Genomic DNA, 72,089 nt, shown 5'->3' with positions numbered 1-72,089 from the left:
ACTCCAGCAGGGAACAAGGCAGGGGTGCCCACTATCTGCCTTGCTATTTGCTCTGGTGATGGAACCCCTTGCCTCAGACCTCCGAGCCGGACACATACACAGAGGCCTGACCTTTGGCCCCCACAAACTAATAATCTCCCTATATGCAGATGACATTGCCCTCTACATACACGACCCGACAATAAACTTGAATCCAGTAATACGAGATATAATAAAATTTGGTAACTTTTCTGGATTAAAGATCAACCATAGCAAATCCATTGTATTCCCACTCACCCCAGAGACCCAAGAATTCCAGGATGACTTTGGGTTCAAATGGGAAGACACGAACGTCTGCTATCTAGGCATCCAAATGGCCAGAGACCACCAAACTCTCTTCCAAGATAATTATGGCAAAGTAATCCAAGCACTACAAGGGAAATCGAAAGATGGAAATCACTACCACTCACCCTATGTGGCCGGGTGTCGATAGTAAAAATAGTAATACTACCCAAACTCCTCTATCTCTTTGTAAAGCTGCCCCTACTAATACCTAAAAAGCATCTTCAACACCTGAAAAGCATGATCTTGGAACTTCTGTGGGTGGGCAAACCAGCCAGAATCGCCTATAAATCACTAATCGAGCCCGTTAAAAAAGGCGGAATGGCACTCCCAGATGTAGAACGCTACTACTGGGCAGCGGAAGCCCAATTCATGGGCCATTGGTACGCCACACACTTCGTTCGCCCCCATGTTCAACTAGAGTGGGCTCTCGTATCTCCTAACCTGCTCAGAGCAGTCATTTTCGGCCAGACACACACCCCATACAACACTGTAAACACGGTCCTCTCCACCATAGCGATATGGAAAAAAAATTGCGCAGAAATGTAAAATTCAGACCAGGTTCTCCCCCCTACTGTCATGATGCCTACCCCCGGGGAACCAGACCAGGTCCAGCAACCCCGGAAGCAGGCATCAAGTTATTTTGAGCAAGCCCAAAAACCCCTGCTAGGGGCTGTTTGGGTGCGGTCCTGGCGCCTATGGGGCCAGGCTCATATGGAGAGTCAGTCCTGGCACCATAGGCGCCAGGCTCATAGAGTAGAACTTACCTGATGCAGACCATGCTGCAAGCTTACCTGATGCAGACCATGCTGCAGAGCTCCAAGCCAAATGAGGCTTCGAAGGGACTATTTTACCTATGGACTATTTTTTACTCGGGTGGGGCTGGGAAGGAATATTTACCTGGGACTACTTTGGAGGCTATTTAAACCACGCCCGAAGAGCAGCACACACTTCGCGTTATTCTGCATCCAGCAGCGTAACGCTCACCGTGTCTGCAAGCTTGCATCCAGTCTTCTGCCACGCCCGCCTCGAGTCTGCAGCTCCAAAAAAAGGGGAGGAACAGAAGGAGAAGAGGTTAGAATAAGAGCAAAACCTTCGATCCTTACCTGAATTCCGGATCCACCGCGCCTTTGAGCTGGAAGAAAGAAGCATTTTACGCACGCCGCCTCGCCTGCTGCAGCGCCGCGCTGAACTCACCAGCCCTCGCAGCATCCGCACGATCCACTGCATCCTTCTGCACGTTCCCGCCGCATTCTGGCACCTAAGGGGAACACAAGAACAGAAAAGGTGAGCCAAGTGAATAAACAGAGGCAATAGTAACTACCCCCATAGACTTACCTGATTACCGCCGGGGGTACTATTCCTCTTCACGGGTCGGCGCAGTCTCCATTGCATCCTCGCCGTACCCCGGCCCCTAAGGGGAACAAAAGGACAACAAGGTGAGTCGAAGGGACAAACAAGGGGAACTCTTCTCACCACAATAGACTTACATAATTTTACCGCCGGAGGCATTATTCCCCGAACTTCATATTTTCTCTCCACACCTGAATAAGGGAGCAAGCCACAGGTTACATTCTGGCCTTATTTTATTGAACTGTGTAGGATAAGCCAAATCCTTACCTGAACTTTGTCAGCTACCACGAGGAACTCTTCCCTGGGGTGAAGCTGCAAACTGCAAGGAATCGGACAAGAGTGAAAGTCAGACATGTGAACACTTATGAACTACATACTTTTCGGAGTCAATATTGTTCTGGAACTCACCAATTCCTTCGAGCCAGTGAAGCAACTGGTTATCAACGCGTCCCTGCGCTCAATGCAGGATGGAGAGCTCATCTTTTCAAACCATCAGGTGAGACTATAAGAGGGGACATCAAAGGTGATCTGTGGGGAGAACAGCGGGGGTGGGGGGATTTACGCTCAACCCCACAGGTGGTTAATTCCCTTTCTCCATTTACAGAAGAATATTCCTACGGGCCAAGCAAACGAAGCTAGGTGGGCCAGTCCAGTCCGTCATCTCGGCCCTACGAGTCACACTGGTGGAGAACGCAGCTGTCCAGTTCAGATCAACGCCTCTGTGGGAGCCAGGTGAGCGTAACAGAACGTGAAGACTACCCACAAATTCCCACCCGGGCGTTATGGATACCTCAGAGACTGACCAATTGGCCCAATTACTAGGGGAACTGAGGGCTGAAGTGCATTCCGCCTGTCAAGAAACCAATGCTCTTAGGAGGGAACTGATTTTGTCAAACGAGCAAACTGATGACCTTGCTAGGCAACTATTGCAAAGCCAGGCTGGACAAGCACCCTTACCTGGTTCCGGGGGAAATCCAGCTCCTGTGTTATCGAGTAACCTTGTGCAAATAAACCTACCAGGACATATTCCATTAGCCCCACCCGAACGCTTTGCCGGAGATACCAAAAGGTTTGCCGTGTTTATGAACCAATGCCGCTTGCACTTTTTATGCAGACCTGGAGCCTTCCCAAACGACCAAGCCAAGGTAGCCTTTCTATTGTCATATCTCAGCGGCAGGTCAATTCCACTAGTTACTCAGGATGACCCAATTCTTCGGGATTTTCAGGGCTTTCAAGCTAGCATGGAAAGACTATTTGCCCGGCACTCCCAAGGACAGGCCCTGGATAACGAACTTTTGTCCCTACGACAGGGTAACCAGGACCTTCTATCATATATCGCAACCTTTAATAGGTTAATAGTGGAAACTGGATGGCCTGAGGTAAAACCAATCACGTTATTTCATCGAGGGCTTCGAGGAGAACTCAAGGATGTCTTGGCTCAAGTCGTGAACCCACCTCAAGACTGCGCTGAATATATAGACTTAGTGGTCCAGTTAGATCACAGACTTCAGAACAGAAAGGCTGATCGAGCCAAGTTTGAGAATCGGGTGTTGGTCAAAACCCACGCTAACCCCAAAGGAGCAGATGCTTCAGAACCCATGCAGATCGGAGGGGTTAAAGGACCCTTAACCCAGAAGGAAAGAGAAAGGAGACGGCAAATGCAATTGTGTCTATATTGTGGAATGTCTGGACATTTTCTACGGGATTGCCCTGCAAAACCACCCAAGAAGGTGGTAGGAGCTGCTGATAAAAGGCATATGGAGTCAGACTCGGGAAATGACCATGCCCGACAAGTGTAGAGGTCCGCTTGCCGAGCTTGAAGAAGGATACTCAGACCTCGCATTTCATCATACCAATGGTCCTCGTAGATCCAGGGTAGCCATCGCATATGCACGCAGTAAGGGCATACATTGATAGCGGGGCCATAGGAAACTATGTGGACTATGAATTGGCTTTCAGGATGAATCTACCTCTGTGCCGAAAAACCACCTCAAATGTCATCACTACAGTCGATGGAACTGAAATTGCCTCTGGGCCTGTAACTCATTCCACCACAGAGATGACACTATTAGGTCAGGATGGGCATCGAGAGACTATTGTGTTTGATCTAATCAAAGCACCACAGTTCCAAATAATACTGGGGATACCTTGGTTGGAAACACATAATCCTTGTATTGATTAGCGAGAGAAGAGAATAACCTTCCCTGATTGTGCAAAAACCTGTTACCCAAAGAAAAATCAGAATGCAGGCCTGGCCACAGTAACCACAGCAGTCATGCAACTACCTCCAGAATACCAAGAATTCCAGGATGTCTTCCAAAAGGAACAGGCAAACACCTTACCTCCTCACAGATCGTACGATTGTCAAATCATTCTCATACCCGGTGCACAACCCTCTTGTAGGAGGATCTATGCCCTTACGGAACCTGAGAACCTTCACCTACGACAATACTTAGACCAGTACCTTGTCAATGGCTTTATTCGCCCATCCAAGACCCCTGCATCTTCAGCTTTGTTCTTCGTACCCAAAAAGGAAAGTGACCTCAAAACATGCAGAGACTACCGCACATTGAACCAGATAACTGTTAAGAACCGATACCCATTGTCTCTGATCATTGAACTACTAGACCAAGTGAAGGACACTTGTATATACACTAAATTAGATCTGCGGGGGGCATACCATCTGGTACGTGGAAAAGAGGGCGACGAATGGAAGACTGCTTTCTGCACTAAGTATTGGTTATTCGAATACCAGGTGATGCCTTTTGGGTTGTGCAATGCACCAGCAGCCTTCCAATACTTCATGAACAATGTCCTTCATGAACTCATTGATGTTTGTGTTGTCGTGTATATCGATGATATTCTAGTATACTCCTCTTCAGAATCTTACCATGTGAAGCACGTCCGAGCAGTCCTTGAAAAATTGCGCCAGCACAAACAATATGCCAAACTAGAAAAATGCGTTTTTCATGCCACAGAAGTTGAATTCCTTGGGTTTATCCTCACCCCAAAGGGAGTCCGAATGGACTCACGAAAGGTGGACGCAATCCTTAAGTGGTCATCACCAATTTCATTTAAAGGCGTACAAAGCATGCTTGGCTTTGCCAATTTCTACCGCAGATCCATCCCAGAATTTTCACATGTCGTACATCCCATCACAGCACTGTTGCGAAAAAAAATAAACGCTTTATGTGGACTGAAGAAGCTGAAAATGCCTTCCAAGAGCTGAAAGCGAAATTCACGTCTGCACCTGTGTTAAAGCACCCGCGCCCTGAATTTACATACAAAGTGGAAACTGATGCATCCAGTCTAGCCATGGGAGCTGTCCTGTCTCAAAAGGACCCTGAAACTGGCCAGCTTAACCCAGTAGCATTATGGTCCAGAAAGTTCTCGGCACCCGAGTTAAACTATGCGGTTACCGACAAGGAGTTATTAGCCATTAAATCTGCCTTCACGGCTTGGCGGCACTATCTTCTCGGTGCCAGGCATACCATTACTGTGATCACCGATCAGCGGAACTTACAGTATTTAAAAACAGCCAACACCCAATCATCACGTCAACTCCGATGGGGATTGTTCTTTGCCGAGTTCGATTTCGTGATAACCTATCGACCAGGTTGTAAGAATAGTAAAGCAGACGCCTTATCCCGAATAGGGATGGGAGAGGCAGAAGTGAACCCAGAACCAGTACCTATAATTTCCGAACAAAGGATTCTTCGCATGACTACTCTACAAACACCAGAGGACATTCAGGTAAAGATCCAGCAACTCTTTGATCCTACAGCCCTGCAGGACTGGGTAAAGAAAGGCCCAGACTACTCTGTCACCAATGATCTGCCTTATTACGAAGGGCTGCTATTTCTGCCACACAAGGAACTACAAGAGCTCGTCATTTCCCGTTATCATGATACCCTAATGGAGGGTCGCCCAGGTATTGCAAAAACTGAAGCTAAAATTAAAAGACAATTCTGGTGGCCCACTTGGCGAAAGGATATTAAATCATTTGTGATGTCTTGTGGCATTTGCACCAAAAACAAAAGTCAAAAGAAAAAGCCAGCTGGACTCTTAAAACCTTTAGACATTCCGCCTACACCATGGCACACCTTATCGTTAGACTTTATTACCGATCTACCTCCTTGTAATGGGTTTAACACCATTCTAGTTATTGTGGATCTTTTTTCCAAGATGACCCACTTTATTCCTTTAAAAGGACTAGCTTCAGCATCAATCCTGGCCAAATAATTCCTCGAAAACATTGTTCGCATACATGGATTTCTGTCCGTGTTGGTCTCTGACCGGGGCAGTCAATTCATTTCACATTTCTGGAAGAAATTTTGTCGATTGGCGTAAATCGGCGTGAGATTATTGACCAGTCACCACCCCCAGACCGATGGTCAAACGGAGAGGACCAACCAGACTCTTGAACAATACTTGCGTTGTATGTTACATCAGACTGAGAGTAATTGGAAGGACATTCTTTGGATCGCCGAATATGCATACAATAATTCAGTACATTCTGGAACTGGACAAAGCCCCTTTTATACCCTATATGGGCACCACCCTCGAACCTCAGACCTTGACTCACCCCAACACTTAGAAATGCCCGCAGTGGACCATCTACACGCTACGATTACACAAGCCTTTAAGGAGGCAACTGCACATTTAAAACAGGCGAAGGAGAAATATAAGAAAGATGCTGATCGGCATAGAAGTGATACTCCACAGTATCAGATAGGGGACCAAGTATGGTTGGCCACAAAACACATACCTTTCAAGGGAACGTGGACCTTTAACCCTAGATATTTGGGACCTGCCTCTATTAAGGCCATTATCAACCCGGTGGCCGCCAAGTTGGACTTACCTGCTAATATGCAAATTCACCCCGTCTTTCATGTGTCACTTTTGAAGCGAGTGCAACCAGGGACAAGACTAACCAAGCCACCAGACCCCATCCTTATAGACGGGGAACCCAAATTTGAAGTTAAGAACATCCTGGACTCCAAGATGGTGAAGTCAAAACCTTGGGCGACCTCTTCATTGAAGGAAACTTCCTCACCCCCAACAGGCCAAAAACCGCGGCACCTCCACCGCCCTGGACACGTTTATTTACTTCCGTTTTAGAGGCTCCCTGCAAGCCAGACTGCCCTCGTTCCCGCAACAGCCTGCAACATGGCAACTCCTACATGGAGTCATCCAATCACAAGGAGAGGGTAGACTGGTTTCGATGCTATACAAATCGCTAATATTAGACACAGCCCCGAACCCGACAACACCTAAAGTGAGGTGGGAAAGGGCCCTTCAGAGTCCAATCCCAGATGAGGAATGGGAATATATCCTAGCACAAACCCAGAAGGTATCGCTAAATACAAGATACAAACTAATACACCTAAAATGTATTCATCAAGCATACCACACCCCCGCTAGAATCCACCGCTATCACCCTTTGACCCCTTCAATATGCGGCCAATGTTGTAATCCATTGGCACACTTCCTCCACCTCGCATGGTCATGTCAATCAATTCAACAATTCTGGGAAATGATACTGGAAAAGACAACCGCAATGGTAAGCATGCCCATAGAACCCGACCCCAAGATCACACTCCTGGGACTCACTAAACACTTTCCCATCCTAACACACAAATTAGGAGGGCTACTACTGCTGTTGGCACGCAGGAGGATAGCAATGTCATGGGGAAAAGGACCTACACCAACTGTACAACAGTGGCTTAAAGACATAGCATACTGTCAGGACACAGAATCAAACTACGTCAAGCTACTGCCCCTGCATGCTCGACCACCCGACATTTGGGGCCCATACATCACCTATTTGCTATCCACAGGAACCAACGATTCCTCAAGAGCCACATGCCCAGATCAGCAGCAGAACCACGCGGACATACACCCCAATCTGAGCACGGCAACCAACTGTTAATTACCACTGACTTCATTCAGGGGCATCCTGGAGGGTGCCGGGAGGGGGGACGGGAGGGGCGGCACATGAAGCACTAGTTACTTCCACATTTATGGTTATAGTATATGTTTGTTTGTTTATTTTACAAATACCAAAAATAAAGTTTAAAAAAAAAAAGTGTTTCTGGTTGCAGTAGATGTGCTCTGTTGCTCGAGGTGGACGAAAAGCAACATGGGTGCAATGAATAGCCCCTAGCACTTTTAGGAAGTGCACCACCCAATAAAAATCCTGGACCACTGCTTGCCATTCGGCAGGTGTCCTGGGCATATAGATATGCCAGCGCACAGAGGACCTGCTGTCATTATTGCCAACACCTGTTTTAGGCAGCGTGACTGCGTGGCCTGTGAAATGCCACCAACTATGGTCGGCCGCTGGAGTGAGCCAGTGGCCAAAAAATGCAATACAGTGAGCACCTTTTGCAAGGTGCTCAGTGCTTGGGAGCACAGGGTGGGTGATGTGAGGTCATCTTCCCACTCTGTGACCAGGTCTAGGATGATAATGGGAGGGACCTATACCTGCCATATATCTGCTCATCAGGCATCCCGAATAGGCGGGTCCTTTGGTGGAAAATGCGAGCCATCCTCCTCCTCCTGCAGTGTCCCAGGAGGACTACTACAACAAATGGTGCATTCATTGTGGCTGTATATGTGCGTTTGTTGATCGTGCATGCTTTTTATCCATTTGTTTGTGTGCACGTTGACGTTTATGCAAACAATCGCACTGCCCATATGCATGCAAAACAACCATATGGGCAGTGCGATTGTTTGACTATGGAACGTCCCTCGTAATGCCCACATTTTTGCCTGTTCTTCCTCATTCCACATGTTCTGCCCCCTGTTTAAGTGGCTGCACAGACCCGGTCGGCTCTTCTCTTGGAGTCTCACTCAAGGCCTTTATGGTGTCGCAGTGACGTGTTGGACCGGCGTGGATTCCTCCAAAGTCCCAGGTAAATCCTGCACATTGTGTTCCATGAATCAACGAATTGGGACTTCCGTGCGTTTCGGGCGCAAGTCCCTGATTTTACGTGTAAGTAATACCATGAATCGGGCCCATATATTCTCCCTCACTAGTTTTAGAAGAAATTGATAGGGAATAACTGATACACATATCCTTCTTCTGTAGAAGATGGGGAAGTATGAAGAGTCACATACACATTTGCTTTTGATTTTTTGGGCTGTGGCATTTATGGTGTAGATGGAAGTATGCATGTGTGCCTCTTGCATTTTGCTGTCGGTGCAGGTTTTGTAGGGTTAGTCCATGTAGTGAGGTTTTGAACATGTTGTGTGTAAAAGTCCTAGCATACACCCAGAATTCAAGTGATACTTAATGGAATTGCCTCTTTTGTGTGTGTACCCAAATTGTGTAAATAAGACTACTGACACTCCTGTATGCATATTTCTATACACATGATCGTATGTTGCCACTAGAAGTCCCCCAGGAATTAGCTGTACGTGCATGTGTAATCCATGTATTTGACTCCGTCACTGTTGGATGTTAAAGATGTCGTAGTTTGTCGTTGGGTGCAATAACATATTTCATTGTCTTTGAAATGTGTTTTGATGTGTGTTAGTTTTGGAGTCTTTGTTAGGTGTGTCGGTCCGGATTTATTTTTCAGTGAACATTTGGTAATAATTTTGGGTGTTTGCGATGAGATAGGACTGGCCGTTGCAAGTGTGCATGTGGGTGTGCATGATGTTGTTGTGATGATGTTGTTGTGATTATGCATGTGGGCATGGTGTAAGTAATTTCAGTGATTGTGATTGTGGAGTTTTAAGTAGTGTGATTATGCATGTGTGGGTGAGATTGGTGCAAATGTTTGTTTGGGTGTGAGTGACAGTAGTGGGATGCTTGTAGGTGTAAAGAAGTGTGTGGTTATGTGCAAGTAGAACACGTGCTTACATGGATGAATATGTGGTTGTCAGTTTGATTTGCTATAATGTCAGTAGAAGTGATGTGTGTGTGTGTGTGTGTGTGTGTGTGTATATGTTGGTGGCTGTAGATATGATTGGTGTTGCAGACAATGTGTGTGTGTGTCTGTGATGTCTGTTGTGGATATTGTGCATCTCAAGGTATATTCATCATTTCAATGTGTCCCTCAGACACTACTGTACATGCATGGCTATATATAAACATGTATCTTTTTTTTCTTCTACTTTTTACTGTGGAATGGTTCCGGGTCAGGGCTAGGTGTGTGCCAGAAACATCTAAAAACAAAAACAAAAATGTCTAAATATGGTGCCATACGTGTAATTGTATCTGCCTCTATACAAATTGCAATGAAAAACATGCTTTATTCAGGAATGATTTTAACCATGACAACATTTTTGAAATGTCACCAAATGTGGCCTGAGTGTACAGATCTGTTCAGATCAGTTGTAGTCAGTCCCGCTGGATCCTTGCTCCAGTGCAGGACATTTGGTCCTGTGTGCTGAACACCTGATACGTCAGACTGGGCCACTCGGCATGACCTGCAGTCATGCACAATGTTTATTTTGATCAATGAAAGATCCTCAATCCTGTCTTTGGAACTCTCAACCCTCAAAGCCCTCAGTTGCCTCCCTAGGCATTGTCACTGTCCATGCCTAATGGCTAATTTGGCAGGCCTCAAAACACCTAAGTCACCAATTAATGGGGCTCGTTCACCTCCCAAAGTGCATAATCAACTTGAGGAAAGACCTTTGACCGGGCCCAGACCCCGGCACCATACTTTGACTGGGTCAGGGTCCCAGGCACTCCTAAACTCTGCAGTAGAAACACTGATGAGGGACTTTGGCCAGGCTCCAGCCATTCTGAACCACACATAGTACCTACAGTGGGCACTGGCCCTGTCAAAGGACCAGTGACCCAATTGATTTTTATGTGACCATTTTAGTAGCATTTAGAGACAGCCAATGCCTCTGTAGGGTTTGAACTTCACCCATGCCCAGACCACCCTTTCCTCATATAGGGTCTCTAGTCATTGTATCAGGATATGGAAATTGATCTATCTGCTCCATGAAATGGCAATTGGCCGTCCTAGCCACAAAGAGTAGCCATTGGTCTTGGTAAGTGACTGAGTCTCTACTATGCCCTCCAAAGTGACCACTCTTCATGATCACAAGCCTGTGATATAGCCTTCAGCCATGACCTAGACAGCCCCCCCCCTCCTTTGCTGTACTCCCTATGATGTGTATGGACCATGACCTATTGGAATGGGCAGTGGCCCAGGTGCGTGGACTTCAACATGCAGTGGACCTCCCCTAGACTCCCAAAGGGACCACTAGCTAGGAGCTCTGCCCTTAGCCAGTGGGTAGGGACCTAGCCCATGATCCCTCCCCCACATAGTTCTGACGTGATCTCTTGCTATCAACACTGGCCATTGTCTTTAGTATTGGCCTTTGGCAACTACGAACCCTAAAACGGGATTTAGCCATGACCTGCAGCCATGTCCACTCACCACTTTGCCCAAGAATGCCCCTGGTTTGCGGACAGACACAGTGGCTGTATTGACCGTGTGATGATCATGTTTGCAGTTCTGTGGTTGCAACAGTGAATCTATACAAACCAAAGTGCCCTGTTTGGGCCAACGTGCTAATTCGTGTTGTGCTTTTTCCTAGAGGCCACGGGAGAGCAAAGGTAGGAGCATTAAGTGGGGCAGGAAGTGGGTTACTGTGGGTGGGAGGCAGCAGAAGAGGGCAGGGCCACACGGAAGGGATGAGGAGTCCATGGGAGACTCCCCAGAACATGGCATAAAGGCCGAGAGGGGCCGTGTGTGGGAGCAGCCCTCATACTTCGGTCATACATAACGTTGCTCTTAAGCTAGCATGATTTCAACATGGATCCGATCATCCACTACCATCAGTCAGGTGTGGGGACCACTGTTTGGCCGTCTAAATAGGGTCTCTGAAAGATAATTGAGTTGCCCTACACTAGGTCTTTGGACCATCGTTTGGGCCTCGAAGAGAGATGACAAACTTGAACCCATATTTGTCACTGGGCTGGCCAAAGGCTATGTATGTCCATGGACTGTGCAGAGCAAACCCAAATATAACTAATTGATGTGTTACTAATTGTGGGCACTTTTAATAAAAATTCCTTGACATATGTGTGCAAATCAACAGAAGGATCAGAAGTCTTGATGACCATGGGAAAGTTTGGCTGAAATACGTCCAGTGGTTCAGGCTGCAGCAAGAAACGCATCTATTGAGAAGGAATGGAACAACATATGCTTTGAGACCTCTATAACTTAGAGCTGAGTCTATATTGTTGAGAAATATTTCATGGGACTTGTTGAATTATATCAAAACAAAAATCCACCCAAAAAATACTATTAGTATGAAGACTCCAACTGAACCTTAACTATGGAATCGCTATCACAGTCTCTACGGTGGTTTGCCATTGAGAGAGAGAGAGGGGATAGATAGATAGATAGATAGATAGATAGATAGATAGATAGATAGATAGATAGATAGATAGATAGATAGATAGATAGATAGCTGAGGCACAGCCACAACTGTAGTTTTCACAGGAAAGAGGCAATATTCACATGTTTCTAACTAAGGCACATTTAAGGGATATGCATGAAACTTGTTGAAGAAAATATATATGCACCTCCAAAATGTTTTTGTGAATTTCTATCCAAGTTAAAACAAAAAAACTATAAGGGGGCCCCAAAGTCCCATTTCTCATTAGTTTTCACATGGGGATTTTCTGTTCCCGTCCGACTACAGAAAAAAGGAGCTTGATGGATTTGCACAAACTCTGTGTGAGGTGTGTTGCCTGCTGGGCCCTCAAGTGTGCTTTTTCATATTCAGTGAACATCGGTTGAGCGATTTTGTTTTTTGTTTAAAAGACAAAAATGTAGAACATTTTGGCTTATTTATATTTTGGCAATTAATTACATGGATCAGTTGTTCTTAATATAAAAAAGTGCAATTTGGCTAAACAAATCTATTTGATTGGCTGGCTGATGATACACGGATGTTCGAGAAAATTCACGGATCCACACATCAAATAATTTGGCCATTTTGATTGGCTAAATTTCGCCTAAAACATTATTTTTTAAACATCCATATTGGGTCCCCTGGCATAAAGAGACCGGAACACATCCAGAAATGTATCCGACCTCAGGGAGCATGGATCAGGCCCCTTCAGGTATGAGATCCCACTGACTTTCATTGGTACCTTGTGACATGGGAGGCCAGGTCAGAAATCGAAGCCAGATATTTCTCCTTGTGTATCCCTGCCCTCCACTTCCGCCTATATAAATCCTTTATTCTTGGCAACAACGTTTTCCAAATACAGGAAAAGCGTTCACCCTCCACACGACTAGTGATCATGTCATCTTTGATGCCATGTGCATCGGAATGAGCAGTGCATGTTGGGGGCATACGATATGGTTGCACGAATTGCAACATTCTATAGTTTTTAGATTAGGCTCTGAAACCTTAACTTCCCTTTAACAAAGTTCTTTCACTGACTTTCCTTGGTTGTATAATTGAAGGTGTCGTATAATGTCACTGGGCTGAACATCACCTATTAACAAGCCCGTTTTCTGACAGCATTATTTTACAATAAGTTCCGTTTATTAAAGTGTGTTTACTGAATTTGTATGCTTTTTGAAGAATACACTTAACCATACAGTCCCCTTACGAAAGTCTTTTCATTGAAGATATAGATAGATGCAAAACAATACAGATGAATATGTTATTAATTATGAGCAAATCTATGATCTAAATAGACCTGTTCAGGGAAACATCTCAAGGACTCGGATTCAGCAGAGAAAATGGCACAATTACTTAAAAAATGTAATCTGTGACACCAGCTCTCCCCTGGGAATTGTGCAATAAGAGTAACAGACATTCCAAAGATGCTGACACAACGAATAAGGGGGGATATTTAACAGCTTTTCGCATTTAGCACAGCAGTCTTGATAGGTAATTATATTTGCAATGCATTTTTTTGTTTAAGCGTGGAACCGATGCTTCGACGGTAATTTTAAAATGGCTGGCATTTTCCATTACATGCAACCATTCAGAGTAGAATATGCAACTGATACTTGTCCATGTGATTTTCTTTGACAATTTATATTTATAAACACACCTACCTCTTTTCGCAGGGTAATAGTGCAGAATGTGAATTTGGACCCTATAGAGATTTTAATAAAATACACAACGTTATTTAAGGCTTCTGAAATAGATTATAGAGTCGTTGATAACATATTTCATGATCTCACGGCGGTAGATATGTAATAGCTTTTTTTCTATTCCAGCATTGGGGTGATATTGAATTGACCAATACCCTCTGCAGCATAACATTGAGGTGGTTGCATTTCGAGGCAGAGGCGACATTAAACAAACGGGTAGAGATTCACATTTTTTTTTACAAATGTGCGTAACGCACTCAGAATGTAAATGAACGAATCCTGTATGCAAATAGTTGATGGGAGAGTGATTAAAAAACATGTATTTGTAAAACACAACTTGAGAAAGATTTACAGATGTGCATACTTTGGAATCTTTTGTCCACAGTCTGCCCTGAAGTACACATCTTAAGTAAATTATGCATATTCTCTGTAAACAGCACCTATTTTCTAATGACTATGGGCCTCATTACACGGAAGGCGGTGATCCAGGGTGCTATTAGCACCCTGGACCATGCCGGTAAAATACCGGCACCGCCTTGGCGGAAAGGGGATTTACCGCCCCATTCCAAGGTTGGTGGGGCGGTAAATCCCACTTCCGCCATTGCCCTTCCCCATTCCCATTTCTGCCCCATAGGGCTCTATGGGAATGGGGAAGGCGCTAATTACGGCACCGCAATTTTGCGGTGCCGTAATTAGCTCTGAGGTCCCTTAGCGGGTTGGTTTTTAACGCCTGCAAAAGGCAGGCGTTAAAGCACCAACCCGCTAAGGGACCTCGTAGTAAGGCGGTAATGGTTAACGGTCACCGTTACCATTAACGGTGGCCGTTAACCATTACCGCCTTCCGTGTAATGAGGCCCTATATATTTTTGACAGCACAACATGAATGTCTTTACAAAACATTTATCCTACATACGCTTCGATTAATAAAGTGCATTTTTGAGGCTTTGAAAATTACAGATGCTTACATTCAGGGGAGTTGCGAGGCACGGATGTCATTTAGCGGTCGCCAGGGGGCAGAATTTTGAACTTTGAGGTCATGCTACCCCAAAACATGTTTTTTTTTTTTAAATTGGGGCTCCTGGGCTTTGGCCAGCAGCATGTGGCCCTTAGTTTATGGAATGGCTGGTTTTCTGATAGCTATAACTGGTTAAATAGCTCAGTGGGATGAGCGCACGCTGCTGCAATGTGTGTGTGATCTGCAGCATTTCATCCCGCTGAGATTGATAAATTAGTACCAACACAGGTTGGGTTATATTGTAAGTATATTTGTTCTATATGAAGTGCTTAAGCATAAGTGCCAGATAATAACACATCTTTATCGTCTGCTTGCATCCACAGTAATTTGGCAATATGGGCCTATACGCACTGATACTAACAGTACATGTGGCGATCCATTCTTGTATGAAATGTATATCACTGTACAGTGATATTGTAACCATATTGTTTGTAGTGTTCTTAGAAACAATGCTATGTTATGCCACTTCCTGTTTTGTAAAGGGTTGAAAGGGTTGCTTCTGCATCAGACTTCCTCCTTCCCGTGATGTCACTTCGGAGTGGGGTAAAAGACATCACTTCCTGTTATGCCATCCTGGCATTTTGGTGAAATGGCGTCCCTGTTGTTAGGTAAACAATGCTATGTTATGCCACTTCCTGTTTTGTCAAGGGGTGAAAGATCATGTTCCATCACTTCCCTTGATGTCACTTCTGGGTGGGGTCAAAAGACATAACTTCCCGTTATGTCATCCTGGCATTGAAAAGATCCAGGGCTATGCTAATGACTGGACTGTCGGGACTCGGGGCTAGCTAGCCTTTTCATTGTAGCCCCTGAGCTTCTATCAGGGACTAAAACCCAAACACCTGGGGCTATAGCCCTCTTCGAGCAACGCTTCAGGTTACATTTAAAATATAAAGTTTGGGATTCAAGTAAAGACAATATACTATTTTATGGGTGTGATCCAAGTTTCCATTACATACACAAAATCCAAAATACACAAAGGATTGAAGCAGTGGGTCTGAATTAGGAACTAAAGAGTGCAGTTGGGAAGATCTGATTATGTGTCACTCACAGCAATCTGCTTTTGCCTTTCCTTCCCTAGCTTTTGTACTCTTGATGGTTTCTCCTGCTGGTTGTACCCATATCTCCCAGGGTTTGCCACAAAACACCAGAGCAATATATGACTGCAGCAACAGTTCATGCACGTTTACATAACAGAACTGTTTGCACAATCTCAAACACCTGATGCCCCGCTGGTAAACATTTGCATGGCAGGAGAGGCACTGCCAATGTGACACAGTGTGTCCATTTGGGGGGAGGGGAGCCATTCATATCATGTGCCAGGAGATTTGGCACTAGCTGCAAAGACTGCACAGGTAAATAATGACCATCACTGTTCCTGTTTGAGGCAATAGACTCGAGCAAAAAAAGTTAAGCACTAGAAACCAAATGATGGTAAGAATTAACATTATATGCAGAGCATTGCACAGGTATTGCAATGTTCGTGATTTTATGACGCTTTTGCTCAACTATTCAATGGTGATTTTATTAGACCTGCACACAACGTGCTAGTCTGCAAGTGATGTCCATCAAACATGCTCAATGAACTGGTAAATCGTTCAAATGGGCCTGCCTGACCATGTGACTGTTCCATGAGGATTTTCAAGGTGCCAGAGGCTTTGCTCGTGGTAGTAAGACTAGTATAGCTTGTTGCATTTTTAGGCTATACATGTATGTCTGAGGTTACCGATACTGATATTAGAGAATGAAAGTCATATACACAACTGCTTCTTTCATACTGTACTGTGCCCCCCACACCCTCGCAGAACCCTGCTGCATGCCTATCACATACAGAACCAGTTGGTTCCCGGTTTCTCCCTGCGGCGTATCATCTTCCAGCAGCACCCTGGCACTCTAGTACACCACTGAAGCTCTCAAGCCATGCTGTCTCTTTCTTTTCACATCTATCACACTCTGCAGCCTTCTACAGCCCTGCTGCTTTTCAATCTCTGAATAATGCATCATCCAGCGTTCCTATACGGATACACTGCGTTGTCTGCTACCTTTCTCCCACATGCAGTCGTTGTCTTCTGCATCAGACGTCCTCCTTGCCTCATACACTTCACCTAGAGTCCTTTCTTCCTACTTCCTGTGGTCCCCAAAGTTATCCATCATCAACTCCTACCCTCCTTTGCCCCCTGCTTCCCTTCTGTTTGAGATGTAACTCAGCAATTTTGCAAAGTGATATTGAAATACAAGCCACTATTAGCTTTCATTTGCTCTTACCACACTGTATGCGTGATTTGCAATTGACAGCACTGCAGTTTCACCACATCTGCTTCTCCTTTAACCCCCTGACATCATCCCAATGCGACATGGACTAAAAGGCTTCCAGACAATCCAGTTTCACATGGCGTGCAAGTGTGTGTGTGTGTATGTTTGTATCATATTGGGGAAACTATTAGGTTGGTCCACTACAGCTCACTGGCACTGCAGACAGTCCACACCACCCACGAGTACTGCAACCTAACAGGGACATTACTGGTGTCTCATATGGCAGTCTACCTCTGTCCAGTATACAATGTATGTATGCATTAGCATGCTATGCTCCGACGTTCTGAGGAAGGAATAGGAAAGCAGTGCCTCGGTTCAAAGTACTGGGGAATGCGAGTGTGAAATCTGGAAAACGACGGGAGTACCTTGGTATTTAATGCTGAAACCTGGCGTGTCACATGAGTAGCTTTCATTTGGTGGCAAAACCTAGAATACGGTGCCCATGTGGACATGTGATGACAAAGTCGGGTAGTTGTTGCAATTTACTTGTAAAATATGTAATTCCGTGTCAAATTATAGGAGAACCTGAGGAAACAATTAGACAAATGTTCAAATGGTACAAATGATGAAAACACTCAACAAATAGCAGCAGTACATGGGCATAGGATGACGGAGACTGTCACACCATATGCTTAACTGATCATACCCTATGATGGAAATAACATGATAATCGCATGCGTTCCTGGTCATAAAATGACAATGCCTGGCAAAAGACTTGCATACCTGGGCATCTGGGGCCAAATTATCTATCATTTACTCCAGTGCTAAAAATTGAGCAAATGCTTTGATAATACAAAATCGAGCAAACTGTGTTTTGCACAATCCATATTATCTAAACACGTTTGAACTAGGGCACACATGTATAATTGTACTATGTTTCCTTCAGAACATAAAGCAAAATGTGTTTACTATGTTCATGTTACACTGCAAGCGTAGTAAATAAAACAGCCTACTTCAATTTTACCAGGTGAAAAGATTTTTAGATAATACCAATCAGCGGTAAACCTGTTTGCTCCGGTTCATATTATCGAAGCAGAAACAATGGTGCTAAATTCGTTTTCTCCTCTTTTTTGCACACGTGCAAAGCTTTGATAATCTGGCCCTGATGTCAGTTGCTGACACATTTTGTGAGTGCACGTTCTTTTAATATCATTAGCTGCAAGTACATTGGCAAATTATACCTCGGCACACATATGAATAGTTGGGCATTCAATGGAAACAGCTGCCATAGTTTGAGCACTAGACATACATTGTCACCATATGCCAAATTGTGTGAGTACCTAAATGCAAATTTGTGATATATTTAATTAAGTCTTTATTTATTTACTTTTTTATTGGGGATGTTTTAAAGTGCCTATTACATCATAAAGATTGCTGGGGAAAGATATGGTATGCACACCTATGTTAACAAACATTTGGATACGAGTTGGGATCAATTCTTTGGATTAAGAGTGCACAGGAGAAAAACGTGACACTGTCCAGGTGTGCATGGGACAAGATTGTCCTAGAGTTTTGGACACTACTATTTTTTGCCATTGACTAGTAGTGACTTCTTGTGCTAGTTACGTTTTTCTACCGTGCACCCTTAATGCACCGAATGTATCCCAACTCTTGTCTACATTTTTGTTAACATAGGTGTGGATGCCATATCTTTTCCCAGTTTCTTTCCCAACCTTGTTGCAGTGGCACAACTATTTGGCTAGCACACACTAGTCATTACTTGACAGTCTTAGTATGTCCTTCTCTAAAATGAACCTCTTGACAACCAAACACGCTACCACCTTAGCATTTAACACAGAAGAACCTACATGGATTCTGGGCCTAATAAAAGACACAGAAAGGTCGACTCCATCAACAGAGAACCCAAAAAAGATGAGTAAATAACTAAAACGTCATGACTCTACCATGGCATCCCATGTGGGCTCAGAGTATATTTAAGACCAAGGCTCTGTAAAGAAAATAGTGAATTTGTCCAAATGTGGGAACAAATCCTAAACAAATGCTCACTAGATCTCAAACTACTGACCATAGAAGAACTGGCAACATCATTCACCGAAATAGATACAGAAATAACTGAATTGAAAGATCAATTGACTAACATCTTCCCACACAAGGAACTACAAAGAACATTAGAAGATACTAACACCAAACCGGACACTTACAAATATTGAACAGAGAAAGATCAGGAAGTTCTGAAGAGACACATTTGATTACTCACATGACATAGTTTACACATGGCAGGAGTACTATCAACAGAACCAACAAGAAGTCAGGAATAACCCACAAAACAAAGCACCAAGACGTAACAGCAGGAGCACTGACCCAACAAGGGACACCTCAAGAAGCGGTAAAGAATCTACTTCAACAGCGGTAGATGCATCAATAGTGACCATCCCCAACATTTCAGTACCAGCTGAACAGCTGAATAATGAAACACATCCTTTATTAGAAGGATGAATGTCAGGAGTGGAAATAAGAAAACTCAGAGGGAAGAAGAGCAGTTTAGTAATTAGCATCTCAACAAAAACCTCCTCCAAACAACAGATGGATCTTCTCAGCCTAGGCCTCTCATTTGTACCCCCAACAATTCTAATCTATTTGATGAAGAAAAGCTGTCAAATCCCCCCACCATATCTGTTAGACATAAAGTATGTAATGTTGTAGAAGAGTTGTATGGTTGCCGGTCTCTTTCCCCACTTAGCAAGCCCCGCCCACTTGGTGCCTTCCTGGTTGACACTCGTTTTCTGTACTTAAGGAGCCCTCCAGCCTCTTTTCCTTTGCAGATAGGGAGCATGTGCAAGTGGATCTTGGTCACCTGGCCTAAGCCCCACCCAACTGGTGCCTTCCTGGTTGCCACTCTTTTTCCACACTTAGCAAGCCTCGCCCACCTGGTGCCTTCCAGGTTGCCGCTCTTTTTCCCTGCAAGTGGATCTTGGTCACCTGGCCTAAACCCCGCCCACCTGGTGGCTTCCTGGTGGCCGCTCTTTTTCGCCACTTAGCAAGCCCTGCCCACCTGGTTTCTTCCTGGTTGCTGCTCTTTTTCCCTACTTAAGGAGTCCTCCAGCCTCTTTTCCTTTGAAGATGGGAAGCAGGTGCAAGTGGATCTTGGTCACGTTGCCTAAGCCCCACCTACCTGGTGCCTTCCTGGTTGCTGCTTTATTTCCCCACTTAGTAAGCCCCGCCCAACTGGTGCCTTCCTGGTTCGCGCCCTTTTTCCCTACTTAAGGAGCCCTCAAGCCTCTTTTCCTTTGTTGATGGGGAGCAGAGCCGAGTGGATCTAGGTCACTTGGCCTAAGCAACGCCCACCTTCTTAGCCCTGCCTCTTCTTTCCTGCTCTTAACACTTAGATCAACGGGCGTTCGAAGCGAAGGGCAGTCGAAGAAAAGGGCAATTTCTGTTTGGACCTGTTCAAACTAGGAGGATCCAGGGCCCAAACCCCTGCTCAGACAGCAGGTAAGCATGCATCAGCATGTGTTACTCCCTCTGTCCCCACAGGCCATCTAATACCCCCGTGATGTTCCCTTGTGCCCCCCTTCTCACACACAGGTGTTGCCTGTTTTGTTTGATTCTTATACCCTGCTCCCCACCCCTCCAGCCTACTTCTGCAGGCGTTTAGCCCAATACATTCTGGTTTCACCATCACCGTCTTGTGGCCAATGCTGGATTTGACTTTTATGATAAGATGTGGCATTTATAACGCGCCTATACACAAGTGTTTCAAGGCGAGACAAGGCAAGGGAGGGGAACAAAGGGAGGACAGACAACGATCCTACTAGGCCAGGTGTCATTCAGATTGCGCAAGTGCGTGGGAAGGGGGAAGGGACAGTGCAGTACATGAGAATATATAAAACAATAAGTAAAGTAACAGTCATCATGTGGCAAGTGAATGGGTAAGTGCAGACATCAGGTGTCAAGGGCTGGTAAGGGGACTGTAGGGATACAGAAACAGTCCCCAAGTGCGGGGATTGCCAGGTGATCAGTGCAGGTGTGTGACACTGGCAGCCGGTGCAGTTCCGGTAACACCCAGGAGGTCTGCAGAGGTGAGAAGGAGACAAAGGAGAAGCAAAGACAAAGGTTTTGAGGTGCTTCCGGAACCGGAGATGGTTCTCCTCAAGTTTAAGGGAGGCAAGGTGGCTATTCCAGAGGGAGGCCCCAGCCAAAGAAAGAGATCTACCACCAACTTGTTGCTTAGAGACACGACTGACTCCGAAGGAGTTGGAGGCGATGAGCGGAGAGCTCGAGAAGGAAGATATTTTGGGAGAGAGAGTTAAAGGTATTGAGGCCCCAGGCCCCAGAAGGCCTTGTGGATGATGCAGAGGGTTTTGAACTTAATCCATGCAGCCACTGGGAGCCAGTGCAGAGATGTCAGTCCTGGAGAGATACGATCCCTGGACTTGAGGCCAAGGACAAGTCTCGCAGTCCTGTTCTGGATAAGTTGCAGAGGGCGGAGAGTAGAAGCCGGCAGACATAGAAAGAGGCTGTTACAAAAGTCCAACCTAGAGAGAACCAGAGCTCTGGAGACAGTAAGCATCTGGGGGAACGAGAGGAAAAGAAGTATATGGACTTCATTGATTCACAGTGCATCACCCTTTCTCATGGTGGCCCTGAATCATGCTGTTCCCATCTTCATCTTGTATTCAGGCTTGCAACCTTATCTGTTACTACTGACTTCTGCAATTGTATTCGCTCTCCCATCTTGCTTCTCCACTCTATTTGACTGCTTACTCTCTTTTCTCTCCTCCTCTCCCTTTCTCCCTTTTCCTATCTCCTACCCTCCTCCCTTTACTTTCTTCTATGCACTTACTCTATCAGAATTGTCCCTGGACCTAGTATGATAGCAACCTCATCTGTCTCCTCCCCCCACCCCTTACTTGTTATCCCCGCTACAGAACTATCTTAAATGTCGTCAGGCCTAGTACGATAGTGACTTGTTTTGTTCCTCCCCTCCCTTTCTGCACCCCTCTCCCTCACCTTTTGTTTTCTCCGGCTCGACCAGAAATGTCATCAGGCCTAGTACGGTAATCACCTGTCTGTTTCCATTTCCTTCCCACTCTCCCCCTCCCTTCCTTATCTATGTCATAGCTCTTGCACTATCTGAAATGTCGTCAAGCTGAGTATGATAGTTCATTTCACTTCCTTACTATTCATGGCCTGTAAGAATGTCGCTGTATTTTCCCTTGTTCCCTTCCTTGCATTGAAGCGCATTGAAACACATTGTGTATAGGTGCTATATAAATAAAGTATCATAATATATCATATGGGTGAAGATATGTGCCAATCTATAATAGTGGATTAAGGCATTTAGATGGGGAGATAATTATCTGGATTTCTATGAAGTGATAGGATAATGACATGAATGTGCAAGTACTAATTTGGATTGGTGTTATTGTACTGGGATGAGGAAAAATGGTGTATGGGTAATGATATGGCATAATATTGATTACTGGGTCAAGGAAGAGGGTTGTTGGAGTAATAATATAGATTATAATTGCAAAGTAGGATGTTGTAGAGGAAAATATAGATAATGGGCTAAAGCATTTGTGGAGTAAGAGGTTGTAGACATGCGCCTACAGTTGCACAGTTTACGATAACTGCAAAACTTCTTTGGTTCTTCAACTTTACTTTGCAACCATAACATCCCATTTAAAACGTTTTTTCACTGAATGCATATATATATATATATATATATATATATATATATATATATATATATATATATATATATTTGACAGAAAAGGGTGTGAGGGGCCCACTCTGGGTCCCAGCTAGGTGTACCTTTCCACAGTCCAGTTGATGTTCTCCTCCTAGCGCGCTTTCTTGCCTCTTGCAATCATCAGGGAGGCAGTCTGTTCAGGTGTTTGTTCAGGTGTTGATGGTTACTACCAGTGATGGCCTCAGGGAATTCTGGTTGCTGTAGTCACGTAGCCAGGAAACAACTCACTCTCCAATTACAAAGTGTAAAACCCCAGTTGGGGCGAGGGGGGAAAACCAACAGTGTGGCTCTCCTGAGTAGGGGCATGTGTCACCCCGCTGCCGCCGCATCTGGAGCCCGGGACTCCCAAAGAACATTTGACAGAAAAGGATGTGAGGGGCGCACTCTGGGTCCCAGCTAGGTGTACCTTTCCACAGTCCAGTGGATGTTCTCCTCCTAGCGCGCTTTCTTGCCTCTTGCAATCATCAGGGAGGCAGTCTGTTCAGGTGTTTGTTCAGGTGTTGATGGTTACTACCAGTGATGGCCTCAGGGAATTCTGGTTGCTGTAGTCATTCAAGTAGCCAGGAAACAACTCACCCTCCAATTACAAAGTGTAAAACCCCAGTTGGGGGGAGGGGGGAAAACCAACAGTGTTGCTCTTCTGAGTAGGGGCATGTGTCATCCCGGTGCTGCCGCCTCTGGAGCTCGGGACTCCCAAAGAACATTTGACAGAAAAGGGTGTGAGGGGCGCACTCTGGGTCGCAGCTAGGTGTACCTTTCCACAGTCCAGTTGATGTTCTCCTCCTAGCGCACTTTCTTGCCTCTTGCAATCATCAGGGAGGCAGTCTGTTCAGGTGTTTGTTCAGGTGTTGATGGTTACTACCAGTGATGGCCTCAGGGAATTCTGGTTGCTCTAGTCATTCAAGTAGCCAGGAAACAACTCACCCTCCAATTACAAAGTGTAAAACCCCAGTTGGGGGGAGGGGGGAAAACCAACAGTGTTGCTCTCCTGAGTAGGGGCATGTGTCACCCCGGTGCCGCCGCCTCTGGAGCTCGGGACTCCCAAAGAACATTTGACAGAAAAGGGTGTGAGGGGGGCACTCTTGGTTGCAGCTAGGTGTACCTTTCCACAGTCCAGTTGATGTTCTCCTCCTAGCGCGCTTTCTTGCCTCTTGCAATCATCAGGGAGGCAGTCTGTTCAGGTGTTTGTTCAGGTGTTGATGGTTACTACCAGTGATGGCCTCAGGGAATTCTGGTTGCTGTAGTCATTCAAGTAGCTAGGAAACAACTCACCCTCCAATTACAAAGTGTAAAACCTCAGTTGGGGGAGGGGGGAAAACCAACAGTGTTGCTCTCCTGAGTAGGGGCATGTGTCACCCCGGTGCCGCCGCCTCTGGAGCCCGGGACTCCAAAAGAACATTTGACAGAAAAGGGTGTGGAAAGGTTCTCCTAGCTGGGACCCAGAGTGCGCCCCTCACACCCTTTTCTGTTATATATATATATATATATATATATATATATATATATAATAGGGCGACGGTCAACACCCTATAGTTAAGGTGAGTCAGACTCCCATAGGAACCATGAAAAATTCTTTTGCTAATAACATTGGTCTTGTGGGATGGATGGGGTTGAAACGTTGAAGTTCATCAGGGACGCGAAGGCCCACTACAATGGAAACGTTAGGTAAAGATTCATTGAAGAATAGAAAAGTTATTAAGAATACAAAAAAAATAAGTTGCATCCTACTTCCCATTCATGTTCTCATGGAAAAACAAGGTCAATTTATGCCGGAGTCCACAGTCCAAACTGCGGAACAAATTTGGACCACGTCCAAAACAACTTGGGCACACAGTGTTTATTGGAGGCCTTTTTGTGGTTTGGGGATATTCCGTCAAGTCATTTTTCAAATATTTGACAGAGAAGGGGGTGCCCCCTTCCCAAAATAGATAGCTATATCTTGAGTGAATTGTCAAAAGCATTTTTTTAAATAATACGGCCGCCATATTTAATTTCTCAATGCGATATATACCCAAGGGTATCTGAAAATGAAAAGCAGGAAAGAAGCATTTGCAGGTCAACATGCATGCAAATGCCTGTAGGTTATAGGTGGGGGTGTGGCTAGAGGGCACCAAGTGAACTTTAGCAGTTTGAGGGGGTCTAGGAATTGAGATTGCAACACAGAGCATTCTGTAGCCGCTACATGTAACCAGCGTCTGTTATGGGGGAATAGGAGAGGGCAGGGAAGGTGACAAGGCCATTAATGGTGTGAGGGAAGCCAGCATAGTGGGTGGACAATTGGTGAGGGCTTGGGGGAGGAAGGGAGAAATTGTGTTCACACAATCGTTTTTCCGAATAATCGTAGTTCTAATGGACTACAGATAGCCGAGAGAATGTGTAGTTCTGCACCCGCAGCTAAAGTTTTAAACATTTTGTAGAAGTGTTTTACAGCTATAGTGATGTTGGGGGTGAAAAACCATAGCCAGTGACACAGTAGGCATTTGGGACTCTTATCCATGCAGTAAGTGTGACTGATTCTGCCTAGTTGTGAGGAAGCTGCCAGCTCGATCTGGGTATGCTGTCTAATAAACGTGTACACATTACTTTAAAGCTAGGCTTTATATAAGAGCATGTGTTTACATATTTACCTTTTTGTACACAGGTGACTAAGGTTAAAGTCTTATTTGTTTGCACTTGTTCTAAACGTTCAGTGCAATGTTTCAATGGAGTATATCCACTTATGAGGGTCAAAAAAATGAAACATGTATAGAACTGTAAGTAATTTTGATTCATAAAGTATGTTCACTAGGCAATTATAGATATTTTTGGACAGGTTGAATAGTCCATATTATATCATAACTACTGTGCACATATTACACCGGATAGAGTTATATCTGTATTCTCTCTATTGTTAGCTAAGCCTGATTCCACCAAGTACTACACATGTATTGTTACTATTGTACCCTACCATGTTTTTCCACACTTTCTGTACCCTAATGTAGCCAGCTTCCACCATTTCAACCACTATCCACTCACTCTTTCACTACAGAATGTATTCATGTTTCTGTACAGTTCTGCCATTTTCTCTTATATTGTATATATCTGAAAATATAAAATACAAGTAGTAGTAAATAATCACATGCATACATATGTAAATATATATTGTTAGAAACCTGAGGGTATCCTCACTCCTACTCCCCCTGGATCTTCTTCTAAGATGGCCAAGGAAAAGCCTAAAAGCCTTCGCTTTTGGATCCTAACCATGGGGGTGGACAAGCAAGGGAAGATCACCTGGGTGGAGGGTCCATGGGGATCAGATGTGGGATGTACCCAGGCGGTGTCCCCCTTTCCCGATTGAAGAACGACAAGACCCTCCCTCAGTCTTTAGGGGCTACTGTACACATCACCCCTCATTTCCCCACATTTAACCTCTGACAGTACTGGGACGAGGAGGAGGCAACTAAGAGTAATGAACAGTAAACCTTAATTTCCCCACTTTGGTACTGGGATGAGGAGGATACTTGTAGAGTACTGTGAGGGTCAGGCATGTCCCTTTAATTATGGTCAGGCAGGTCTAATTGTGAGTCCACACCTGCAACCTGTCAAGTCGTTGCAGGTGTATAAAGGAAGAGCCGTGGAACAGCATGTGGAGCAACAGGGAGTCCTGAGTGGGAGAGACCAACAGGAGACCTGTGATGTGAGGAGGCTGCCGGGGAGGGGCCTGCGAGGAAGCAAGGACACTGGAAGATGCCTAGAGGACCTGTGGAGCTCCAGGCAAGTTGAGCCATTTCGCTACCACAGGTGTGGCACCCTCCATGTTGGGAAGAATGTAGCTGGACCTACGAGCGAGCAGGAAAGAAGAAGGGACACCGTCCGCGTCCATGCCAGGGAAATAGAGCCACCAGTGTATGCAGCCGAGCACCAAGAGTGCGAGCGGGGCTCGCAAAAGTGGGCCAGCCAGCAGAAGAAGCAGAACAAAGGCAGCAGGAGCCACCGAAGAGGACACCGAGCACCGATGAGTGTCTGGGAAGTTACTCAGTGCCACTAGAGGGATGCACATAGGTAAATAACTGCTGTATGATGCTTATTGAATGCCGACCGGAATGAAAACTCCAAACAAAGATAAAGTATACATATTAAATATCAAACTGAATAACATTTTAAATAATGCTTAATTATATGAATTGAATACCGGACTGTATGAAACCTTGAACCAATGCCAAGTTAGGCATATTGAATAAGAAACTGAATAAAACTTTATGGGCAAAGCTAATAATGGATGAAAGACAAAAGGTAAAGTGCCCATTTGAAAGTACCCTACAGAAAAGAGGGCAAGTGTGTAAAGAGTGTAACAGAAAGGTGGGACATGAACCAGACCAACACAAAATGAACCTTATGAATGGGTACAATGCAAAAAGGCCAAAGACTGGCAAGAGATGTGTGACACATTGTGGTCAAGACAAGAGACTAACTAGGAGAAACCATGAAATGTGAAACTGCCCATAAATTCAACAAGCTGACTAAAGAAAACTAAGTGAATGTAAATCTGCACACAGGGGAAAATACAGAGTAACCTGTGTGGGTTGGAGAGCCGGGGGTCCTGGTTGCACAGCCTGTGATCAGTGGACCGTGTGGTCTGACAACTGCGCCTAGAACAGTGAGCCCTACATTGTGAAAGTTGAAGACATTGTGAAATAAACTAAGCAGAAACACTGTAAGCGAACTGGTGATGCCATCCAGAAGGAGGGTCATGTTGACCCAGGATCCTCTTCTCAGGTGGCGAGGGAAAGGAGATTGCTTTTGGATTCTGACCCTGGAGTTGGAAAAGTGAGGGAGGATCACCTGGGTGGTGGATCCTTGGAGATGGAAGTGGGGCGTCCCCAGGCGGGACATGGTATATCCTTTTCCCTATTGAAGACCAACATAATCCTCTCCCATCCTTTATGGGCTACTGTACAACAGCTCCTCTCATTTCCACACATTTAACCTCTGACAGTACTGGTACGAGGAGGAGGCGACTAAGAGTAATGAACACTAAACCTTAATTTCCCCACTTTGGTACTGGGACGAGGAGGATGCCTGCACAGTACTGTGAGGATCAGGCAACTCCCTTTAATTATGGTCAGGCAAGTCTAATTGTGAGTCCATACCTGCAACTTGTCAATCCATTGCAGGTGTATAAAGGAAGAGCAGTGGAACAGCATGGAGAGCAACAGGGAGACCTGGGTTGGAGAGACCAGCAGAAGACCCGTGATGAGAGGAGTCAGCCGTGGTGGGTCATGTGAGGAGGCCAGGATGCTGGGCAATGCCCAGAGGACCTGTGGATCCCCAGGAAAATTGAACGGTTAGGCTACCATAGGTGTGTGAGATTCCGTGCTGGGAAGTGTATAGCTATATTGAATACCAAACTGAATAAAACTTTATGAGCAAAGCAAATAATGGACGAAAGACAAAAAAAGGAAATACCCCATTTGAAAGCAGCCTGCAGAAAAGAGTGCATGCGTGAAAGAGTGTAACAGAAAGGTGCAACATGAACCAGACCACCACAAAGTGAACTTTATAAATGGGTAAAGTGCGGCAAGGCCAAAGACTGGCAAGAGATGAGTGACACGTTGTGGCCAAGTCAAAAGGGTTACTAGGAAAAGTCATGAAAGTGTGAAACTGCCCATAAAGTCAGTAAGCTGACTAAGGAAAACTAAGTGAATGTGGATCTGTACACATGACCAAACACAGAATAACCTGTGTGGACTGGAGAGCCTAGGGGTCTTGATTGTGCGATGTGTGATGAGTGGACCGTGTGGTCTGACAACTGTGCCTAGATCAGTGATCCCTAAATTGTGAAAGTTAAAGCCATTGGGCCTCATGACAAGTTTGCCAGTCCGGAAACAAGGGTGCCGGTAAGCTCACCAGCATCCTTGTTTCCGGACTGGCAAACTATCTGTTTGCCTGCCGGAGCTGCTGTGCCTGACAGGTCTGACCCTGCGGGGCGCAGCGGTCACGGTAAGCAAAGCTGTCATGGAAGCACCATTAGCAAGTTGCCGGTGCTTCCATGTCCCCTCTCCCATAGAGTCCTTTTGGACTCTATGGAAATGGGGATTAACACATTTACCGGCACCAGACTTCCCTGCCGCCGGACTCGTAATGGGCCAGTGGCACTGGGAATCAGGCGCCGGTACATTTTTACGGGTCTAGCGACCACCCTCCGGTAGCAATGGCAGGGTTCCCGCTGGACCTGTCATGAGGCCCATTGTGAAATAAACTAAGGAGAAGCACTGTATGCAAACTGGCGATGTCATCCTCATCCAGAGGGAGGGTCATGTTGACGAAGAGATATCTTGAACTTTGAAAGATTCAAATATATACCAGTTGTGACATTGAAGTCTTGGGGAAGGAAACCCTGAAACTTGATGAACTACAAATGATGTCTTGGGGACGGAGCTTCAAGATGCTTTTCTTTTGAGCTGTGTTGCTTTGAACATAGGGAAGGGGACCCCGAGGATTGTGTAGAATTGTGATACCTTGAACTTAGGGAAGGGACCCCCACGGTGGAACTTTGTTGAACTTGCGGAAGGGGAAATGAAAACATAAATGGGAGCAGGATGAAGCTCAGAACTTTGTGATGATCACCATTTCTTTCATTACTGACAGTTTTACTCATTGTTTAGCTTAAATTGTGAGGGAAAGGATAGGTTTTGGACACAGACAGACTTTTAAGTTGAACTCTTTGACTCAGACTTTCCTTAGTTTCGTTCATGTAGGGAAATCAACCTTAGCATTAGTCCTTCTACCATCCTGACATTTGATTTAATAAACCAATTTTTTAAAAACTTTGAATCTGTTGTCTGTGTCTTGGTTCATTTTGCCTTCACAATTTATATAGTGTTTTAAAGCATTAATCCATAACCGCGGCTAACGATATGGCTGTGTCTGGGATGCGGCTAATCGCAGCAATGACTGGAGTACGCATCAGTGGCTACGGGAACACCTGTCATCATGCACCACTTGTTCTTGTGGCTATACTGGGCACTCTTTTTTACTGTGGCTATGTATAGGCCAATTGTAGATTGTGTATTTGACATGGCTGCATAGCCGCGGGTACCAGATATTTTGATCGAAACTGTGTCCCAGAAAGAGTGTTATAGGGTGATTGAGAGAGGGCATGGGAGTCAAGGAGGACATTAGGGGAGTGAGCGAAACTGGCAGAGATGTTAGGGGCTCTTGTAGAGGGCTTGGGAGTGCAAGATATTTGTTTTTCGGAATAGCCGGGGCTAAAATTGAAATAATCTTATGGGCTATTTCTATACCGGAATGTATACAGTGTATGTGTAGTCGCAGGCAGGCTTGTTAGCATGTTTCATCAGTTCATTGACTGATGTTCTACACCCTGATATATTTAATACCCATGCGTATTGAGCCATACATGTTCTGTGCAATAATCTTATTATGTGGATGTTAGACCACACAATTATAATTGTATTTCTGATTTTATGTCCTCACGTTTACCCTTGTATTATTTGAACTTTTAAAGGTTGTCAAGGTCTGTTTTGGGGTTAATAAAAAAATGTGCCTGTATCCACAGCTACCAGATGTTGCCTTTGCCGCATTTGAATAGTCGCGGCTGTCAAATATGGTTGGTGGAAAATATATTTTCTATGTGTAGCAGTGTTTGTAATTGGTTGTTGTTACTGTTGTACTCGTTTACTTGTCTGTGATAGGTTGCAGTGAAAATGGGATGGGCATTTTAGTACTTTGCTTGTTATATAGTCTTCTTTTTGTGGTTTTGATTTTGGGAAGTATGAAAGCCACCATATTGTGCACTTGTTCTCATTTTGATTGTGGAAGTCATACTGTACATATGCTCAGTGTGTGGTTGATGCGAAAGTAAGTGTCAGTAAATATGTACATTTTTAAATGTTTATTTGTAGTCTTGTGTATGTTAACCTTATGTGCAACTGGTATCAAAAGGCATATCATTCCACTATTTTCCTCCTACTCAGATTAAGTGGCAGTTAATTATGTTTAACTTCCAATAGCATGCTGCTCAAAAAATACATTCTTAAATCAACAGCATTTATATGCAAATAGTTCCTTATTTGCTTATTTGCTTGTATTTGTCATAAGCTGTCATAGCTCAGGGGCAACGCGCTATTCTTGGAAACAAGGCAATGCTGAGCAACACAAGTTCAATCCCCGGGCCCGCGCTTATAAACCTCTGGGTTTTAGGCACGTTATAAATTACCCATTACAGTTACAACTACATACACCTACACCATTAGGTAACTCCGGCTGTCTGAGATGATATAATTTATGGTCCCCGGTGTAGTTTCTTTCAAGTCCATCCATGTGCACCCCACCCCCACTGCTGCAAGATGGCCTTCCTTCTGGGCATCTATAACACACAATGCCAATATGCCCAGTGCACATGACTGGTGGTGCCCTTGAGCACACAGCAATGTGTGGTCTCCGTGTTCCGCACCGTTCCTAGCTGGATGTGTTGAAGTAACCCAAATCGGGGTGGGACAGGGTGCCTCAAAACCGTTAAAATGGAACTCAATATTTTGTTATGTGTAACAGTTGAAATAATTCATTATTTTCACTGCAGAGCTTGTAAATGAAAGTAGAAAATAATATTGTTCATGTTTGTGGCCTTTGTTCCCAAAAATGAAACTTCCTTTAGCAGGCCGAGAACACGAGAACACGCAATAAGGAGTCTCTTCATTATTTGTCCTTGTATCCTTATTAACAATTTGAATGGCACAATGGGCCTCATTACGAGTCCGGTGGTAACCGAGGCGGTAAAACCACCTGGTTACCACTGTTTACCGCCAGACTCGTATTACCATTCTGCCTCCGTGATTCCCGAAATTACCGGGGCATTACAACCCCGGTGACCCGGCAATTCCAGAGGCGGAATGGTGTAAATCCCCGTCCCATAGGACTCAATGGGAATGGGTATCATGGAAACACCTGCACCATCTCGTGATAGTGCCAGTGTTTCCTTGTCCGCCTGCAGGTGGGCGGTGTTAAACCCGCCATGTCAGACCTGGCGGGATTGACACCTCCGCCTGCAGGGGTCGTGATCACCCGGTATGGAAACAACGGTGGCGGCGGGTTTACTGCCACCGTTGTTTCCATACTGGGTGAGTTGTAATGAGGCCCAAATGTGTTGAAGAGCCAGACGAAATTGATAAGATTCGCTATAATGAAACCGAACAAAAGAAAGTTAAGTTGCAATTACTGAGATCTGTTGTTGGAAATGATTGCACATCCTTACATAGAGACAATGGAATATCAGCAAATAATGCAACAACATTTTACAAAATATTTATGCTACAAAAGTTGCCATGTGTGCTGTATGCTTGATGATTAACGATGTATGGAGTTCATGTTCAGTTTGATGCAAAAACTAGACACTGTACGTGTACATTTTACTGTAAATTGTTAATTAACATATTTATGTAATGTGTATTACTTTGTGAAAGTGGGTACTGAAATATATTTTTGCATTCCAAAATGCACATAGCTACGTCCTGGGGATGTGCATATGACATTGATACAGTCTTCATGTGGATGGGTATTTCAACCAGAATTGGACAATAACCATCAACAATGCATCTGTAATATCTATATTCTGGGACGATCGTCAGGCACCAGTTTGTCCATTTGCAGAGGCAGTAATACAGAGCAAAATGCCTGCGTTTATGCTATGAATACATGCAGATTGAAAGGTGTTGCATTTCAAAGTGAAAGAACTCCTTTCTTCTCAATAACAGAACACCATGTGCGTCAATGAAACATCGGAGATGGAACATAAGTGCATTAGATTTAACTACACAGAACTTTGATTACACAATGCAAATACAGGAATTAATTGATCGACCAAGGGAATCAGCAGTATTTGATGGAAGTTGACAGCTATAGAAAAAATGTGAAGCTTGCTATGTTTTCTGGCAATCACTTCTATTCACAAATGTTTTCAATGTTTCTGTGGATGTAATCTTCTATTTTGAGCCTTATTTTAAACATATCAATACGTCTTACACTCTGGACTATTACTATTTTCTTTAAAGCATACATTGATTTCTCCTTTTTGTGAAATGAAAGGGGACTTTTCCAAGCTCTGTTTCGATGTGTGTGTTGATCTTCCTGGTTTTGCGTTAGGTAACATTATGACATAGGGTACATTTAGCTATGCTGTCCATGAACTTCAAAGAATAGGTGGAGCATATCATTTTTACTAGTGAAGTTAGCTTTAGGGGCAGATGATCTGAATTACTGCAGCAAGGGCACTTAAACTTAGGGTGATGGATCAACGGCTAAGTTTAGCACAAGTTGGCGATATCCCACCCATCGGTTTTGCTTTTGTAAATGCGAGAAAAACTAAGGTAAAATGCATTGGAATTTTGTTTTAATGATCAATCGATGTATGCTCAAAATGCGTGCCCGATCGATTGGGTCAATAACATTTCTGAGTGAACTTCCCCTTTAAAGGCCCTAGCAGGATTTAGGAACCTCCATGAAGGCTAGACTGGGGTTTCTGCTCACAGCGAAGGCGTGGTTGAAATTCCACCCTCAGTTAAATCCGCCCATATTTCCTTCCAGTTTTCCCATCTATAGAACCTGGCTGTTTGGTGCCCTTGAGGGCTCAGTGGATTTAATAGAGGTGCTTTGAAAACTGTGATTTTTTGGGCATGGTTTCCATGAAACTATGGAAGGCTCAAAAGTCTGACTACAGCTCAGCCATAGACAGGATTGTTGGTGTTAATCACTTTGCTCACAAGCCTAGCATTTCGGTGGCCATGACATAAATGAATGAGGAAACCAAAATTAGTTTTGCCTGCTTTTCGGGGAGCTCTTGTAAAAATTGTCTAATTTGGATGTCTGTCATACACCCCTGCCAAATGTTGTTGGGACCTAGGGAAGTAAGTAGAAGAGCTTAGCCACCTATGTTATTTTGGGCATGGCTTCAAAATCCAGCAGCTGACCATGCAGTGAATACATTTTAGACATAAACCCCCTTGTGTAGCGAACACCTCTTTTCCAGCTATCTCTCCGTTCAGCGCTGCGCCGCATAGAATACAATTGAGTCCCACTATATTTTGGTCCAGCTGTACAAATAGCTCCTCCACCTTGTCCTTCTCATGCCTTCCTGAGCACCTTTTTTATCCCTCGTCCTCATCCAAATAACCTACCCGACTTTTCTCCTCCCTATCACTACTGAATATTCTATCATGCTCCTCCTTTGCCTCTATGAACATGCCAACACTTGTCATTGATGTTGAAGAAAATAAAACACATTCAATGATCTGTCATTCAACAACATCACAAGTATATTTAATTATCTTGTAAAACCAATGTGCAAATATGTTCTCCTATATTATAGTGCAGAGATCCATTTACTATAATGTATATTAACATTATGTCATAAAACTCCAAGTTAAAATGCAAACATCAATAATGCCCCACTATAACACAGTGCATAATTAATTTGATGTTGCAGCTGAATTTTGTTACATAAGGGAAAATAACACTGAATAGAAACAGTGGGCCTCATTACAAGTTTGGCGGTAGACTTGCCGGTAAAACCGGCAGGCTGCTGCCAAACTTGCAAAATGTTCCGGCACCCATGAATGGGCAAATACCGGGTCATTACAGCCCTGCCGGACTGGAAAATTGCCCATTCGCGGGCGCTGGAAAATATTCTTCCCAATCCCCATTTGAGCCCCATTTGTGAATGGTGCTGGTGCATCCGACATGCTCTGCTCGCGGGTGCCGGTACACCCGCCAGGCCCGTCCTGGCGGGCGGTAAAGGCACCCGTGAGCAGAACTCGTAGTTTGCTGGTCCGGTAACGACGGTACCAGCAAGCTTATTGGTACCATAGTTACCGGACCGGCAAACTTGTAATGACGCCCATTATCTTTGATCTGAGATTTTAAAAAGAAATTGTGGCAATAAAATTCCCAGGCACATACTAAAATTCCATCATGGTACCAATGAAAATGATGCTTTAGGTCAAATGTAAAGGGCCAATAAAAAGCACCCTTTCCATCACAGAGCAGCCGGATTAGGAGCCTAATTATTATATTATTCAACCAAATAGTAATTCACCACGAAAGTAGACAAAACACGCCGATTCATGGAATAATTAGCGCGGCGCAAGTGGGCAAAAACGTGCGAATCGCGGTGGAATAGCGAAAATCGCACGAAAAGCAGCGCACATCGATTCATGGAAGGCCGTGCGCAAGAAAACCAGCGGATGTGCGATAAAAAAGTGCGCGGCGCACGTTGGCGCACAGGCCATCTAACTGCGTGCGCCAGGTCACAGCGAAAATCGCACAGGCCACAGCGAAAATCGCACATAGCGCGGCGCACGCAACAAAAGTAGGCGGAACACGGGCGTAACACTCGGAATGGGGAACAACTTGCCAAAACGTGGGCGTCACGGGGGAAGTACAGGGCAAAAGTGCGCAGAACGCCCACACGCTCGCCTACAACACGTATTCATGGAATAGAATAGGGCAAAAAAGCGCACGCTCAAACCAGCGCACAGGCACAAACACGACCGCCACAAGAAAGCAGGCGGTAGCGTCTCTGCGGCTGTAAGAAATGTGCGCCAAAAGGTGCGCCAACAAATAGCACCTATATACTGCCATGATGAATGTCATATACTGTGGCCCTCCAGGACAAATGACGTGCAAAGGGGTACCCACAAACACGGACACCCGCTGACAAAAAATACGTGTGCGTGTATACCGGGGTGCGCGGGAAGTCTCACACGCGATTTGGCCGGGTACGTGGATTTCAGGGGTGTGCGGGAAGTTCCACACGCGATTTCATCAGGGTACGTGTATTTCAGGGGTGCGCGGGAAGTTCCACACGCAATTGGCCCAGTGCGAGCAGGGTACGTGTATTTCAGGGGTCCGCGGGAAGTTCCACACGCGATTTCAGCAGGGTATGTGTATTTCAGGGTGGCGCGGGAAGTTGCACACGCGATTTCATCAGGGTACGTGTATTTCAGGGGTGCGCGGGAAGTTCCACACGCGATTGGCCCAGTGCGAGCAGGGTACGTGTATTTCAGGTGTGCGCGGGAAGTTCCACACGCGATTTCAGCAGGGTATGTGTATTTCAGGGGTGCGCGGGAAGTTGCACACGCGATTTCATCAGGGTACGTGTATTTCAGGGGTGCGCGGGAAGTTCCACACGCGATTGGCCCAGTGCGAGCAGGGTACGTGTATTTCAGGGGTGCGCAGGAAGTTCCACACGTGATTTCAGCAGGGTATGTGTATTTCAGGGGTGCGCGGGAAGTTGCACACGCGATTTCATCAGGGTACGTGTATTTCAGGGGTGCGCGGGAAGTTCCACACGCGATTTCAGCAGGGTATGTGTATTTCAGGGATGCGCGGGAAGTTCCACACGCGATTTCATCAGGGTACGTGTATTTCAGGGGTGCGCGGGAAGTTCCACATGCGATTGGCCCAGTGCGAGCAGGGTACGTGTATTTCAGGGGTGCGCGGGAAGTTCCACACACGATTTCAGCAGGGTATGTGTATTTCAGGGGTTCTGGGGAGTACCACACGTGAATTGGCCGTGTGGGTCCTCCCAGGTGTACGCTCCACAACCTCCACGGCCCCTGCAGGCAGCCCACACCACGGGGGACTACCCTGCACCCCTGCTCATGTACCGCAGGCAGCCCATCCACCATGGGCATGCCCCCCAGCCAACCCACATGTCACCTTGCACTACTGATCAACAATGCATGTCTCCCACCACCCCCACCTCCCAGCCACCAGGGGCACCCACCACCAGGCCCCCAATCATGTCTCCCACCACCCCCACCACCCTGCCACCATGGGCAGCCCCCACCAGGCCCCCACCCATGTCTCCCACCACCCCCACCCCCCAGCAGTGCAGGGGCACCCTCCACCAGGCCCCCACTCATGTCTCCCACCACCCCCACCCCCCCGCAGTGCAGGGGCAGCCTCCACCAGGCCCCCACTCATGTCTCCCACCACCCCCACCCCCCAGCAGTGCAGGGGCAGCCTCCACCAGGCCCCCACTCATGTCTCCCACCACCCCCACCCCCCAGCAGTGCAGGGGCAGCCTCCACCAGGCCCCCACTCATGTCTCCCACCACCCCCACCCCCCAGCAGTGCAGGGGCAGCCTCCACCAGGCCCCCACTCATGTCCCCCACCACCCCCACCCCCCAGCCACCAGGGGCAGCCTCCACCAGGCCCCCACTCATGTCTCCCACCACCCACACCCCCCAGCAGTGCAGGTGCACCCTCCACCAGGCCCCCACTCATGTCTCCCACCACCCCCACCCCCCAGCAGTGCAGGGGCAGCCTCCACCAGGCCCCCACTCATGTCTCCCACCACCCCCACCCCCCAGCCACCATGGCCACCCTCCACCAGGCCCCCACTCATGTCCCCCTGCACCCCCACCCCCCAGCATCCAGGGTCACCCTCCACCAGGCCCCCACTCATGTCTCCCACCACCCCCAACCCCCTGCCACCATGGGCAGCCCCCACCAGGTCCTCACAATCCCCAATCATGTGCGTAATGGTCAGCCTCCACAGCCAAAAAGCCCTACCAAGTAACCCATTCACCCACATGGAAATGGAAATCACATGTTACACCCCCAATGTTCATGAAGCTAATGAACCCATGTCCGTCACACACAATGGTTGCAATAGAATGGGAAAACACCCAACATGACATGCATGAAACCAATGAGATGATACCACACAGTGAAGTATGGAAACAAAATAGTATTGAAAAAAATAAAGAATGCTAAAGAAAGGAAACAAACTACAATGGGAATGAGAAAAAATAAGCTGCATGTCCGTATTAAAAAAAAAACTGCAAATCAGAATCCAAAAAAATGTCGTCCAAAGTCAAATGTAAAAAAATCTCTATGCAATAAAGAACTATGTAAAAAACTACCAAGGGTCCATGAGCCCAACTGAACAAAGGAAACCTACTAAAAAACCTAACTAAAAATCAACTATATACAAAAAGTGGAGCAGTGTCCGTCGACTCCAAATCATAATAAGAAACAAAGCAAACCTAAAACTAAAGAACTATCTACAAAGGCGGCGGGCAAGTCCAGCGGCTCACTCCGTGGTGTCCCGGGCCAGGGCATCATCGAACTCCTGTTCGATGTCCCGGAGGCGGTCCAGTTCCATGGCCCCGAGGGTCCGCAGGGACGACGCCGTGTCCTCCTCCAACCCCCTGCGGATTGCCTCGAGGCACTCGGCCCGCCTCAGGGCCCTCAGCATGGAGTTCTCCGCCCTGACCATTGTGAGCCGCGCCTCTTCCGCCCGCCGCCACTCCGCACTTATGGCGTGGCCCAACCGCTGCCACACGGAAGACACTCTCTGTCCTGGGTCCCCCTGCCCTCCGGCCGATGCCTGCCCCTCCGATGTCGAAAGCCCCGAGCCTTCATGTCTCCCACCATGTTGCTGCTGCTGCTCTGCCTCTGCCCGTGCACTGCCTCCTGCTGCCTGCACATCCTCCGCCGGCTGGGGTGCAGTTGTTGATGTGGCCACCCCTGCTGGACCTCCGACTCCCGACTGTGGCAGGGATGCCTCCTCCACCAGCCTGGCCGCACCGTCAGAGGCAGCTCCACACGGCACCCAGGTGACTGATGGGTGGGAAGATGGCACAGAGGACGACTGGCGCGTAGGGGGTCCAGTTGAGGAGGGGGTCGGAGCAAGCCCCATCAGACGGAGGAATCCGGCCTGGGTGACCTGTCCCAGCAGGCTGACGTGGTCAACGAGCCATTCGAGATGACGTGCAGTCTCTCCATGAAAAGACTGCAGGTCACCTCACATGGCCCGTTGACGCAACGCCACACCAGCCAGGACAGGCTCAACCCAGACCTGGATGGCCACGTCCGCAGGCAGAGGAAGGCCAGTTGACGTCAGCTCATCCCCTGCCTGAAAACGGGTCTGGACGTAGGCATCCCTGCTGGTGCAAGATGATGCAGGGACAGGATCGGGGACAGGATTGCACACAGGCACCTCCGCGGCGGCCTGTGCTGCCTCCTGTCCCTGGTCCTGCACTGCACCACTAGCACCAGTGGGATCCCCACCTCCAGACCCCGTCTCTGGTGCTTGCATGGCCTCCTCCTCCACCAAACCCCCCACCAACCTCGATGACTCTGTGCCATCTTCCCCTGTTGGGCCCTGTGGGGTCCCAACTGCTCTTCTGCTGCCGAGGAGTCCAACTGCAACCTCCGCCTCTTGACCTCCCCCCGGCAGCTGCGGCCTGGGACGCGGCACCGGACTCCTCACTCCCCGACGAGATGACAGCACGGGAGGGGAGCCGGGCCTTGCGTCTCCGGCTGGCGGTCGGATCCCCGCCGCTGTGCTCCACAGCACCTTCTCCGCCCTCTTCATCAGTTGACGCTGCAGACAGGGAGAAACAAAACACAGGCATCAGGGCACTGTACAATGGACACATACACACATGACAGTTGCACATGAGTGGCATTGGCAAACCTCAGACATGTCATCACAATCCCCAACACACATGTCATTGCAACTCGCACACATGAGCCATACCACAGCCATATCGCAACTGCCACCACCATCCCTACACATACAACAGCATCAGCAGCCAAAGGGGAGCCAGACATCACATGCAACACAGGAAGTGCACCACACATGTACACACACCACCACACTTGCATGCATGTGTACACCTCTGCCAAGTGTCGCACTGTTAAGACGGGCATCCATGTCACATCTGCCAATCAGGCTTCCACATACCGCTGTCACATGCATCCATGTTGCATCACTGTTGCACCCTTGTCAAATACACACACATGCACATGTACACAGTGCTCATACATGCAGCCGAAAACAACATACATGCGTGACATCACGGACATGTCTACTTACATACACATTCATCCAAACATGTGTGCACGCACAACTGCATTTGGCATGCAAGCCTACACACACAAGCACCACCCATGTCTCACACATTACAGCCCTTGCATGTGTCAGCCCCACGGCCCTGTACACCCCCACCCATACTCGACCCCATACAGACAGATGTGCAACCTGCACAATACCGAATAATCACCACACGCACTGCTCACAATCAGGATGCAAGTACACTCACAGCTCGACTCCAGACGGGTCTGCTTCTCTAGGACCTGGACGTGGAGCGCTGGGGATATGCGTTCCAGGAGCCCCATCTGTTCTTCCGACAAGTGCCCCCGGCGCCCCTTGGCATCCGCTGCCTTCAAGAGGCGCCGGGCCTTGTTCAGGGTCCTGGACCTGAAGTCCTCCCAGTGCTTCCTGACATGTTGTAAGTCCCGGACTGCCACCCCCTCCGCGTTGATGGCAGTCACGATGTCAGTCCAGATCCGAGTCCGTCCTTCCTTGTCGGCGCGGGAACTTCCGAAGAGGGCATCATACTGCCCCAGGACTTGCTCCACCAGGACACCAACTTCGGTGGCACTGAAGCTGGTGCCCCTCTGCCTCTCTGGCCGGGGGTTGTCAGTGGTCACAGATGGTGTTTGCCCCGACATGACAACCCCAGAGGCAGGAGTGGGTGGGCAACTGGGTCCTGGGGCTGGGCTGTGGAGCGATGGAATTCCAGTCGGGAGTCTTCGGTTCCAGCAGGGGTGGTCACAGCAACAGCACCCCTGGCTGATGTGCAGGCAGCAAATGGCAGTGCACGTGGGCAGCAGGCAGTCAGGCAGCAGCAGATGGCAGGTGGGAGCGTGCTCGGGGCTCTGGGGGGCAGTAGTTCGGCCTTCTGGGCAGGAGCGTGGTCTTCCGTGTGCTTACGCGTGGCCAGCTTGGTACGGAGTGATTTGGCACGTGAAAATCCTGCACGTCAGCGTGAAAATCGTGGAAAGGCCCTTAGCACGTAAGCGCGTCAGCACGCATACGCGATTCTATTGGACCAAAGGCCCTCAGCGCGTAAACGCGTAAGCACGCATACGCGATTCTATTGGACCAAAGGCCCTCAGCGCGTAAACGCGTCTGTGACGTGACCCGCACGGGTGTTTCCCACACAGCACGTGATGACAGAGCACACGTGGAAAGACTGCACGTCAGAGTGTCATCGCGTGTAATTGGACAGCACGTCAGAGTGTCATCGCGTGTAATTGGACAAAAGTGCGCGTACACGCGATTGGCCTATGTACGTGTATATCAGGGGTGCGCAGACACTTACACACGCAAGTACGTCAGCGCACCTGTATCCCGGTGTGCGCGGGAATTTCCACACGCTATTGGACTGGGTACTAGATTTCAGGGGTGCGCGGGTCACACGCTCGCCTACAACACACGCAACGCATTAATTCGCGCGCTAACAAAATAACAAGCTCAGACCCAGGATGAACATACCGTTCCTAGCAGCAGTGGGCGTGGCCTACCAAAGGAGGAGGAGGAGGATAGTCAGAGCCAGAATATTCACACCCAGAACCAGCCTTTTCGGGATGCCTGATGACCAGGTGCATGGGAGGTACAGGTTTCCACCACACATTATACTGGACCTGGTGAGTGAGTGGGAGGATGACCTCACATCACCCACCCTGTGCTCCCAAGCACTCAGCCCCCTGGAGAAGGTCCTCAATGTACTGCACTTCTTAGCCACTGGATCATTTCAGCGGACAAGTGCCATTGTGGGTGGTGTATCACAGGCCACCCAGTCACGCTGCCTACACCAGGTCTTGAACATCATCACTGCGTGCCCATCAGTCCGCAGGCACATATACCTGCCCAGAACCCCTGCAGAAAGGCATGCTGGCGCCCTGGATTTTTACGCTGTGGCACGATTCCCCAAAGTGCTAGGTGCCATCGACTGCACCCATGTGGCTCTACGTCCCCCCAGGGCATCTGAGCACATCTATAGGAACCGCAAGCACTGCCATTCCATCAACGTGCAGGTAGTATGTAATGCCAAGGGAATCATCACCTCAGTATATGCCAACTATCCCGGGTCAACCCACGACAGCTTCATTTACCGAATGTCCACCCTAAGCCGGGACCTAGAAGCTGGGCGGCATGGCGATACATGGCTGCTTGGTGAGTATGAATGCCACTGCACATGCATGCATGTCAGATACTGAGCAAGGTCACAACCCCACCAATGATACCAATCACCACCTCCACAGGGGACAGTGCCTACCCTCTCAGCCCCCACATGATGACGCCAATTCGGAACCCCACCACGCCACCCAAGGTAAGATATAACACAGCCCACATTACAACCCGGGGCATAGTGGAGCGCACATTCGGAGTGCTAAAGTCACGCTTTCGCTCCCTTGCCCGTTCTGGCGGGCAGCTGTTGTACGCTCCCCCAGTAGTGTGCAGGATCATAGTGGCAGCATGTGTCCTGCACAACGTTGCAACACGCCGGGGCCTGGCCATGGACATGGTGGTGGCCCCACATCCCCAACCACATGCACAGCCGCTGCGCATGGGAGGGGAAAGGGCACGGGGGGAGGCAGCCCGTACACAGCTAGTGGCTAATTACTTCACATAGAAATCACACCCCTGTGGAGTGCACACTGCCCTGGCACATTCCATCTGACAATCAATGATGACTCAACCTGACACAGATCCTGAATGTCTGGAGAATGAACCATGAAAACCATATCAGCCTGAGATTGTACACCTGGAAGTGTCACAATGTGTGCATCCCTACCCACACAGACACCACCAATGCAGTTTTGTGAAGTAACACATTCAAGCAGCTAAAATGAATACCCACTTGCAAAATTCAACAAGAGGACAGTGCCATGTCAGCCAACCCATCCCCAGCACCGCCACACGACACACCGTGCCATGTCATGCTATTTGCAGGTAAACAAAGTAATCCCCACAACATGACACTAGTGTCACAATGTAGAGTGTCCCTAATTGAAACTTGCAACACCTGAAATGCTCACAGTAATGCAGGACCAACAACAAACTTGAGCAGGTACTACCATTAACATGACATCACAAATGTTATATATTAGTAGTCTCACCACCTGGGAATGCCTGCACTCCCACCACTACCAACTGTGCAGTGTTGGCGCCATGTAGAGTTGTAGCTGCACTGCTGCCAACATGGACCCCATCTACAGACTAGAGGGCCTTGTGAAGACATGAGGAAGGGACCTGCAAATTGGGAGGTAGACACAGATGATGAGTTACACATCAATGCAACATGCAGTGTACAACACAACAGCAATATGCACTAGGAATGTATACACAGTATTGACTAGACTACCCACACATGTAGTGGGAGTCCAATGTCACCATGTACGTCAATGTCACTTGGGCACACCCTTTGCAAGCCCATGGAAACGGGAAGCAGGAGGGGTGTGTGTGACTCAAACCCAAGCATCTGAACCAAATACATGACAAGCCTGCATGTGCCCAGCCACAATGATGCGTATGCCCACAGGAATCACGGAAGCCAACAAATTGTCCCAAAAAAATTGGGAAAAAATATTTAGAAATAAAAAATAAAAATAAAAATAAAAATAAAAAATAAAAATAAAAAATGGCCATTGATGGGCCCGGGGGGGTTTGGGAGGCCACCCAGGAGGTCCGAGGACAGGGTGCACACCAAAACCCACCTGTGTGGGTCCTGGGAAAAAAAAACACCTCCATGGGCTCATGGCCCACACGGCTACCCTATTGTGGGAGTATCACTGCTGTCGCTATTATCACCCTGTGCAGCTGCATCCGGAGGTGGTTGCACTATGGGAGGCAGCCCACGCAAGGCCCTAGTCTGCTCCTCCATGGCTGCAAGCATGCGGGTGTGGTAGGTCTGGTTCTGGAGGATGAGTGTGCGGAGGTCCCCATGCAACAATTCATGGGATGCCCGGACCTCCGCCCTCGTTGCCTGCATCTGAGCTGAGAGCGTACGGGTGAGACGCTCCAGCTGCTGTTCTGTCCTTTGGTGTGTTGAAGCCTCAAGCTCAACAAGAGTCGTCCTGAGGTGAAGGAGCTCCTGCCTCAGGGCTTCCCTGTGGGCCTAGGACTCAATGGAGATGGCCTCCTGCAGAGTCGCCAGTGCCGCCCGCCTGTCCCTGTTGGACCCCAACATGTCCTCCCTGTGTGACTGGCAGATGGAGTCGGTTGCCTGCTCTAGTCGCTCCATCAGCCCTTCAGGGCTGACAATGGAAGTGGCCACCCTATCCATGGCCTGAGCCATCATCTCGGATGATGCTGCCTGTTGTGTTGCCATACCGTAAATGGATTGCTCCCATGCGGTATTGCCAGGTGGCGTACGGCCACCACGTCGGCGGGCACCACACCTGTCTGGGGCAAGGCGAACTGCGCCTTGCTGTGCCGGCACTGCCTGAGGCTGCAGGACTGCCTTCCCCCTCTGATCTGCTGGCCCAGGAACAGGATCAGATGTCGCGGAGTGTGACCCTGCATCCGTAACCACCAAAGCTGCCAACACTGACATCCCCATTGAGGGTTTTGACCCTGGTGCAGGTGGGTGGGACAGAACAGATTCCCTCCCTGGAACACTCACCTGCGACGGCACGTAGGTCTCATCCGAATCAACACCTGAGTACAGCTCGGGGGAGGTGCAGCCAGAGACACCCCTTGAGAGCACGACCTGCAGCACTTGTGGGTTCTCACCCACCACCACACCACGTCCCTCACTGGTGGTTGGTCGGCCCTCGGACCCCTCCTGGGTCTGCACCATCTCCACAACCCCAGCAGTATCAGGTGCGTCTTCCCCTGCAAAGACATAAAAACAAAGAAATGGAAACAGGCATTAGCACCATGGCACACAATGAGGGCTGAGAAGCAAGAGAACCAGTACTTGATTGACACATGTCCCACATGACTAAAACCCTCCCATGCATGCACCCTCACTGCATATGAAGGCCAGGCAAATGGCACACACTGATGACACCAAGATGGAAGATGAACACATTTTCTGCATGCTGCCTGGCAGTGGCATCACACATTGGCCTGTGATTGCCAGGTGAAACACACATGCCATCACACAGATGGCATGTACCATTGATATTGAGTGAAGATGGAGAGGAGGGCAGCACCTATTCATTCAGTCCAGTTCCCGCATGTAATAGCTTTTCTAATTCTAACAGGTCAGATTTTTCACCTGGAGCTGCCAGTCTGAAATGGTCCAATTGCACAGGGACATGTGTGAACAAATGATATCCAGGTAACAAAGTCACTCCACTTTACCATAGCCATGCCAGACATGTGACTAGTGGACTGCAACATGCCTAGTAAAGGTGGTGGAATGCAAACAATCTGACTGAATGAACAGTGAAAAATAAGCAACAATGCTGTGGCAAGGTGACACTTCAAGGGCAACTGGCGTGCAGTTGGGCTAGATGTCTACTGTTGGCAGAAGGGATACTGCTATGGCCAAATGCAGCTGCTCAGGATGTATTGCATGAAGCACATGGCTGACCCATACGACTCAGGCGCACACACTCTCACCTGGCACACAAACAGAAGCCCTCACACACACACCATGCACATGGATGACACACACATGCATGTGCACTCACCGGACAATGCCTCGTAATCAGCCAGATCTCCCACGCCTTGGATCTGTTCCTCCGTGAAGTAGGTCCCAGCGACTGACTCATGTGGAGTGAGTTCCATGTCTACTACTGGAGACCCACCTCCAGTCACTAGAGTTGCGGCATGACTTGAGGCCAGCTTACTCTTTGCCCTGCGCTTTAGGTCATTCCAGCACTTATAGCAATCATTGGCTGTGCGCCTCACGATTCCAAGGGCACTTACGATGTCCGCAACGGTCTGCCAGTGTGCCTGGCGTTGTGCAGGTGTGGTCTTGGATCCTGCAACAATGACCATCTCGTTGTCATGTGCAGACACATACTCGACAAGTGCATTCAGTTCGTCATCCGTGAAGCTGAGCTTCCTGGACGGGCCGGACTGTGTAGCCGTGTCTGGGGCATCAGCCTGTGCCGGACGAGCACACTTCCTCTTCCGCTTGGAAGGTGGTGGTGATCCTGAGTGTCCTGCGCCGCTCTGGACACTAGGGGCAGGAGCCCTGGTGGACTCTGTATGAGGAGTGTGGGATTGCACACTCAGCATGGGAGTTGGTGCAGGCATTGGCTCTAGTGTGATGGTGTCAGGGGGAATGTCAGCAGCATGGACTAGGACCGACACTGTCCTGGCTGGGTGTGTGAGGGCTGGGGTGGATGGAGCCGCAGCTGCCCCTGCAGCCTCTCCGCCCTGCCTACTTGGTGCAGCAGATCACCTTGCTGCCCCAGATGCACGTGGCATGGTGACATCACCGTGCACCAGCGCACGTGTCATAGGCCTGCTGACCTGGAAGTCAGCCATGGAGTCAGCCAGGTCTGGTGCCACAATGGGCTGGTCCAACAAGGGCTGAGCATGGATGGTGTCAGCCACATCAGCCTCAACGGGAGGGGGGGGATTATGGGTGCCCTTGACTGGTCCTCCACACATGGGGGGACAGGCTCACCCTGCAAGTAACGACCACGTCCCCTACCGGATCCACCACGGCCACCACTTGTGGCTCTTCCACCTTTGCCACCCTTACGGAATCCTCGCCTCCCAGCCATGGCACTGATGTAAATGTGCGTATGGGAGTGGCTGTAAACTATTGTCCTGGGCAATTGGGGGTCAAAGGGGTTGGGTACCAGATGGTAATTGTACCCTAGTGCTCTTGCAAGGCTGATTGTAACCCCTGGGGAAAGATGACGGGTCACGCTACGCACAGGAGCCCCAAAAAAGGGAGATGACGTGCACGCAACCCCTCCTAGACCACGTGTGCAGAAAGAAAAACCTGCACTACGCTGTGGCACCCAGTAACACAAGAATGAACGTATGCGTGTCACACGCAGCCTAGAATGACCTCTGAAGGGGTAGGCTACACACGGGGCAAGCACAGATGTTCGATACGTGCGTGACTCACCGTCTGCCAGGTAAAAGAGCGTGAAAAAGGAGCGCGTTTGGTTGGCAACACCCCCGCCAAAAGAAGATTTGTACGCTGTCTGAGGAGACAGGACAACAGTAGAAGGGAACACTGTTTGAGGGAACAGGCCCAGGTAAACCAGTATGAGAGAAAAAAGAGAAAAAGCTGTCAGAGGTAACAGGGAATACGAACTTGAAACGCCGTGAAGTAAATCGCGTGTGAAATGACAAGAAGTACAGAATTCACCCACTCGCTCTCCACGAAAAGCACGTACAAGGAAATGGTGTTCTACACGTACCTTTTATACAGGCCCACACGTCCAGCGTCACTTACGCGGCGTGTACGCGCTAGGGCCATTTCCACCAATTACACGCTTTGTCACTTATGCGTGGAGGGCCATTTCCACCAATTACACGCTTTGTCACTTCTGCGTGTAGGGCCATTTCCACCAATTACACGCGATGAGACTCTGACGTGCTGTCCAATTACACGCGATGACACTCTGACGTGCAGTCTTTCCACGTGTGCTCTGTCATCACGTGCTGTGTGGGAAACACCCGTGCGGGTCACGTCACAGACGCGCTTACACGCTGAGGGCCTTTGGTCCAATAGAATCGCGTATGCGTGCTGACGCGCTTACGCGCTAAGGGCCTTTCCTCGATTTTCACGCTGACGTGCAGAATTTTCACGTGCCAAATCACTCCGTACCAAGCTGGCCACGCGTAAGCACACGGAAGACCACGCTCCTGCCCAGAAGGCCGAACTACTGCCCCCCAGAGCCCCGAGCACGCTCCCACCTGCCATCTGCTGCTGCCTGACTGCCTGCTGCCCACGTGCACTGCCATTTGCTGCCTGCACATCAGCCAGCGGTGCTGTTGCTGTGACCACCCCTGCTGGAACCGAAGACTCCCGACTGGAATTCCATCGCTCCACAGCCCAGCCCCAGGACCCAGTTGCCCACCCACTCCTGCCTCTGGGGTTGTCATGTCGGGGCAAACACCATCTGTGACCACTGACAACCCCCGGCCAGAGAGGCAGAGGGACACCAGCTTCAGTGCCACCGAAGTTGGTGTCCTGGTGGAGCAAGTCCTGGGGCAGTATGATGCCCTCTTCGGAAGTTCCCGCGCCGACAAGGAAGGACAGACTCGGATCTGGACTGACATCGTGACTGCCATCAACGCGGAGGGGGTGGCAGTCCGGGACTTACAACATGTCAGGAAGCGCTGGGAGGACTTCAGGTCCAGGACCCTGAACAAGGCCCGGCGCCTCTTGAAGGCAGCGGATGCCAAGGGGCGCCGGGGCCACTTGTCGGAAGAACAGATGGGGGTCCTGGAACGCATATCCCCAGCGCTCCACGTCCAGGTCCTAGAGAAGCAGACCCGTCTGGAGTCGAGCGGTGAGTGTACATGCATCCTGATTGTGAGCAGTGCGTGTGGTGATTATTCGGTATTGTGCACGTTGCACATCTGTCTGTATGGGGTCGAGTATGGGTGGGGGTGTACAGGGCCGTGGGGCTGACACATACGAGGGCTGTAATGTGTGAGACATGGATGGTGCTTGTGTGTGTAGGCTTGCATGCCAAATGCAGTTGTGCGTGCACACATGTTTGGATGAATGTGTATGTAAGTAGACATGTCCGTGATGTCACGCATGTATGTTGTTTTCGGCTGCATGTATGAGCACTGTGTACATGTGCATGTGTGTGTATTTGACAAGGGTGCAACAGTGATGCAACATGGATGCATGTGACAGCGGTATGTGGAAGCCTGATTGGCAGATGTGACATGGATGCCCGTCTGAACAGTGCGACACTTGGCAGAGGTGTACACATGCATGCAAGTGTGGTGGTGTGTGTACATGTGTGGTGCACTTCCTGTGTTGCATGTGATGTCTGGCTCCCCTTTGGCTGCTGATGCTGTTGTATGTGTAGGGATGGTGGTGGCAGTTGCGATATGGCTGTGGTATGGCTCATGTGTGCGAGTTGCAATGACATGTGTGTTGGGGATTGTGATGACATGTCTGAGGTTTGCCAATGCCACTCATGTGCAACTGTCATGTGTGTATGTGTCCATTGTACAGTGCCCTGATGCCTGTGTTTTGTTTCTCCCTGTCTGCAGCGTCAACTGATGAAGAGGGCGGAGAAGGTGCTGTGGAGCACAGCGGCGGGGATCCGACCGCCAGCCGGAGACACAAGGCCCGGCTCCCCTCCCGTGTTGTCATCTCATCGGGGAGTGAGGAGTCCGGTGCCGCATCCCAGGCCGCAGCTGCCGGGGGGAGGTCCAAGAGGCGGAGGTTGCAGTTGGACTCCTCGGCAGCAGAAGGGGCAGCTGGGACCCCACAGGGCCCAACAGGGGAAGATGGCACGGAGTCATCCAGGTTGGTGGGGGGTTTGGTGGAGGAGGAGGCCGTGCAAGCACCAGAGATGGGGTCTGGAGGTGGGGATCCCACTGGTGCTAGTGGTGCAGTGCAGGACCAGGGACAGGAGGCAGCACAGGCCGCCGCGGAGGTGCCTGTGTGCAATCCTGTCCCCGATCCTGTCCCTGCATCATCTTGCACCAGCAGGGATGCCTACGTCCAGACCCGTTTTCAGGCAGGGGATGAGCTGACGTCAACTGGCCTTCCTCTGCCTGCGGACGTGGCCATCCAGGTCCGGGTTGAGCCTGTCCTGGCTGGTGTGGCGTTGCGTCAACGGGCCATGCGAGGTGACCTGCAGTCTTTTCATGGAGAGACTGCACGTCATCTCGAATGGCTCGTTGACCACGTCAGCCTGCTGGGACAGGTCACCCAGGCTGGATTCCGCCGTCTGATGGGGCTTGCTCCGACCCCCTCCTCAACTGGACCCCCTACGCGCCAGTCGTCCTCTGTGCCATCTTCCCACCCATCAGTCACCTGGGTGCCCTGTGGAGCTGCCTCTGACGGTGCGGCCAGGCTGGTGGAGGAGGCATCCCTGCCACAGTCGGGAGTCGGAGGTCCAGCAGGGGTGGCCACATCAACAACTGCACCCCAGCCGGCGGAGGATGTGCAGGCAGCAGGAGGCAGTGCACGGGCAGAGGCAGAGCAGCAGCAGCAACATGGTGGGAGACATGAAGGCTCAGGGATTTCGACATCGGAGGGGCAGGCATCGGCCGGAGGGCAGGGGGACCCAGGACAGAGAGTGTCTTCCGTGTGGCAGCGGTTAAGCCACGCCATAGGTGCGGAGCGGCGGCGGGCGGAAGAGGCGTGGTTCACAATGGTCAGGGCAGAGAACTCCATGCGGAGGGCCCTGAGGCGGGCCGAGTGCCTCGAGGCAATCCGCAGGGGGTTGGAGGAGGACACGGCGTCGTCCCTGCGGACCCTCGGGGCCATGGAACTGGACCGCCTCCGGGACATCGAACAGGAGTTAGATGATGCCCTGGCCCGGGACACCACGGAGTGAGCCGCTGGACTTGCCCGCCGCCTTTGTATATAGTTCTTTAGTTTTAGGTTTCCTTTGTTTCTTATTATGATTTGGAGTCGACGGACACTGCTCCACTTTTTGTATATAGTTGATTTTTAGTTAGGTTTTTTAGTAGGTTTCCTTTGTTCAGTTGGGCTCATGGACCCTTGGTAGTTTTTTACATAGTTCTCTATTGCATAGAGATTTTTTTACATTTGACTTTGGATGACATTTTTTTGGATTCTGATTTGCAGTTTTTTTTTTTAATACGGACATGCAGCTTATTTTTTCTCATTCCCATTGTAGTTTGTTTCCTTTCTTTAGCATTCTTTATTTTTTTAAATACAATTTTGTTTCCATACTTCACTGTGTGGTATCATCTCATTGGTTTCATGCATGTCATGTTGGGTGTTTTCCCATTCAATTGCAAACATTGTGTGTGACGGACATGGGTTCATTAGCTTCATGTACATTGGGGGTGTAACATGTGATTTCCATTTCCATGTGGGTGAATGGGTTACTTGGTAGGGCTTTTTGGCTGTGGAGGCTGACCTTACGCACATGATTGGGGATTGTGAGGACCTGGTGGGGGCTGCCCATGGTGGCGGGGGGTGGGGGTGGTGGGAGACATGAGTGGGGGCCTGGTGGAGGGTGCCCCTGGTGGCTGGGGGGTGGGGGTGGTGGGAGACATGAGTGGGGGCCTGGTGGAGGCTGCCCCTGCACTGCTGGGGGGTGGGGGTGGTGGGAGACATGAGTGGGGGCCTAGTGGAGGGTGGCCATGGTGGCTGGGGGGGTGGGGGTGGTGGGAGACATGAGTGGGGGCCTGGTGGAGGCTGCCCCTGCACTGCTGGGGGGTGGGGGTGGTGGGAGACATGAGTAGGGGCCTGGTGGAGGCTGCCCATGGTGGCAGGGGGGTGGGGGTGGTGGGAGACATGAGTGGGGGCCTGGTGGAGGGTGCCCCTGGTGGCTGGGGGGTGGGGGTGGTGGGAGACATGAGTGGGGGCCTGGTGGAGGCTGCCCCTGCACTGCTGGGGGGTGGGGGTGGTGGGAGACATGAGTGGGGGCCTGGTGGAGGCTGCCCATGGTGGCAGGGGGGTGGGGTGGTGGGAGACTTGAGTGGGGGCCTGGTGGAGGGTGCCCCTGGTGGCTGGGGGGTGGGGGTGGTGGGAGACATGAGTGGGGGCCTGGTGGAGGGTGCCCCTGCACTGCTGGGGGGTGGGGGTGGTGGGAGACATGGGTGGGGGCCTGGTGGAGGCTGCCCATGGTGGCAGGGGGGTGGGGGTGGTGGGAGACATGAGTGGGGGCCTGGTGGAGGCTGCCCATGGTGGCAGGGGAGTGGGGGTGGTGGGAGACATGAGTGGGGGCCTGGTGGAGGCTGCCCATGGTGGCAGGGGGGTGGGGGTGGTGGGAGACATGAGTGGGGGCCTGGTGGAGGCTGCCCATGGTGGCAGGGGGGTGGGGGTGGTGGGAGACATGAGTGGGGGCCTGGTGGAGGGTGACCCTGGATGCTGGGGGGTGTGGGTGCAGGGGGACATGAGTGGGGGCCTGGTGGAGGGTGCCCCACAATGCTGGGGGGTGGGGGTGCAGGGGTACATGAGTTGGACATGGGTGGGGGCCTGCTGGCAGGTGCCCCACAGTGCAGGGGGGTGGGGGTGGTGGGAAACATGAGTTGGACATGAGTGGGGGCCTACTGGCAGGTGCCCCACAGTGCTGGGGGGTGGGGGTGGTGGGAGACATGCATTGTTGATCAGTAGTGCAAGGTGACATGTGGGTTGGCTGGGGGGCATGCCCATGGTGGATGGGCTGCCTGCGGGACATGAGCAGGGGTGCAGGGTAGTCCCCCGTGGTGTGGGCTGCCTGCAGGGGCCGTCGAGGTTGTGGAGCGTACACCTGGGAGGACCCACACGGCCAATTCACGTGTAGTACTCCCCAGAACCCCTGAAATACACATTCCCTGCTGAAATCGCGTGTGCAACTTCCCGCGCACCCCTGAAATACACGTACCCTGCTCGCACTGGGACAATCGCGTGTGGAACTTCCCGCGCACCCCTGAAATACACGTACCCTGCTCGCACTGGGCCAATCGCGTGTGGAACTTCCTGCGCACCCCGGAAATACACGTACCCTGATGAAATCGCGTGTGGAACTTACTGCGCTTCCATGGAATACACGTACCCTGCTCGCACTGGCCCATTCGCGTGTGGAACTTCCCGCGCACCCCTGAAATACACGTACCCTGATGGAATCGCGTGTGGAACTTCCCGCGCACCCATGGAATACACGTACCCTGCTCGCACTGGCCCATTCGCGTGTGGAACTTCCCGCGCACCCCTGAAATGCACGTACCCTGCTGAAATCGCGTGTGGAACTTCCCGCGCACCCCTGAAATACACGTACCCTGCTGAAATCGCGTGTGGAACTTCCCACGCACCCCTGAAATTCACGTACCCTGCTGAAATCGCGTGTGGAACTTCCCGCGCACCCCTGCAATACACGTTCCCCGCTTGGCGTTTGCTGTTTGCCAGCCCGGTGAACTGGTCCAGGGTTAGCGCAGCCCTTTTGCGATGATTTAGCGATTTTGATGGCTTTTCCTTGCGCGAGGGCGTTCTTGGGGGCGTTACTGGCGCTGCTGCAGGGTCGCTGCGATTCTCTGCGCCACGGCTGGTTTGGAAGCCTAAAATCCATGAATACGCTGTGCGCGGAAATCGGTTTTAGCGCACGTGCCTGGCGCAGTCAATCGCACGCGGACACTCTGCGCCAGCCGCTTGCGACACTTTTCTGCGAAATTCTATGAATTACCCTGTGTGTATTAAGAAGCATGCAAACAAATTCATAAAAGCAAACATTTGATAATTGTCTCCCAACATGAATGATTTCTCTTGCTCTAGCGTCTACGGTCTACCAAATGGCTTACACTATAACAGTGATTGTATTATGATGCGTTCATAATGTCTCACTGAGCAGCTGATTGACAATAGGTTTACTCTATATACTGCAAAACAGCTCTGGCAGAGAAAGGCAATGCTAGAAAACTACAGATGGCTTGGCATTGCCATACAGTACACAAAGAACACAGGGACCCGATGTGCCATGGCATGGCTAATGATAAATAACAGCATATTAACACAAACATGGTTCTAGTATTACAATTGAGGCATGTATCACACAATTAGAATTACTGGAATCTAATGAAATCTGTTTTGTAAAGGTCTAGTGAAGGCAAGTGAGCAGATCAACAAAAACAGCAATCTAAGAGAATACTTTTTTAAAGCACAGGGGGAAATCCATATTTAAAAAAAGAACATATATGATTCTCAAACCATAACTCAAACTGCAACATTGTGAACAATGCAAAGTGAATGAAGCCTACCTTACTGAGGGAGTCAGGGCCGAAGTGAATCTCAAAACGTATGTGTTACCGAAATGTATATTATTGCCAAAAAATGTGCTTTTCATACTGTTGCAAAGAGGGGACATAGCAGCTAGTTAATGGCCTCATATTAATGGCTCATTTCTACAAGTATGAAAGGGAAATATGCAGCGATATATTGGCCTAACACTTTAGAAAACAATTGAACTCACCCATGAATGTGAAATGTAAAGAATTGCAATGCAGATACCCGAGGGTGGTTGTCACAGGGCAATGGAAATTGTAAGTAAGGCATGCTATCAACATAAGACAGACACAAGTGGCAACAGTTCAAGGGTGTTTACTGAACTTCAACAAGGGTGTAATAAACGCCTATCTAAGCCTATATCTATAGATGGGAGTGAGCTACGACCATCAAATAATAATAATGCAGTCCTAGTGGAGTCTCATCAAAATAAGAGGGCCTATACTAAAAAAAAAAAATATTGCCAATCCTTACCACTAAATACAAATAGTGTGGGATAGTGTTCATGAAAAAGAAAGAAGTGTTTACAAAATTAAATGTCAGGATGTTCAGGTTGTTGGCCTCCCTTCCCCATATTTTCAGCAGCACACACTCTGGCTTCTTCGGCTCAAGGATACAGTTCTATTACCAGCATCAGGACCTTCTGCGCCCAAGTCTCTTTATTCTTCATAGTCTCTTGATTCAGAGGGCCTGATGCACCAAAACAAAACACAAAGTTCCTTTCCACTTATAAGTACTAATTTCAGGTGATTCAACTTGGATCCCCCGCACCCGGGCTCAGATCCCTTTTATCACACTCAATACTGTCCCCCTTTTTTTAATGTTCAGAGAATATTCTTTCTTGGGTGACTCAGGCTCAGATCCTTCCTCTTACACAATTAGTCTCCCTCAGCCGGGCTCTGACCAATTTCAGTTCACATTGAACTATCGAAGACTTTTAAATGTGCACAGGGTTTAGCTTGAGCCATTGCCGGACCACTTCAATCTCAAAATTCCCCTTTCCCAGTAGCCAACCAGTTGGATACCTAAGAGAGACCTTCAAATGAGCACCCACATGCCGCCAGACCAATCTGTCTATGGTATCTTTCTTGGCCTCCAAAGTTCAGTCACTCCCCTGGTTTTTCAATTATATTTGCGTCACTCATCACATACATTTCAGACACTGTTCTCTTTAGATTTCTTCATACATTGTTGCTGCTTGCAACCTTGGTTCTAAAATAAGCTGGCCTGCTATCAGTCTCTCTGACTCACCAGCTGTGCTATCTTCACTGGTGCTGCTTTGTTGTAGGAGCCAAGCACGGTACCACAGTGGCAAGCGCTCCTCCCTGCCTCCGTTATCGTTGAGAGAGCAAAACCTCTTTAAGAGAGGGTACATGATTACAGTCAGGGAGTTAAACACTTCTATTTTCCCCTTCTGGTGGTATGACAATCATCAGCATGGATTCTCAATTTTTATCAATTGCATCACATCGCACTACTGACGCCATATGTAAGGAAGGCATGGTATCGACAGTAAGACAGATACAAGTGACCACAGTTCAAGGGTGTTTATTGAACTTCAACAAGGGCGTGATGAACGCATATCTATGCCTAAATCTATAGATTGGAGCAAGCGATGACCATCAAATAATAATAATGCAGTCCTAGTGGAGTCTTGTCAAAATAAAAGGGCCTATACTTAAAAAAAAAAAACGATTGCCAATCCTTACAGCTAAATACAAATAGTGTGGGATAGTGTTCATGAAAAATAAAGATGTGTTCACAAAATGAAATATCAGGATGTTCAGGCCATTGGCTTCCCTTCCCCACATTTTCAGCACAGGACAATGCAGTTCACTTGAGCAAAGCACACACTCTGGCTTCTTCGGCTCAAGGATACCGCTCCTTGATAGCATCAGGGCCTTCTGTGCCCAAGTCTCCTTATTCATCAAAGCCTCTTGATTCAGAGGGCCTGATATACCAAAACAAAACACAAAGTTCCTTTCCTCTTACAAATAAATACTCAATTCGGGTGATTCACCCTGGATCCCCTCAGCCAGGCTCAGATCCCTTTTATCATGCTTGTTACTGTGGATCCCCCTCCTCTGGACTCAGATCCCCCTTTTTACAATGTTCAGAGAATATTCTTTCTCAGTGACTCATGGTTCACCTCGACCCCCCTCAGCCAGGCTCAGATCCTTTCTCTTACACAGTCTCCCTCAGCCGGGCTCGGACCAATGTCAGTTTGCATTCAACTATCGAAGACTTTCGAATGTGCACAAACTTTAGCTTGGCCTGTTGCAGGACCACTTCAATCTCAAAATTCCCTTTTCACAGTAGCCAACCAGTTGGATACCTAACAGAGACCTTCAAATGAACACCCACGTGGCACCAGACCACTGTGTCTATGTCATCTTTCTTGGCCTCCAAAGTTCCGTCACTCCTCTGGTTTTTAAATTATATATGCATCGCTCGTCAAATACGTTTCACACACCATTCTTTTTAGATTTCTTCATACATTGTTGCTGCTTGCAACCTTAGTTCTAAAACAGGCTGATCTGGTATCAGTCTCTCCGACTCACCGGCTGATCTGGCTTTAGAGGCAATGCTTTGTTGTAGTTGCCAAGGACAGTACTACAGTGGCAACCGTTCCTCCCTGCCTAGGTTATCAACGGAGGGGAGCCCTGGGTACCTCATACACTCAAAGCAGGTTGCTTCAACTTTATTCCCAGGTCTTAGGTTTCTTATTTTCCAAGGCTCACAAAAGTAGCAGTCTGATACCATCTTTCTCCATGTATTAAACTGCCATCTTGGAACTGCTGCTTCCTCATGTGCTTTGCCTTGGTCAGAGTGTTCTTTCGTGCTCCATCTTTTATCCGTGTGGGGCTGTGTGATGAAAGTCAGGTGTGTGTAATGATCAGTATTTGCCTGACCTTGCCTGACCATTGTATTGGGACATGTCAGGTATATGGCTCTGGTGTTAGTCCGTTTTTAGTCACAGTGAGCAGTCCATGAGAAAGTGTTCGTGTCGGGAAAGGAAGGGGGCGTTCAGTTCCTCAATTTCCTACCTGGTAGGATGGGGAAAAGGTGTTACAGGGAAGGGGATACTACATCTCACCATCCAGTGTCCCACTCCCACTCCTCGAAGACCCCTCATCCAGGTGATCCTACCACACTGGTCCACCCCCAGGAACTGCATCCAAAAGCGATGGGCTTATCCTGACCACCTGGATGACAGATCCCCGGGGACTAGCGGGTGAGACACCTTCTGGTTTCTCACAAAATCAACCCTGAACAAATATAATATACCCCAATAAAACATAAAGATAAATATATAAATGCAATTGACTGTAAAATGAAAGACATGACAGCGTCCTGTTCTTACTCTATTAATACTAATTTAGCATGTTTCACAAGTGAGTACATCTGACACAACTGCAGAAATAACCAGACTGAACTGTGCTACGTCTAAACCTGGGTAAATAACTTATTTGTGTTGCCATCTATTAGCTCAGTGTTGTCCACAGAAAAATGAGAAATCCAATTCTGTTTTAATGTGCCTGCATCAAGGAATATCCATCCCGGCACTCTGAGACAGGAGGTTTGTTATTGCCGCTATCATTTTCTCCAAATATGGAGATATCCAGGGGCGAAACCACTACAATATTAGCTTATTACATTTGGAATGTTCATTTGATCTAGTTCTATGTGTTTGGCCATGTTTGCTGTGTTGCTTGGAAGAAGGGTGATCTTTTTAGGAATCTATTTTCCACTAACTGCAGTCTTGCTGGTTTGACATATCCTCAAATTTCAGCACCATAAACTGCTGTGAAACTAGCCTTCATGTTGTATATCTGCAGCACTGGGACAAGGCACTGTTAACTGCTAACATGCGTACATGGTACTTTGAAAACAGCAATGCTTGTACTTTTTAAACAAACTGGATTTTTCCATGTGGGCTGACAAGCTACACTTGTGAATGTCATGCCTAAATAATCAATTCTATCGACTTGCTCGATTAAATGGCCCTCATTGGCTTTATGCAATCTTGGTTGTTTTTTAAATGGTGGAGGCCAAATTGGCTCAGAATTTGACATTTTGGCAATTCAGATTATTAATACCATTATCAGCAGGTCGAGCAAAGTGGTTAGTGTAGTTCATGCTGAAGTGGTATGAACAAGGCATTTATTTATTTATTTATTGGGCATTTGTAAGGTGCTTATGCATCAAGTAAATTGTGTTTCAAAGTGCCCACAGGAAAAAGTGAGGGGAACAAGGGAAACAGCAAGGCAATGGTAAATACGGAATACAGAAAAGGAAAGGCAGTTCTATTAGGCCTTGTAAGCATTTGGATCGTGCAAGTACAGAGAGGGAGAAGTGAGAAAGTAGGAGTGTAAGTGCTGGAGATGCACAGAGGGGGTGGAGTGCTAGCACACTGGGCCTCTTTTGTGTGGTATTTCCAAATGTTATCATAGGAACATCATTGGACTTACTGAAATTGTGTCATATGGGGCCACTTCGAACATTATTTCCAGGGCCTCTTTTGGTCCCCAGAATTTATTTCCAGAGCCTCTTTTAGTTCCCAGTCCACCCCTGAGTGCTAGGGAGACCATAGCAAGACAACCGGTAAGTGCATAAGTCGGTTGCGAGGCAGGCCAATAAGTGCCAGGCAGTGACCACAAGGAGGAAGGTGGGTCACCATCCCATACAGTGAGTGCAGACCTATGCGGCATGAGGCAGCACAGGTCAAGAGGTGCCCGAAGGCCAGTCCATTGGGAGGGCTGATGCTGCGTGGTGATTGGATAGAAAGACAGGACCCAGAAGGACACATAAAGGCCCAGACCACCAATCATAGCTACTTGTGGGGTTTAGCAAGGGAGGGAGAGATGGAAGGAGGAAGAGAAGAGGAAGGCCTTGAAATGTTTGTGGAATTTGAGGAGATCCTGCTCATGTCAGAGAGGAAGGGGGGAGTCTGTTCCAGAGGAGGGAGCCAGTGGTTTGATTTAGGCATCATTCTTTTTAGGCAGAGGCAGAGTTAACAGATTGCATTTGCCTTTCTGGGGATACGCTTTAGTTGATGGAGTAGAAGAAAAAAATATGATTGAGCGGATGTAAGGTATAAAAAAAAAGTATTTACTTCCGAAACAGGTAGACAATTTCAATATAAATTAGCTGAAGGATCTGAAGGAAAATGAAGTAGAATAGGCAGTCTTTTCTGACTGCTACTAACTGAATGCTAAATCCCTGCAACCGTGTTGCATGACATAAACACACTTGTGATTTACTTCCAGAGTGAGGAGAGGAGCACTGCAAAATTGCTTGGAGGCAAGCATAATATTAGATTGCATTTAGTGGGTGTTCATAAGTGTGTAATATTTTAGTGGCCAGACCAACTACTTGATGCTTGGTAAACTACATATGACAATTTTTAGAATTCTTATGAGGAAAGAGAGTACATTCAGTAGCTTCAACTGCGAGTGTCACCTGTCAGTGACCATTCCAAATTCTAGTTGCAAAGAAAATGTCTTATATTTCGTAGTAGTCAGACGAAGGGTATAGTCAGCGCCTGTGATTGAATGTGCTGTCCTTAATTGGCTATCCCACATACTAGTTGCAGAAATATGTTCTTGAATATTTTGGTAGACAGAATGACATTATAATAATTGTGCAAAATGTTTTTTTTTCTCTTTTAATGGCTATCCCAAATATTTGTTGAAGAGAAAATGTTGTATACTTATTGGTATGCAGAAGGAGATATTTGCAGTGTTGTAAGTGATTGTGCCATCTTTTAGTGGTCATGCCATATAAGTGTTGCTTGTAAAGATGTGAATACAAAATCATAGCATTATTTTGAGGGATGAGAGTGTATTCAGTGTCTATAGCAGCAGTCAAGGACATAGAGGTGCTCATGCAGGAGTGCAGCACTATGAGTAGGAGGTGCAACAGTGGCAACAGGCCAACAGGCAGTGGAGGAGGAGGAGGGGGTGCTGAGGAACAATGGGCAGCAAGTTGTGCCCCATAGGCATGCAGCCATACGCAGCACAAGGACCATAGACTGGTCCATGACTGACAGGCAGATCCACCTGAACAGGGAGACCATCCTTGCAATAGTGGACCTCATCCAGGATAACATCCAGAGCATCATTAGCATACATACTACCATACACCCCCTTTAAAAGGTGATGTCTGTGCTGCATTTCATAGCCATGGGCACATTCCAACACACAGCCGAGCACTGTATGGAATTTCCCAGCCAGCGTTCTCAAAAGTGCATGGCACGTCCAGGATGCCCTCCTGCGTCATGTGTCATAGCACATTGCCCTACCAATGACATAAGCATAGGTGAACGCCACTGAGGTGCAATTGCATGCCCTTGCTGGCATGCCTAATGTATAGGGAGCACTGGACTGCACACACATAGAGCTTCTGGCTGGCCAAGCCACAAAGGTGGTGTATCAGAACAGAAAGCTGTACCACTCCATGAATGTGCAGGTTATCTGTTATGAGGACCTGACAATCACACACTTCCTGGGATAACACATAACTCCAGGGTCCTTTGCAATAGCATGCTGCCTGGGTACATGGTGTGTTACAGTGGACAGCAGACCTGGCTATTGGGTGAGTCAAAGGATCAACACGCACCCACCACATTGCATGTGTACTGGGGCAGAGAGGATGTTCACTGTCAACAGTGCATGGCCCACAGGCACCATGAAAATGCAGGAACACAACCTGCATGCTAGAGTGGGTGCTCACGACTGGCATGTACCATATGAGTACACAGAGGGACACACCAGCACAATCTGGCCACGGATAAACAGGTACATGTATTGCACCACAGGTACCAGAATGCATCACTCCCATGTCACAAAACACAGTATATCCTCACTATGCCCCACCCACCAACCCATCCTTGAGATTCAGATGCCACACATGCCCCGACCAGCATTACCTGTCACATGGTACTCCAAGGTGATTGATGGGCTGCAAGTGCACAGACCCAGATGCATGTTTCACACATCTACATCACAACATGCATGGACTGCCCAGTCACCTCAATGACATGGCCCACCCTCCTGTGTCCCTCTCCATGCAGGTGATTCTGGCTACCCCTTACTACCATGGCTGATGACCCCTGTGAGACATCCACAGAGCCAAGAGGAAGCAGCAAACAATCGTTCCCACATCAGAACAAGGGTGACAATTGATATACAGGCCAGTGAAAGTGTGGAGCACAGTCTTGGCCTGTGTCATGTTGACAAGGATGATGACAGTGAAGAGGATGCAGCACAGGCCAGGAATGATCGGGACAGACGTGCAGCCCGCCAGGAACTCATACATAACTATTTCTGAGTACACAGCACCTGCACATGATGCAGGGCACACACTGCATGTGAATTAATGCAAAAATAAAGCACCCCTATACACATAATGAATGTATGGATGTGCATTCATATGCAGGACCATGTGTTTTTTGCATGAACAAACAACTACAAATGTGTGGGCCACCACCCACTCCCCACCCCAGACTCCCAAAATACCCCTCCATAATTACCCCCCACCTACCCCTACCCCAACTACCCCCCAAATAAACCTTCCCCAACTACCCCTTTCCCAAGCACCCCAGCCCCACTTATGCCACCAGTATGACTTGGATGGATAGCTCAGTGGCAACCTGCTTGCCTTGGAAGCAGGATGACATGGAGCAACACATGTTCAATCCCCGGGTCTGTGCTTAGAAACCACTGGGTATTAAGCGTGTGATAAATAACTAATTACAGTTACAGTTATGCATTGGGGACCAGCCTTGTGTATGGGGCAGGGGGTCTTGCAATTGGAATTGTGTTCACAGCAGCCTGTGCAGTGATTCCAGGGCTGGAGGGAAGCGGCCCCAGGGCTTGGGGCCTAGGTTGAATCACTATTCTGGATTTATATGAGGGGCCAAAGGGTAGGTAAGAGCAGAGTGAGTGAGTAATGGAGGGCTGTTGCTGTTGTCAGACCCAGTGGGAGCCTGTGCACTGGAGACATTGGGCTTCTGGGGGAAGGTTAGGTAAAGGTGGGTGCCTCTAAGGTGGTGGTGCTGTAAATCGGACCTCTTACCATGTCTGTGATGTGCGGATGTGAGGTGTGGGATGAGTCAAAGGTGACACCAAGGTCTGTGGGCTCTCATGTGGGTGTAGGGAGTGGGCCCATGGAGGGTGGCCACGGAGTGGGTAGGTTACAAGTGGCAGGCATCACAATGAGGGGCTTCACTGTCTTTGTCTGGGATTGAGGCAGGGATCCTCAGTAGAGCACCTTGAATGATTAGCCATCATTCACTCAAGTATGGGGGAGGATAAGCGGTAGTACAGGATGGGAGTTTGTAGGTGGACTCTGTGTCATCAGCATTACACTGGGATTTGGGTGCAATGGTGATGATCGGATGGGCCGGAGGAGCAAGGTAGGTGATTGGGATCCATGGCGATTGAATAGTGCCATGACAGACGACACAGGTTGAGAGTCAGGTGGAAGTGAGGGAAAGGCACTATTGTACTTGGGAGTGTGGGTCTGATAGGTAGGCAGTCAACCATGGGGTTGCTTATGTTTCCATGCAGAGGGCACCTGACCTAGGGCTGGGCTGCTACCATTGTAGGCAGTACCTGACTGATTTGCATATGGCTGGACCCCTTTTGCAATGGGGCAAGATGGGCAAAGAAATGTGGTGTGGAAAGTTGCCTAGAGCAATGCCAGTGGTTTAGATTAATTCAAAATTGTCCATTCATCAATTCTGTGGTTATAGGCAGTCAACCATGCAGTCAACCATACCAGGGCCAGGTCCATCAGGACAGATTGGATGCGTGCATGAATGTGAGTGTCACCGGTGCACATTCCACACGGTACATGCATGCCATCTGGGGGGGGTGTACCTGGTGTATGTGTTGGTTCTCATTTTGTCAATGTCTGCACATGTATAGTATTTATTTATGTGGGCATATGTGTGTTTGGATGTTTGGGGGGGCAATGTTTGTGTGTCCTTGGCCAATGGCCATGGCTCATTGGCCACTGTATGGATTGGATGTGGTCTTGTGTCATGCAGCCGGGGATGTGTCTGTTTGTTCTGCACTGCATTTGCCTGTCCGCTGTGTTTGTTTTGTTGTGATCCGTTGTTCTCACTGCCCTCTCCAGGTGTCCCTTCTCCAGCCTCCACTGCTCCGACTTCCTCGATCCCTTCAAGGTGCAGCAAACTGCTGCACTTCTCCTCCCATGGCATGGGTCTGATAGTTGAGCTTGTCCCACGACCAATAGCCAGCCATTCCTTGCAGTGGGCCAACAGAAGGTTATTCACATAAATGATTTGAAGGTTTGAAAACCAGTTTAGTTTGAATTGGGGCTTGCAGGAAAATGTGCGTGTAGCCGCAGGTACAAATCGGGATCCCTATTTGCATTGAATAGCCGCGGCTATGAAAGATGGTAGGAGGGTTTTTGTCAGTTTCATTGTTTGATATTGGTTATTATTACTTTTGCATTTGTGTAGGGCTTAGTGATAAGTTGTGCTGAAAGTGTTTCAGCCATATTAGTAGTTTTATTGGTAAATAGTCCTCTTTTTTTGGTGTTTATTTCGGAAAGTATAAAAGCCACCATTTTCTGCAGTTTTGTCTTTTTGATTCCTGAATTCTGATTGTGCACATGGCAGGAGTGTGGCAGATGTAAAATTAAGCGTTACTCTGTATGTACAGATTTGAACGTTTATTTTCAGTATTGTGAGTGTTAGTTGTAGTGACCATTGCTATAAGATAGTGTTCATTATTATTTTGTGTATTTGCTGTGTTTGAGTGGCACGTTTTTATTACTGTATTATTTAAGTTTGAAAAATGTGGCCATGTAGTTTTTTTATTTGTTATTAAGGCTGAAGGTTTCTTTGATTGAACCGTTTGTTCTTCTAATGTATTTGGAGCTATGCGTTACTTGAAGGTGTTTTGAGTGTTTTGTGAGGTGATTCAATTGGTGTTCTGCAAGTTCATTTTTGTAATGTGCTTATTTTTCTATTTTTTGTAGGTGCATTGTTGTCATCCAAGTGGATTTGCACTAGATTTTGTGCAGTTAACTCCTGTGAAAGGTTAACCTATGTTCAAAACATAGCGGTACTGTCTGAGATGGGAGCAGTACATCTGTAGACTCATCTTGATAAACCTCCTTTGTGACCTTTCCAGCATTTTGGATGATTATTTAAATGCAGTGGTTCAGGTATTTTAAGACTCTGGCTGTTGATGGAAGCACCTTCAATTCATGGTGGTTGATTTTGTACAAATACTGCTCACAGCTCCAGTGATGAGGGAAGTCAGTAAAAGAGGAGTATGTGCATTTCCTACCGCTTTTGACGTTGTTGGATTATTGGATGGGGTGTGCTGCAGGTGGTGCTGATCTCCGTCTATGTGAGGAATGGGACGCATACATTTTCTTATATAATGGATTAATCATTATTGATGTTCCTAGACCTTGCGTTGGAACATTGGAATGTCCACGGCATATAGTTTTATTGTAAAGGGTGAAGAGTACCTCCTCTGCCTCTTTTTTTGCACAGTGTTTCTTAACTTAGAAGACGCACCAACTGAAAATGAGAACATGAAAAAGGCAATGCTGCCAAAAATGAAAAAGTAAAAATAAAGTTGTTTGATAGACTATATTTGCTTGATAACTTGCTCTCCAAGTTTACTTATCCTACCCTATTTTCTCTTGTAGTTTTTTTGTCACCTTCTCATAATTTGTTCTGCATGCTACTACTATAATGTTCTTTGTTTTCTTATACCCAGTTTATACATCCCGGTTTACTTTTTTGTAACTGTTTTATCTTATAGATTTTCTTTTATATTGTTGTATGGGTTTTTTAAATACAGGTTAGATTTTTTTTCCCCCAATGACCCAATGATTAGTATGTGCAAAGAGAACAACAGTGTACCATGCACTCATTTTGTGTCTGTTATATAGTGGCTATGATGCACTGCATATAAAATATGAGGGTCATACATATGTGTGTATTAAATTGTGTTCATTAAAGTGTATGTATTATTGAACTGATTCTGTTTTCTTTTTTACAGATAGAAGGATATCATATGATTCTTTTTGTAAACATAGATGTAAAGCCACGGCTAGCATCCAGCCCAAGGATCCTTCAGCAGGTGGAGACGTGGGTGACCACAGCAACGATGGGAGTTGGGGGTGTTCCAGGTGCAATTTCGATGATGCCGTGTGATTGTATATTTAAAATAAAAATACATTTGGAATATGTTTTTAATATGTATTGAGTAGTGTTTGCAAACAGTGTAACATTTGAAATATGTTTTAATCAATAATAAGGCATATAGGTGTACATATTTGAAATTGGTCAAGAAATATTCTAACAGTTTGTTGAAAACAAGTTTATTTGGGAGGGGATGTGGTTGTGGGTTTTCTTTCAGTTTTAGTTGTAATAGACAATATATCTTGTTCTGTAGCCACATTTTCTGCATGTTTACTTTTAAATATTCAAAGTCCTTTTTCATTGTTTGCATGTCTTTTTGTATATTCATCATTATTTCTTTTAATTCTAACAAGGAATCCATAATCAGATTGGTGGGTCCTTGATGCAGTGCTTTGATTGTTAATCATCTACATACTTGATTCACTTCTTCATCTGTTTGACAATATTTCAAATATTTTTAAACAATTGAAGATATAATACACTTTCAAAATATGTGGGTTGGTTGTATACACACTTAATAGTTTGACAATAGGTAGATAAATAACATGTGCTTGGTGACTGATATATGTTAATTAAAATGGTATTGTTAGTCACATTATAGATGAATATATAGAATGTACTTACACAATCCTGATAGTAGTGTATCAACTTCTGGAGCATTGTTTTGTGTGTCTTCTTTTCTAATTTCTTCTTCTGCATGGTAGTTCTCCAGTCATTCCATGTATTGTTCCATTGTTCTAGTGGTACAGAGAAATACTTCTTGCCAGTTCAGATTTCGAATTTGGAATGGGGGAAGATGAGGGGAGGAGGTGGAATGTTTGTGTTTTTTTGTGATTGGTTGTTCATTGCTTGTGAGTTGGGTGACTGGTGATAGAATTTAATTTAGCTCAGGTGCTGTTCAATTGTATGGAGCCTTTGAGAGAATGTATTTGTTTGATTGACGTTTAAATATGCCAATACAATTGTAGAGGGGTTAGGTGCAAGGTTAGGAAACAGTGCTGTTTTTGGGGTATATTTATTGTTGTATTTGATATTTCAAACATGGAGCAAATTCTAGAAGGAGAGGAATGTCTTTGTTCAGAAGGTTGTGGAGAATTTTAAGAGGATTTGGTTAATAGTGATGTTGAGGATATTGGTGATGACTTCTCAAAGCATTGGCTTAAAAGTGTGTTTGGGTTTTATAATATTATGTTAGATGGAGTGTGTGAAATGAGAGGTATATGCTGTGATTGTGGAGACATATTTTTGACAGGGAACACAGCTTTTTTTGTCTTTGGAAAAAGACAATTAATTAATCATCTAAAGAAAGAGCACAGACAAGTTTTTCAAAATGTTTATAATCATCTGGAGGGGAAGAGTATTTCTCTGATTGAAAATGTTGGTGATGTGTTGGTAGAGGAATCCAAAGGCTCTTTTAAGAGCCACTCAGAGAACTTTTTAAGTATACTGGAAAAGAAAAATGTGTTTGTTGTCTTTTTTTAAATAGTCATGGCAACGGTAAAAGCCAATTAAATGACATTCCATGTGAGGAGCATTGCAGCAGCAGGTGCTGACCACCACGACACAGGCCATAGCCGTGGGCACAAACAGGTAAATGATATGTCGTGTGTCTTTGGTGGGTGCAGCAGAGGGTATGACTGTACCAATCGCATGTTGCGGTCTTTGATAGCCTTTGGGTGCGAGCTGGCAAATGGCACATAGTGTATTTTTGACAAGTACAGTCGCAGCTATCGCTATTGCGTTGGTATAGTCGCGACTACAGCCGGTTGTATTTTGGTGCAGTGATCATATTACCTTATGGATGTTATAGCTGATATTTGTACATGTGTTTCTATTTGAATGTTGTCACTGAAGGCTAATGTGAATTGATTTTCAAATTTTTCTGATGTGTGTTGTCGAGCATGTTACACAAATGTTTGTGTAGCTGCAACTATCGGTGGGTTTTAGTCGTGTAACTGGGGTTATAGCCGCAGGTATTTTATTGGGAAAAATTAGGAAGAAAATACACGTTTTCTATGTAGTGTGTAATTATTGTCTAAAGTATTCTTTGAAGGATTGTGTTGGGGTTTATTGATCGATGTACGTCGTAATAGACATGTGTTTGTCATTTTACTTGTTTATTTTCTACAGTCCTCTTTTTGTGCTATTGAATTGTGAAAGGTATGAAAGTGACATTTGTGTAAACTTTTGATAGTATGATTTCAGACCTCAGAGTGTGCATATGTTCTGAGTTTCATTCTGGTCAAGATCTCTTCATTATTTAAAGAAGCTGAAGGTTAGTGATAGTGTGTTTTATGCACTTTATGCACAGTTTGAATTATAGTATTTGTAAGATAACTGAAGTATGTTTTGGTGTCTCATTTGGTCCAGTTTATAAGTATTGTTTGCAAAGTAGGGTTTTCTATATTTCACCTCAGTGCCTTTAGGCGAGTGATGAAGCAATATGACATGGTATGCTATGCTTAGGTTTGCCAGAAAATATATTTGCAAATAAAGGTTGTTTCTTAGTGGCATTGCAAGATGTGATATGAATGAGGGGCATAAGAAATCATAGTGTGAACTAAGGCGTGTACCTGTACTCTTGACAACTTGCATGGCTGTGTGTGCGATTTGTTGTTAAAAATTGCTGTTTTTTGTGACCCTACATTGGAGATTAGTTTATCATTGAATAATATATGGTTTTAACCTGAGATATTTTAGAAGTTGGCTAAATGCACGACCAGTTGCTCCATTGTTTCCTTTCAGAGCACATGACAATCATGCCTACCTGCTTAGTGGTGGAGGCTATTTTGGTGGTTTAATGTTTTATATTTGGCATTGCAGGTACACAAAATGGTTGATGTATGAGCACCTGTTGTGTTAGGTTATCTACATCCTGTTTTTTTCTAAATCCTGGTTTCTCTGTCATGGCATGTATTTTGTTTTGATATATCACGCCCTATTTTCTGGATGTGGTGTGGATGTCGAATTGTTATGGTATGTAAGACATAATATGGTGCATAAGATGTCAAATTAATGGGCTTCCATAGTGGGTTGGGGAAACAGTATTATTGTTGAGGTTTGTTAAGAATGTTTTCTGGGGCTGGTTAGGGCATATGACCATCCATTGAAACTTTATTACAGTGAGAAGGACAGTAAAGGGAGGACATATATGCTGATATCTTTTTGTTGATTAGCAGTAGTAGTTATTAGTGAGTAGGGGAAAGGCAGGATATTGAATTAGGCGACTGTGTTTTTATGCTGAGATGGGTGCAATCAGGTGATGCAATTAATTGTGTATGCTTTTTGCTGAGGATGGTTAAGGAGGAGTAATTAAACTGGTGTTGGGAGAAGCAGGCGTGTGGTAGCACCTAATAGGTTGTACAAACACAAACTTCTGTATACTGTATTTGTTAATGTGGAACATGGTTGCATACAATGGGCATGTAGGTTTTAACCATACATGTGATCCTAAAGAGTTCTTGTTTAATATGCACTTGTTAATCACAGACCATCCTGAAACATTGAGGCCTTTCCTTGTCTGTTAATATTCATGGATTAAACCACTATTGTGGCTGCCCTTTGAGGTGTGTACTTGGGCATATGTGATGTTTTTGCTTCTGGCATGAGCATTACTGAAAGCAATGATAGATTACTGGTTTTCTGGAATGCAATGTTGTTGTGTTTTTATATGCAGTAATTGCTATTACTGTACATGTAGTGTCAAAGGTGTAATCATACAGTACAACTTTCTTTACCACATATGGCAGTATTTACCAGATTGATTTTCTGCAGACTTGTTATCACTATCATGTTTGAGTAAAGCACTGTGTACATTGTTTTCACTTCTCTTCATGAACAGGTGTCAGAATTCCTGAGAAAAATACCAGTGTACTTGAAAGATGATAAGCAGTTAGTAGTGTCCTTGAACTACCCAGGGGCATGCTGCCCTGTCTGTACTTACTCACAGCATGTGTGTCCTGTTTTCCCCTCCTCTCTCCCTTGCACTTCCTCCATCCTTTTCTGTTTCCACTTTTTGTTCTTTCACTTGTATGATCTGAATGACATAAGGCCTATATCGTTTGTCCTCTCTTCTCTCTGTCTTCCCTCTCTTGTCTTGGCATGCCTAGAAATATTTGTGTACCGGTACGTTATAAATGAGTTATGATATCACAACATGTGGGATGCTTTTGGGGATATATTTGATAATTGTGGGTTATATGATAATTGTGAACCTCCAATCAGACCTTTACCATCACCCTCACTGTCACAGGCAGTGTTTGAGCCCTCTACCTTAAGTGGCACTTACTGTTTAAGTTCTGAGTCACTCCTTTGTCACTCCCTATGTTTCAATTGTTTACAGTTCTGGAAGACATGTATCCTCCCAATCTGTGACACATAAGGCATATCAAACATGTGTGCAGTTCAGGAAACCTTTGGTGTGTGTGAACTGGTCAATGATGTAAAATCATCTTTTTATATTGCCCCTGGGATTTTCAGTAGCCATGTGTGTTGTTGCAGGGTGTAGGGGAACTATTACAACCTTTATAAGTATGTGTTGAAATGTTGGCTGTAGCTGGTCATGAACCATGCCAACAGTGTATTGGGAGGAGCGTGTTTGAAACAATGGTGTGTAGCTACCAACTTCAAATGCTGTGACATGGTAGTGTGTACATTCCCTTTGCATTCCAGGTCTATGTCAATGATTTCGAGTATTGAGATGATGGTGAGCTGGTGCAGCTAATGCGGTTTCTTGAATTTTTACTCTGTTTGTCCCTATGGGGACAGTGTCACCCTGGATATGTGTGTCTATCGTATTCTTCTCCTTACTTGTAGGGCCATGTGTTGCATAAATGTTATTATGCCTTTGATAAGTAGGGACAGCTGCACAAGATACAGGAGGAGGGTTCCGCCAAGTTGTGTGTTACTCTGAGTCTTCTTTGAGGTGCAGGTAAGGTTGTCATTTCCACAGTGTGTGAAGTGGATGGATCTTTGCTTCCTTTCAGAGCATGTGGCAGTCATGCCCACCTTCTTAGTGGTGGAGGTTATTTCTGTGGTTTAATGTGCAAAATTTGGCATTGCAGGTAGAGCAAATGGCTGATTTTCCAGCATCTGTTTTGTTAGGTTATCTACTTAATGTTTTTTCCAAATCCTGTTTTCTCTCTTATGGCATGTAATGGGGTTCAATATATTACATCCTGTTTTGGCACCGGAAGTGACCTGCAAGTGAAGAAGCTGTTGGGGTGGAGGTCCTCTGCTCTGCTGCTCGCTGTATCTTTTGTCCATAGTCGGCATGAGGAAGCTGTTCTGACTGTGGAAACACTGCTATGCATTTAATCTTTGAAGGATTACTCACTGCCTCCTGCCCCTCCTACGCTACGACATATGCCTAAGCCCCGCCCACCTTCAACAGCCATTGGACTCTGATTACTATATGTACTCTGGGCGCGCGCACCACGTGCACACCGGAAGTGACCTGCAAGTGAAGCGGCTGTTGGGCTGGAGGTGCTCTGCTCTGCTGCTCGCTGTATCTTTGGTCCATAGTCAGCAAGAGGAAGCCGCTCTGAATGTGGAAACACTGCTATGCATTTCATCTTTGAAGGATTACTGTAAGACTTCTCCGGGATTGACTTATCTCTACTATTCTGTTGCATAGTTGACACGCAAACGCCTTAGCTTTCTCTGGGAAGTAATATTCACTTTTCCCTTTCCATTGTAGCACTGCCTCCTGCCCCTCCTACGCTATAACACATGCCTAAGCCCCGCCTACCTTAAACAGCCATTGGACTCTGATTACTACTTGTACTTCGGGTGCACACATCGCGCGTGCACCAGAAATGACCTGCAAGTGAATCGGCTGTTGGGCTGTTCGGCGTGGTCGCTTGGAGCAGCAGGGGGGCAATCTAGGTATCGGAACTTGGCTTCCGTGATGTGTTAATTTATTTGCTAAACAGTCTGCATCTCCGGAAACCTGTACTTCTCTATTGTGTGTTACTTAAATAATTTGAAGCCAGCAAAGATTATAAGATACTAAGTGTGACTGGCTGGAAATAGTCCATCGGATTTTCACTCCCTTAAGAGGAACCATGAGGATGTCTATGGCCATGCTCCTGCCTCCTTCCCCTCTGTCTTCAATGGATATTGCAATGCAGAACTTGAATGATGAAGAGGGAATGGGCGATGAGTCGATTCTACTGATCAAATCTGGTGAGGGGGACAAGAATGCGGAGAGTGGGTGGGCAGCCTTGTCTGCAGCAGGCAGTGGTGTTTGAGGACTCCCAATGCCAAACAGATATAGACAACTCCCTCCTAGCACTGTCACAATATCCACTGGGTGAAGAAGCTGAATGGGAATTGTCTTCAGCTCAGCCAATGCCTTCAGGAACTTCAAGGGAGAGTGACCAAGATGATAAATTAAATGCAAAAATCTTAGAAGAATTATCTTTGCACCTAATCCTCTTGAGGAAGCTCATTAGTGCAGTGGAACATAATAATTGTTTGAAGGCTAACCATGGGAGCCCTGAGAATCACTTAGTGGGGCCTCCTAATCCCCAGATATTTAATACTGGGGGTGGTGGCTTGGGGGCTGAAATGCTCGCAATATCTGCAGGTAATAAATCGGGTATAGCGAATCCTGAAAACGTATGGATCCCTGAGAAAGATGTGGTATCTTCAAGGGAACCCTTGGGTATTACCCAGAACCAATTGACTCTGATTGATAATATATAAAATAAAAAAAGCCAAGGCAGAAAAAAAACGTCTTTGGGAAAAAGCGCAAATATATGAAGGTAGCCAAGAACAACTGGCGTAATCAGGTGAGAGAAGAGGCTGCATCTTCCTCCTCGGATTCATGCATTGATATAAATAACTGAAATTATTCCTCCAGACCATCTGGCCAAGGGAATCCTATTTGATTGTTTTCCTAAGGGACTTAATCAAAAAGTGACTACAAATGGGGATCCTTTACTGGGAAAGAATGTCTCAGGTGAGAGACAGATCCATAAATAATCAATTTCATCGAATACTCCGAACTTAGGTAAAGGAGACTCCTTGCAATTTAATGGACCTGGGAAAAAATGCCTTTGAATATCTCTGCTTCTGAGGGGGTTGTGGAGACCACAGGGATTGCTTATTTAGCTGGAATGCGTACCCAGAGGCTGTGATGGAAAAAGTGTGGGGGGAGACATGGTAATGGAACGTGTGATATAGAAGGTTATTAAGCTGATGTTGGACAGACATGAGAGTGTGCAATCTGTACCTGAATCCCTCCCATCCCCTATTGATAGCTCTTCCTCAAATGCATTTGTGATAGAGTCCCTAAAGGACCCAAAGGTGCCCCCGGGAGATCACGCTACTGATAGTGTGGGGAGTGTTGGACATCTGGAACCCCTT

Source organism: Ambystoma mexicanum, chromosome 6p, assembly GCF_040938575.1.
Source record: "Ambystoma mexicanum isolate Mex_15411 chromosome 6p, UKY_AmexF1_1, whole genome shotgun sequence".
Lineage (NCBI taxonomy): Eukaryota > Metazoa > Chordata > Amphibia > Caudata > Ambystomatidae > Ambystoma > Ambystoma mexicanum.
Note: the sequence above shows the minus strand (reverse complement) of the source record.